At 38.6% G+C, this 72,089-nt stretch overlaps 2 protein-coding genes across 3 annotated transcripts in view; both read right to left on the bottom strand.

Moving 5' to 3' along the window:
* The window catches only part of MAP3K3 (mitogen-activated protein kinase kinase kinase 3), a 112,766-nt gene extending 76,742 nt beyond the window's left edge, over positions 1-36,024 (bottom strand). The window contains exons 1-3 of one of the 2 annotated variants that reach the window (XM_069076250.1): positions 35,545-36,024; positions 9,168-9,289; positions 7,354-7,446 (exon numbers count right to left, since the gene is read on the bottom strand). In XM_069076250.1, coding sequence (XP_068932351.1) covers positions 7,354-7,446; positions 9,168-9,289; positions 35,545-35,548 — 219 coding nt within the window. In that variant the 5' untranslated portion in view covers positions 35,549-36,024. Of the gene's footprint in view, positions 1-7,353; positions 7,447-9,167; positions 9,290-35,544 lie in introns of those variants that run through there. The other variant, XM_069076251.1, reaches the window with a different exon arrangement.
* A 5,280-nt stretch (positions 36,025-41,304) lies between these two features.
* On the bottom strand, positions 41,305-62,143 carry TACO1 (translational activator of cytochrome c oxidase I). Its single transcript, XM_069076249.1, has 5 exons — positions 61,737-62,143; positions 58,855-58,961; positions 58,090-58,217; positions 57,246-57,423; positions 41,305-47,299 (listed from the first exon to the last, which is right to left on the bottom strand). The coding sequence occupies exons 1-5, from the start codon at positions 62,002-62,004 to the stop codon at positions 47,099-47,101; spliced, it is 882 nt and encodes a 293-aa protein (XP_068932350.1). The 5' UTR covers positions 62,005-62,143; the 3' UTR covers positions 41,305-47,098.
* Between the last annotated feature and the right edge of the window lie 9,946 nt (positions 62,144-72,089).

The raw sequence follows: 72,089 nt of genomic DNA, 5'->3' as shown, positions 1-72,089 counted from the left end.
AAGCTTAAATCTCCTCTTTCTTCTTCCTGAGAGCCACCATCTACTCTCACCCTCCTGGTTCTTTATCTCCCTACTGTATATTTTTGAGTCTTATGTCAAGGATGAATTTTTGAAAAGGAAAAGAAATGTTTTAAAAAGAGCACTGAAAATAAAATTTTAACTTTAATATGTTCTCATTAGTCTATTTTAAAGAAATGCCAATTAAATGTGTAAGTAACTATCTCCTTCAATGAATCACAGCTTTTATAACTTGGAAGGGATCTTGGAGGGCATTTAGTCAAACTAGTATCTGAACAAGTATCTTCCCTACATTATCCCTTCTGAGTGATCATTCAGTCACTGCTTTACTTCTTCATGAGGCAGCCCATTCCTCTTCTGGATAGTTCTAATTAGTCAGAAGTTTTTCCTCACATCAAACCCCAATCTGCTTCTATGATATCTACCCATTATGCCTAGCTTTGACCTCTGGAATCAAGCAGAACAAGTTTACTTTCAAACCCTTGAAAGATAGCTAGCAAGTCTCCCTGTTCGCAAATAACTTAAGAGGAAGTCTCTTCTGCTTTAGGCCTTACTCACACAATAAAATGCAAGGCAAAGAAGAGGAGATAAATCAGCAGAGGTGAGGATAGATTTCTCTCCTACTGGAATTTCTAGCAGTTAGGTTATTATCTCCAGAAGCTTTAAAGGTCAGACTAAAAGGACTAGTCCTATAGGACAGTACTCTACTATAGACAAAGAATGTTTAACCTTTTCATCACTTTTTTTTTACCCTGCACATGCTTTTACTAGGAATTAAACTCAGTGCCAGAATGTCCCCAGGCAACTTGACTGACTTCGTAAATTTACCACATATTAAAAACATGGGGGAAGACCTGGAGCTTGAGTTTCTCCCAGTGAGGACTGGCACTGGTCAGGCTTATTCCTCTATGTTCCTGCAGCAGGGATTATAGAGTGGCTCCCTCTAGCCAAAGAAAAGGGAAGACGCCCTCTACTTACATGTATTACTATTGGGTTTGGTAGGAAGGTTCCTAGAATGCTGGATCAGCTCTCAGACTTCATAGATACTTGTACCCTGTCCTATTCTACAACACTTAATAAATATTAATGAGTAACTGCCTATAAACATACTAAGGTAGGGGATGATGGATTAAATGACTAAATAGAAAAGAACACATCAGAACATGTCCAATCACTCAACAAGGGACGAGACCTGTATAATAGAGATTGGATATTCCTCCTTTTCCCTATCTGTGCTTCAATTAAATTTAATTATTTGACAAATATGTGAACAATTATTATATGCAAGGCACTACTAATGATGTCTTAATTGCCAAACCTAATAACCTTTTCTCATTTCTCGTCCTTGACCTCTCTGCAGTCTCTGACACTGGCAATCATCGTCTTTTCTTTGATACTTTCTTCTCTCTAGGTTTTCAGGAAAATATTCTCTCTTGCTTCTCTTCCTACCTGTCTACCTGCTCCTTCTCAGTCTCCTTTGCTGGATCTTCATCTATGTCACACCCACTAAGGGTGGGGTTCCCACAGGACTCTGTTCTGGTCCCTCCTCTTTTTTCCTCCTACTCTATTTCATTTGGCGATCTCATCCCATTACCATCTTTATGCTGATGATTCTCAATTCGACTTATCCAGCCCTAACCTCTCTGCTAACTGTCAGAATGGCACCTCCAAGTGCCTACTGGACTTCACAAAACTCAACATGTAGAAAATTGAATGTATTTTCCCCTCAAACTAATTACCGTTAAGGGCACCACAATCCTTCCAGTCTCCCAGACTCCCGACCTAAGTATCATGCTCAGCTTTTCATTCTCTCTTACTCCCCATATCTATTCTATTTTACCTTTATAAAGTCTCTTGCATATTCCTCTTTCTGTCCTTTGATACTGCTACCAGCCTGGTACATGCCTTCATCACCTCGTATCTGTACTCTTCCTTCTCAGGGATACCTGATGAATTGTTCTTGCGGACAAATCTCTCCCCACTCCAGTCTATCTTCCATACAGCTGTAAGAGTGATCTTCCTGTAACCTACTGTTTGATAAACCTAAAGACTCCAGCTTCTTGGATAAGAACTCACTATTTGACAAAAACTGCTTGGAAAACTGGAAATAGTATGGCAAAAACTGGGTATAGACCAATATCTTACACTGTATATCAAAATAAAGTCTAAATGGGTTTATGATTTAGATATAAAGGCTGTAAGCAATCTGGGAGAGCAAGGGATAGTTTACCTGTCAGATTTATGGAGAAGGGAAGAATTTATGACCAAACAAGAGATAGACAGCATTACAAAATGCAAAATTTTAATTACATTAAATTGAAAAGTTTTTGTACAAACAAAGTCAATGCAACCAAGATTAGGAGGGAAGCAGAAAACTGGGAAACAATTTTTACAACCAGTGTCTCTGATAAAGGCCTCATCTCTAAAACATACAGAGAACTGAGTCAAATTCATAAGAATATAAGTCATTCCCCAATTGATAAATGGTCAAAGGATATGAACAGGCACTTTTCAGATGAAGAAGTTAATCTATAAGCATATGAAAAAATGTTGTAAATCACTACTGATTAGAGAAATGCAAATCAAAATAACTCTTAGGTACCATATTTCACCTGTCAGATTGGCCAACATGACAAAACAGGAAAATGATAAATGCTGGAGAAGATGTGGGAAAATTGGAACACTAATGCATTCTTGGTGGAGTTGTGAACTGATCTAACCATTCTGGAGAGCAATTTAGAACTATGCCCAAAAGGGCTATAAAAATGTGCATATCCTTTGACCAGCAATACCACTTCTAGGGCTGTAACCCAAAGAGATCACACAAGTGGGAAAAGGAACCATATGTACAAAAATATTTATAGCAGCTCTTTTTGTGGTGGCAAAGAACTGGAAATCAAGGGGATGCCCATCAATTGGGGAATGGCTAAACAATGAATGAATGTGGTATAAGAATTCCTTCTTTCTTGTTCATTCCATTGGTTATAACTCTTCTTTACAACTTGACTAATGTTTAACGTGAAGGTATAGGTAGAATCTAAATTGAACTGCATGCCGCCATGGGGGGGGGGGGGGAAGCCAGAAAATTTGGAACTCAAAATCTTATGGAACTGAATGTTGTAAACTAATAGTAAATAAATTTTAATAAGGGGGGGAGGGAAGAGTGATCTTCCTAAAAGAGCAAGTCTGACCATGTCACCTCCCCCAGCTCAGTAAGTTCCAATTGTTCCCTAACACTTCTAGGATCAAATATAACATCCTCCTGTGAAAAATCTAACAAAGGGGAAAGTAGCTACATAGCTCAGTAATTCATAGTATTTTCTTGGTTGCTTCCCCCCGCAATATTAATAAAACCTCACTTTTTTTCCCCACACCTTCAGCATCCCTACTTTGGGAATCCATCCTTCAATGCCCTCACAATTTATCACCTATAGCAAAGATTTATCAATCAATCAGCAAGTATTTTTTAAGATCTCACATGCCAAGCACTGTGTTAAGGTCCTTAACACAAAGAGTTAAACAATCACTATCCATGAGCTAACATTCTAAAGTGGGAGACAACAAGCACATATTTAAATATAAGCTGAACAAATCCGGGCTCAGATACTCAGCACCACACCCAGAAATAACTGGGCGTGTAACCTTGAGCAAGTTACTTAACCCCGATTGCTTTAAAATAAATAAATAAATAAATAAATAAATAAATATAAGCTGAATAAATATGAAGTAAATACACACATATATTTGTAAAAAAAAAAAAATTAGCTAACATATATGGTAATTTGGGAGGGAAAGCACTACAGCAGTTTGGGTAAGATCAGGAAAAGATTCATGCAGAAGATGGTGCTTTAAGCCAAAGGAAAAGAGGGACTCTATGAAGATCTCCTTTATGTCAATTTGTCTAGTTTAGCTTCCTTTCCCCATCTTTGTTCTCTTCAGCATATTTCTACATTCTCTATAAGCAAATCTAGCACTATGATGTTAAAGTCAAATGTGATTATTTTTCTATCTTTGATGGTGAAAAGTTTATATAAAAATCTTTGAAGACTAGGGTGGCTAGGCAGCACAGTGAATTACACCAGCCCTGGAGTCAGGAGGACCTGAGTTCAAATCCAGCCTCAAACACTTAATACTTACTAGCTCTGTGTAATATGAATCAGGGTAACACAGGATCTGGCAGCTTCTACACTGAGAGATTGAAGGGCCTGGCATACGATATCCCAGAGGGCAAAGGAGCTGGGATTAAAACCAAGAGTCACCTACCCAGCAAAACTGAGTATCATGTTTCAGGGGAAAATATGGTCATTCAGTGGAATAGAGGAATTTCAAGCATTCTTGATGAAAAAACCAGAGCTGAATAGAAAATCTGACATTCAGATACAAGAAGCAAGAGAAGCATGAGAAGGTAAACAGGGAAAAGAAATCATAAGGAACTTATCAAAGTTGAACTATTTATATTCCTACATGGAAAAACGATAATTGTAACTGATGAAACTTTTCTCAGTATGAAAATAGTTGAAAGAAAGAGAAATATACATATAGTCTTTATCGGAGGGTATACAGACGTATGATTACATGTGTATGTGTATATATATGTTTACAGGTATACATAGATAGAGGGCACAGAACCAATTTAATAGGAAGGGATGATACTGAAAAGGTGAAATTAAGAGGTAAGAGAGGAATATAATGAGAGGAGATAGGGAGAGACAGAATGTGGCAAACTTTGTCATATAGAAGAGGCAAGAGAAAATGGGTACAATGGAGGGGAAGAACAGGAAGGCAAAAGGGAATGGGTCAACCTTATACTCACTGAATTTGGCTCAGGGAGGTGTAATGGGAATGCAAATTTGGAAGATCTTCCCTGCCCCTAGGCTAAAGTGCACCTGAAGCCTGGGGAGGGAGGCTTGTTTTTCAGTAGATACTTTTTGATTGGCCAGTGGGTCAATAAGGTTGTTACATTCTCTGAGCCAGGAGAAGGCTATATAAGCCCTGATGTGTAGCTTTGTTTTGGGACTCACTTTGAGAAGTGTTCTGTGATTTGATCTGAATTCTGGGAAGCTGTTGTTGAGAGTCCCCCGGCTTTGAAAAACCCAGATGCTGATTTGGTATGGATGTAATGGTTGGACAGTTTGGAAATCTGTCTACTTGATCTGTTTCTGTCTTGATAATTCTGCCTGTATGCTTTGAAGTTTGGGGTGCTGACCTTTTTCCCCTGAACAAGGTAAACGATATATGTCTGACTGATTAAAGCATTTTGAGTTGCTTTCCTTTAACAAAGCAGATCCAAGAACCTGTGCTAGCAGCCACCCTGGGAACGCTGGGGTGCTTGCTGCTACAGGAGGGAATGACATACACACTAAATAGGGTATCTCACCCTACAGGAGAGTAGGGGGGAAGGGAATAAGAAGGGGGATGATGGAAGGGAGGGCAGGCTGGGGGGAAGGGAAGTTGGAAGCACACACTTTTGAAAAGGGACAGGACCGAAGTAGAGAATAGATCAAGTGGGAGATGGGATAGGAGGGAGGGAAATATAATCAATCTTCTACAATATATCTACTATGGTAATGTTTTGCATTAGCTACACATGTACAGCCTGTATTGAACTGCTTATCTTCCCAGTAAGGGTAGGTGACAAGGGAGGAAGGGAATGAATCTTTAATTCAAAGTTTTAAAACCAAATGTTTAAAAAAAAATAAATAAATAAATAAAATATAATCAGTTTCATTGTGAGATTATTTGGTGTTCCCTATGTCTAATACCTAGTACAGATCTTTGGCCTCTCTCCTTATGTTTTCCTAATCCATATTTTCCAACATATTTCTTGCCATTCTCATTGTTTTCTGCCTTTATAATGAAGTCACCAAGAATCAAATTATGTGATAATTTAATATGGAAGATCTCACTGAAATCTTAGTAGAATTTTTCTATTGCTTCACCATCCATGATACTGGTACATAACAATGAGTTTCACAGTGGGCTTTTTGCAAACACTTATGAGCAATGCAATATGAGATGATCAGTTCCATGAAATGATATTACTTGTTGCCCATGAGACCACGGTTAAATCCACTTTACCAATTCTCTTATTTCCCTCTTCAAGGAGTACCTGTGATTTATCAGTTCATTTAGCTGCCACCATTTAGCTGGTTTAATTTATAGCAAGAATGTTGTGATTAATTTCATTTCTTCCATTAGTAGGCCTACTCATTGGTTATTGGACAATGATTTCCACATTTATTACACTAATAGCTAAGTTAAAGTTTGTGAACTGTCTAAAAACTGTCTAACTCTTGGTATCTTCTGCCCCTTTTCTGATACTTTTCTATTGTCAATTCAGAAATGGAAGGACCATTTTGTACTTTTTTTTAAACTAAAGACTACTCTGTATTTTTCTTTGTTTGATGGGTTACTGTGGCCAAGAAATTCATCATCAAAAAGCTAAGCCTACTGATGACAACCTGCTTCATAACTAACTAGGCTGCTTCTAGGAAAGCAGATTCCCTTTATTGTAGGAACTACACTAAAAGTCTTTCTAGCATAACAGAACTTTCCAGAGCTTGTCTTCCACTGGCATAATTTGGAGAACACAAAGTCACCTCCAAACCACAAGGTGTTGGAATATGACTTGTGAAAAAAAAAATACATCAAATATACAAAATAAATACACTTCCCTTTTAAAATTTCTAGTCTCCCTCCACCAGTTAACTAGTTTCCTTAAATTCAGTAACAATTTTAGAGAATGTATAACTGAATAGGACAGCTATGTGGCATGATGGAGCACTGGGCCTAGGGTCAGGAGAAACTGAGCTAAAATTTGGCCTCAGATACTTACTAACTGTGTGACCTTGGACATGTCACTGAACCCTATCTGTCTCAGTTACACGTCTGAAAATGAGCTGGAGAAGGAAATGGCAAACTGCTCCAATTTCTTTGCCAAGAAAACTTCAAATGGGGTCATGAAGAGTTAGACACAACTGAAACAACTCAACAACAACATAACTGAATAACATCAAAGTGAGATGTTATCTTCAAAAACAGGATGTAAGTAATCTAACTTCATCAGCCTTAAAAAGTACTCAATTGGGGCGGCTAGGTGGTGCAGTGAGTAAAGCGCTGGCCCCAGAGTCGGGAGGACCCGAGTTCAGTTCTGGCCTCAGACACTTAACACACACAAAAAAACTAGCTGTGTAATTAACCCCAATTGCCCTCCAAAAAGAAAAAAAAAAAGTACTCAACTGAGGAAATCAATTCATCACTCTTCTAACCTTAATATCATAACACAGACATTTTATAAAAATTCATTTCAGTTTAAAGTGAAATACAGTTTCTTACCGAAATTTTCTTTTCTTCACTGGCCCCTGCACATGGGCTTGTTGTTATTGTGGGGCTGTTCAAGTGGGCTGAGCTGCTGCTGTTATGTTTTTTCTTTAAAAACAAAAAAACCATTGTTAATACAATTGTATCTTCCATAAGATGAAGTAAACTAAATTAAATACAAAGTGTAATATAGAAAAACTGTGGTGCCTCTCAGCTAAGACCATGAAGTAGGGTTATTTCCTAATTATGTCTTTTCCTCAGGAATCACCAGGATCAGTCAGTCTTTTTACTGACCTTCTGCCTTCACAAGCAGCTGAAAAAACAACCAATGACTTTACCCAGCTTGATGGAGAAGAAGAAGAAAAAAAACCTAGCATGTCTCTCTGACCTAGTAAAGCTAGATCAGGGCTTGCCTCATAAAGATTTCTTAGCTCTAATCACATGCATTTCTTAAAATGTGTTCTTCTTCCTCCCTGGGGCACCCAGGTCTTCTTATACCCAAATTCTAAAATAACTCTGGCCCTTCGAACTCAAGAAAGCTTTTATTTTCCATTAAATAGCTGCTTCCCATTTAATTTCATCTATCTAGAAGGACAGTATCTGGATAGCATTGCACCAAACATTTGATATCAGAAAAGGATAAGTCTGAGAATTGAGATTTATTCTGGCAAAATATTCCTTCCAATTGGTACTTTGAATGACCTGCCAGTCATAAAAGGAGAGATTCCCAAACAATTAGACAGTATGGAGAGTATGACTATGATGGTTTGGAAAAAGAGTACAAAAGTAAGTTCTAGTCCCAAAGAAACTCAAAAAGAAAAAAGAAAATAAAATCACATCATAACTAATCACCCCTATCAAGATATATACTTAACTGGGCAAATGGGATTCTGGATTACCTAATATTCCTAAAGCTAGAAAATACTGTGGAGACATTATATTCAACAGTCCTCTAAGAGAAGGTGATTTACATCCTGTGCCTATCCAAACTAGAAGCCAAAAGCACTCCTGAAAAAGTCTGAGGGAATCTTCTAAAGTTAATTAAATCTTTATTCAACACTTATTGAACTTACATATCTGTTGAAGGAACAGGTGATTATCTGGCATACATATGACCTGCCCTGTAGGGGAAGACATCTTCCTCACTACTGCTTTTCTATGGCAGAAAGTGTCTAGGTAATAGCCAAAAGACACTGGAGGTGAACATGGAGCTTTAATCACCACTTAGGGTTAAATGTTTCTGAAATAACAGGAGCTTTTTCTAAAAAACAAGTCAATTTTCAATTATCCTAATAGAGGAAAAGGGAGAAAATGGTAAGGATAATGGAAAAAGTATATTAAATAAGATTTTAAAATATATGTTTAGGCAGGAAATTTAACTTCCTAAGTTTTACATGTTGTCATTATTAAATTTTAAATAAACTAGTTTGACTGGATACATTCTGATTTGGAAAGAAAGCCAATCTAGAATAAACAATTTGCCAGTTAACCCACAAAGCAAATTGGAAAGTCAGGTATGATCATTTTTTGTTCATCCACTCAGATAAACAAGAAAGATGCTGTGGGAGTCAAGAGACACAATGTTTAGGGTTCATGATTGGGGGCCCTGAAGGTTGAAAGGTTTTAGACACAAACTTTTCTGGCAGATATTATCACTTACCATTTAACAGCCCAGGAGTAAGGGGTTGGGAGGGAAGAGAAATGGGTAATTATCACTCTAGTCAAGAGTAGCAAAGCAAAGAGAAACTCTAGACTTCATTATACATTTCCCACCTCAAAGGCAAACTTGCTGTAGAGAAGGCATCAAATTCTGCAAGGACCACACCTACCTGTCTATTTGGGTGGCCAGTATCTTTGTTCTTCATGGTCTCAAAGCCAGGCAGCCTGTGACGTCGGCCCATCTGGAGAGCCACCAGATCGTTCATGATTGAATTCAATGCCTCCTGTTCATCTGTAATAAAAAGAAAAATAGAGAATAAAGCACTGAATTTCAGGTCTCAAGGACATTTGTAGAAAACATTCAGCTTGCCATTGTGTGGCCCAAAAAAGATCTATGAACTTGTTTCTATATGGTGCACCCAAGTCAAGCTATATTAACTGAGAAACTAAACTTAAACCATTCATTTTGTTTGTATTCTGATGGCTCTCAAATTCAATTTCTGATTTATCTCCTTCCCTACTTCATTCTGAAAAAAAAAAAAAGCTTACAAGCAAAGGGTCAGGGCCAGAGTCCCTTGGAAGCTTAAACAGGGAAAGTCCAGTCAAAATGTGGAACAGAGGAGCAGAGGATATCACAACAGTAGTACCCAGTATTAGTATTCTGGCTCTGGGACATATCCAGCAACAAAATATACTCCAAGTAGGATGAGTTCATTTCAAATGATCAGATAGTTACTAGGGAGAGAGACTGTTTTTACAAAGCTAGCCAATTATATCCCCTCCTCTTAGAATAAGAAGATGGTAGTACTATTGTTTTTTCTTGCTAACCAATAAATACATTGTCACTGCCTTCCTGACTTTACTTTTGGTCTCTTTTCTTTAAAACAGCATGAACACTCTGAGTCAACTCTCTATCCACCATACCATGCTCTCTCTCAACTTTATTACCAAATTTGGGATTGATAATAAGACTCCTGAACTATGGTAGCCCAGCCAGATGAAACACTAGAAAAGAATAGGAAAGAAATGTTATTCCACTTTGCTATAGTGACAGGTGAATCACATAAGGCACACCCAAACTAAGCAAGTAGACAAGATTCCAAATCAAAGGAAGTTCCTACTATACAATGCAGGTTATCACCTTCTCTGTAACTTACATTCTTAGAAAATTACCTAGAACACTGAGAGATTAAACAAATTAGCTCAGGGTCACACGACTAATGCGTGTTAAAGTAGAGACATAACCCAGGTCTTCCTAGTTCTAAAACCAGTTCTCTATCAGCTTTGCCATGCTGCATCATCCAAGCTAAAATAGAAGAGTTTCTATTTGATCATAGACTAGAAACTACAGGGAGCCACTGGAGTTTACTTGAGCAGGAAGTAACATCATCATATCTGAACTTCAGAAGAATTACTTTGACAACTCTGTGAAAGACAGACTGGAGGAAAGATGACACAGGGAGACCAATTAGAAGGTTATTGAAATAATTGAAGCAAGCAGTGATGTGAGCCTGAACTAAAATTGCGGATGTGTGAATGTTAAGAAGGAGTTGGATGGGGCGGCCAGGTAGCACAGTGAGTAAGAGCACTGGAGACACTTAGCACCCACCCAGAAACACCTGGCTGTGTAACCTTGAGCAAGTTACTTAACCCCAATCGCTTTAAAAAAAAAAAAAAAAGGAGTTGGATGAAAGAGATGCTGGCGACATAACACAAAGATGAGGCAACTGAATGGACAATATGGTTTAAGAGAGAGTGAGTCAAGAATGATGCCAAAGTAACAATCTTGAGAAAGTAGTTGAAGTGAGATGGGGGGCAGGGGTGGTGGATATTAAATTCTATTTTGGACATACTATGTTTGAGATGTTTCTAGGACATCCAATTTTAAATATTCAATAGAAGGCTGGTGATGTAAAACTGAGAGACTGAAATTTAAGGTAGAAACCAGAGCTGGATATTCATCTCTGAGCCCTCTGCACAGAGTTGAAAATTAAACACATGGAACTGATGAAGTAATTAAGAGAGTGTAGAGAGAGAAGAGGGCCCAAGACAGAACCCTGAGGGACAGACAGGGGTCAAGATATAAAAGATATGCCAGCACAGGAGACAGAGGAATGATCAAAGAATGGTCAAATTGGTGGGAGAAGGAGTACAATATCACAAAATCCCCAAAGAGAGAGTGATTATCAGAATCAAATGCAGCTGAGAGGTCAAGTAGGATGGGGACTGGGAAAATACCATGAGATTTGGCAATTAAAAGATCAATAGTACTTTGCAAAGTAGTTTCAGGTCAAAGGTCTTCAGCAACTGACTAGATTGCTTTCAGAGACTAAATCATATACCTACATATGTATATGTGTATGTGTATGTATGTATATGTGTGAGTGTGTATATTTGTATAGGTGTGTATGTATGTATATCTCACTTAGGTGTCTTTACTCTCAATTCCACAAACAAAAGAAAAATGCAAATGAATAAATCATCTTTTATTTTGTAGAAAAGGGTACAGTTATAGGAGCTGGTTAACAAGCTGCCAAATTTTATTTCCAGAAAGTTTATTGGATCCTGGCCTCAGTTAATGATTGAATTTTTTTTTGAAAGTTCTAGTATAAAGCATCCTCTTTCTTTTAGGAATGGTTTGGCACCATCTCCTGAATAAGAAACAATTGATATCACTAATGTAGAGTCATAGGATAGGTACTGGTATCAAGCCAAAGCCATATTCATTTCTTGCAGAGTCAGGATCCTATGCTAACTGAGAAATCAGATAAGAAGAGAAGTAAAGGAGCTGCCTATTTTAGACATTTCTTCTTGGTTTGTTATCTTAACATGATTCATAGAGACGTCATTTTAAAAAGAAAAAAGGGCTTAAGGAATACCTTATAATACTGATAAGTATCATATATATGGCATCTTAGATTTGAAAGGTGCTTTATATATTGAAAAGAGATATATACATATCTCTTATGATTCTCACAATAACCCTAAGAGAGAAGTACAATAGCTATCATTCATTTTACAGATAGGGAAACAGGTTCACAAGGAATTCATAATCTCATAGTGGGAATAGAGAAAAAAATTACAGTCTGTGTATTCAAACTGAACAGTATGATAAACTGAATTCAAACTGAATAGGAAGCATAAGAAAGCACTGAAGTATATGTGATACAAGGAACATATAAGGTAGTAGGTAAATCCAGGATTAGCTACCTTGTTACAGATCTATTAAATACAGAATTTGAGTAGGTAGGTTGGTCTGCTGTAGCTTAAGGATTTGAGGAAAAAGAGAAGGGAAGATTAAACAAGGAAGAAAACCAGGTGTGTCTTTAGCAAGTTTTGGATACCAGCAGAGATGAGGAGGACAGTTGAGAAAGGGAATTTGGTATAACACTACGAAGTTCAAATATTCAGGAATTTTTACTTGATTCATTAGTCACTGGTTACCATTAGTGGGATCTCAGGAACATAAGATGATTGATTGACATGTTTGGCAATCAACTCTGACTGGAGATATTTCATGTATGATATAGAAGTGAGAAGAAAAAGCTACTGGTGATTTAACCATAGGTAAGGCAAGGGTTGCTGCATTGAAGCTAGAAGTAGCAAATAGAAGGAAAAGATCAAAAAGAATACTTCAGGATTTAAGACACAGGATGGAAAGTGGTGCTATCAGTGGTGATAGGGAAACTGGTAGGGAAAGTGGCAGAACCACAGAATTTCAGTGTTGGAAGGCACCTCAGTGGCCATATAATCCAACCCACAAATCAAAGGAATTCCTACTATAATATGCTTGGGAAATCATAATACAGCCTCTCTATTTGAATAACTCCAAGGAGGAGAAACCCACTACCTGCCAAGAGAGCAATTCAATTTTTTTAAAGATTTAATTAGTAGGAAGCTTTTTTCCCTGACCTCAAGCCCAAATTTACCTCTCTGTATCTTCCACTCATTACTGCTTTTTTTTGTCCTGTGGGGCCAAACAGTATGAGTCTAACCCTATGACCATCAAATACTTGAAAATAATCATGTGCCTCCAATTCTTCTTATCTGCAATATAAAAGCCTAAATTTCTTCAGTTTTGCTCAAATGACACAGACTCATCTTGGCTGCCCCCTTTGGATACTCTCCAATTTACCAATTTCTTTCCCCACCTGTGCTGTCCCAAAATGATTACAATATTCCAGATATGATCTGACCAGGGAAAGATCAAAAGATCATAGATCTAGAGCTGGAAAGGGCCTCAAAGGCCATCTAGTCCAACTACCTCATTTGCAAGATGAGAAAATCCAGGTTCTAGGAGTTGAACCTTGCCCAAGGTCACATAAGACAGCAAGCATCACTGAAGATCCTCCGACTCCAGAGCTGTGCTCTTAGAATGAGCACTTCTTAGTTCCTAGAAACTATGTTTCTCTTACTGTTGCCCAAGACTTTTATTGGCTACCACATCACACACCTGACTAACACTGATTTTGCTGTTTTCCAGATCTTTTTTTCTGATAACTATTGTCTAGCCACGAATCTTTTCCCTTGTACTTATAAAGCCAGTATTTAATCTAAATGTAAGACTTTACATTTATCTTGCCTGAATTTCATCTTACTAGATAGTTAAGATATTGTAAAATATCTGCCACTTTTTTCCTTTTCATTACTACAAATCTGACAAACATGAATATTTCTATATATAAGGGAGAACAGAAAAATAAGGCTATATATAAAACCATAAATCTCTATTAGGCCTAGCTTTAGAGTTTTTCGTTTATTTCAATTTAACACAGTAGTTTCAAAACTGACTTTATCTGCCTCCTTCAGAACTTCCTTGTGCTCTCATTTATAGTATAATGATTCATTGACATCTTTCTTTATTTTAGTATCACTTTACCAGGCTCCTTAACTCCCCAGTCCTCTCCATAACTATCCCCCTCAAAAAGAATAAAATCCCTTATAACAAAAAAAGCACTGTTACATAGCACACATACACATATTAACCACGTCTAAAAACGTATGTCTCATTCTGCACCATGCTCTCAGCCAAAAGGTAGAAAATATTCATCAGTGGGTGGCTAGGTGGTGCAGTGAGTAAAGTGCCGGCCCCAGAGTTAGGAGGACCCAAGTTTGGTTCCAGCCTCAGACACTTAATACCCACATAAAAAAAAAACGAGCCATGTAACTTTGGGTAAGTTACTTTAACCCCAATTGCCCTCCAAAAGGCAAAAAAAAAAATCATCAATTTTCTGAGTCTCAACTGGTCATTACACTGATCAGAGTTCTTCCTCTCAGAATTATTTTATTTGCAATGTTGTAGTCACTAATAAATTGTTCTCCTAGTTCTGCTCACTTTACATTAGTTCATACAAGTCCTTCCAGGTTTCTCTGAAGCTGTCCATTTTGTCATTTCTTACAATGTAATAAAATCATTACATTCATATATAATAATTTGTTCAGACATTCCTGAATCAATGGAAACCCATTTTATTTCCAGCTCTTTTGCCACAACAAAACTGCTGCTATGAATATTTTCTTTCTTTTTTTTTTTGCTTTTTGGAGGGCAATTTGGGGTTAAGCGACTTGCCCAAGGTCACACAGCTAGTTTTTGTGTTAAGTGTCTGAGGCCACATTTGAACTCAGGTCCTCCTGACTCCAGGGCCGGTGCTATATTCACTGCCACCTAGCCGCCCCTGAATATTTTTATACATATGAATCCTCACTCTCTTTTATCTCTTTGGGATATAAGCCTACTTTTTATTTTTTTAACACTGAGATATTTTTATTCTTCCCCCACTTCCCCAGTTACAAGTTCTCTCCCTCCTTCCACCCTTCTCCACCCACTGAGAAGGCAAGAAATACAATATTCATTACACATATGAAATCATGTATAACATTCCCACATTAGCCATGTTTCAAAAAGAAAGAGAATAAAATATTCTTCAATTTGTATTCTGAGTCCATCAGTTCTCTATCTGGAAGCAGATAGTATATTTTATCATGAATCCTTTGGAATTGTGGTGGATCACTGTATCAATAAATCACTAAATCTTTGATAATTTTGTGGTTACTGTGTAAATTCTTCTGGTTCTGCTCAAGTCACTTTTCATCAGATCACATAAGTCTTGCAAGACTTTTCTGAAATGATCTCCTTCATCATTTCTCATAACACAATAGTACTCTATTACTTTCACATACAATGACTTGGGGGGCAGAGCCAAGATGGCGGAGTAGAAGCACGACCTTCCCGCAGCTACGGCTTCCACCCTCCCCAATCCATGTAAAAAGGGGACTCTAAACAAACTTTGGAGCTGCAGAACCCACAAAATGACACAGAGAAGCTAACCTCCCGCTGAGGACAGCCTGGCAGGCCGGCAGGAATCGGCCAGCGCAGCACTCTGGGAGCCGAGCCCAGCACCACGCCGAGGCTTTAGCCCCAGGGCGGGCCTGATCAGCCGCCAGCCAGAGGGACTCCAGATCAGCAGCAGCTGTGGCCGTTTCCAGATTTATCAATACATAGATGCGAAGGACAAGGTGAGAGGCCAGTGCAGTCTGGACTTTGGGACCCAGGAAGTGGGAGTGCGTGGCTTTTACCCCCTGAGCGAGAAACCATTGAGACGCCAGCACAGCCTGCCAGTGCCACGTGGCGGCTTCAGATCCTGGCCTGCAGAGTGTAGGGGGACCAAGCACCAGTCAAATCGCTCTTGCTTTAACCTGCTTGGATCTGGATTGCAGTCTAGGGTGGAGGTCCTGGGGTGTGTGTCCAGCTTGCCAGAGCGTGTGGAGACCTTAGAGAGGGCACCCATCTAATACCTCCGGCAGCTGAGAAAACCCCAGCGTTTGGAACGAAAACTCCCCTGTCTGGTGGCAGAGTTACTGTGGCAAAAAGCCCAAAAGTCAAATCATTGAGTGGCAAAATGAGCAGGCAAAGGAAACGAAGTAGACAGAAGATTCCAACATTACACTCCTATTTTGGGGATAAGAAGGAGCAAGGCATGGAACAGGAGGAAAACAGTGAAGTCAGAACTCCTGCACCAAAAGCTTCAAAGGAAAATACAAGCTGGTTACAGGCCATAGAGGACCTTAAGAAGCAGATAAGAGAAGTGGAGGAAAAATTGGGAAGAGAAATGAGAACAATGCAAGAAAATTATGAAATGAGAGTCAACAGCCTGACTGAAGAAAATAATACCTTAAAAAACAGACTGACTCAAATGGCAAAGGAGGCTCAAAAAGGCAATGAGGAGAAGAATGCCTTAAAAAGTCGAATTTGCCAGATGGAAAAAGAATCTCAAAAGCTCACTGAGGAGAATCATTGCTTCAGAATTAGATTGGAGCAAATGGAAGCTAATGACTTTATGAGAAATCAAGATGCTGTTAAACAGATCCAAACAAATGAAAGAATAGAAGGCAATGTGAAATATCTCATGGGAAAAACCACTGACCTGGAAAATAGATCCAGGAGAGATAATTTAAAAATTATTGGACTGCCTGAGAGCCATGACCAAAGTAAGAGCCTGGAAAGCACATACAATGACTTGGGGCAGCTAGGTGTTACAGCAGATAGAGAGTGCCAGGCCTGGAGTCAGGAAGACTCATCTTTCTAAGTTCAAATATGACTTTAGATGCGTACTAGTTGTGTGACCTTGGGCAAATCAATTCACCCTGTTTACCTCAGTTCCTCATCTGTAAAATGAATTGGAGAAGGAAATGGCAAACCATTCTAGTACCTTTGACAAGAAAACCCAAATGAGGTCACAAGGAGTCAGATATGAATGAAAAACAATACCATATCTTACTCAGCTATTTCCCAATTGATGGGCATCCCCTCAGTTTCCAATTTTTTGCCACTACAAAAAGCTGCTATAAATATTTTTTGTACATATGGAGGTCCCTTTCCTCTTTCTCTGATCTTCTTGGGGTATAGCCCCTATGAGCAGTACTGCTGGTTAAAAAGGTATGCACAGATTAATATCTTTGGGGGCATTCTTCCAAACTGCTTTCCAGAATAGTTGGAATAGCTCATAGCTCCACCAACAGTAAAGACTGGTATTAGTATACCTGTTTTCCCATATCTCCTCCTGCATTTGTCATTTTAGCTAATCTGATAGGTGTGAGATAGTACCTCAAAATTGTTTTTAATTTGCATTTATCTAATTATTAGTTACTTAGAGCATTTTTTCATATGACTACTGATAGATTGGATTTCTTCTTCTGAATATTCATATTCCTTGACCATTTATCAATTGGGGAATGGCTCTTACTTTGACTCAGTTCCCTATATATTTGAGAAATGAGACCTTTATCCAAGAAACCTGATGCAAGTTTTTTCCCCCAGTTTCCTGTTTTTCTTCAAATTTTTGGCAACATTGGTTTTGTTTGTGAAAAAACTTATTAATTTTATGTAATCAAAATTATCCATTTTACCTCCTATAAACTTTTCTATCTCTTATTTGATCATGTACTATTTCCTTATCCACAGATCTGACAGGTGATTTCTTCAACGTTCCACTATATATCACTCATTATATCCAAATCATGTACCCATTTTGAGCTCATTTTAGTAGAAGGTATGAGATGCTGGTCTATGCCTAGTTTCTGCCAGATTACTTTTTAGTTTTCCCAACAGTTTTTATCAGATAGTTTGAAATCTAGTACTACTAGGTCCCTTTCCTTCCTCCTTTTTTTTTCATCAATTCCCTTGATATTTCTGACCCTTTATTTTTCTAGATGAATTTTTTTATTTTTTTTCAAGCTCTATAAATTAATTCTTTGATAGTCTGACAGGTGTGGCACTGAATATATTCAGGTAGCATTGTCACTTTTATTCCATTGGCTTGGCCTATACATGAGCAATTAATATTTCTCCAATTATTTACGTCTGTCTATTGATGTAAAGAATGTTTTATAACTATGTTCATATATTTCTTGTACGTATATTTTGTCAGGTAAGACTCCCAAGTATTTTATATTCTCTATATTTATTTTAAATGGAATTTCTCTTCTATCTTCCTGCTGAATTTTGCTGGTAATGTACAGAAAGGCAGATAAGTCATATGGGTTTATTTTATATCCTGCAACTTTGCCAAAATTGTTTCAACTAGTTTTTTAGTTGATTCTCTAGGACTCACTATGTAAACCATCATATTATCTGCACAGCATAATAGTTTTGTTTCATTAGTATCTATGTTTATTTCTTCAATTTCTTTTTTCTAATATTGTTGCTATAGCTAGCATTTTATTTTATTTATTTTTGGAGGGCAATTGGGGTTAAGTAACTTGCCCAAGGTTATATGGCTAATTTGTGTGTGTGTGTGTGTGTGTGTGTGTGTGTGTTAAGTGTCTGAGGCTGGAATCAAACTCAGGTCCTCTTGACTCCAGGGCCACCTAGCCACCCATATAGCTAGCATTTCTAATACAATACAAAATAGTAATGGAGATAATGGACATCCTTGCTTCACTCTTGATCTTAATGGAAACAGTTTTAATTTATCCCCATTCTAAGTATATGTTTGTTCTTGGTTTTAGATAGACACTACTCATAATTTAAGAAAAGTTCAGTTTATTTCTATGCTTTCTGTTTTGTTTTTTAAATAAGAATGGATGTTGTATTTGGAAAAAAGATTTTTTCTGCATCTATTAAAATAAATTTTTTTTGTTATTAATATGGTCAATTATATCCATAGTTTTCAACTACTGAACCAATCTTACATTCCTGGTACAGTGTATCATAGCTTGCAGTCTTTGTGATATATTGCTATAATCTTCTTCTAGTATATTATTTACATTTTTGCACCAAATACTCATTAGGGAAACTGGATTATTGTTTTCTTTCTCTGTTTTGACTCTCCCTAGTTTAAGTGTCATGATCATATTTATGCCATAAAAGGAATTTGCTAGGATTCCTTTTTCACCCAGTTTTTCAAACAGTTTATGTAGTATCAGAATTTAGTAGAATTCACTTATAAATCCATCTGGTCCTGGTGTTTTTTCTTAGGGAGCTCATTTTTGGTTTGTTCAATATCTTTTTTCTAAGATAAAGCTATTTAAGTATTCTATTTCCTCTTCTGTTAATCTAGATAATTTATATTTTTGTAAACATTCATCTACTTCATTTAAACTACTAGTTTTACTGGGGTGGTTAGGCAAAATAGGTTCTAATAATTGGTTTTATTTCCTCTGCATTGGTAGTGAATTATTCTTTTTCATTTCTGATACTGACTATTTGGTTTTCTTCTTTTTAAAAATCAAATTAGTTGACAATTTATCTATTTTGTTTATTTAAAAAAAAAAACCAAGCTCCAGGGGTGGCCTGGTGGCGCAGTGAATAAGAGCGTTGGCCCCGGTGTCGGGAGACCCAGGATTGGTTCCGGGGCACCCACATAAAAAATAACTGGCCATGTAACCTTGAGCAAGTTACTTAACCCCAATTGCTTAAAAACAAACAAACAAGCAAAAACCAAGCTTCCAAATTTTATTTAATAGTTCAATGATTTTTTAAAAATTCTCAGTTTTGTTACATCTCTCCTTTGATTTTTCAGGCTATTTGATTTGAGAGTCTTAAATTTGTTTTTTTATTTATTTTAGTTTCATGCCTAATTTGTTAATCTTCTCTTTTTCTCTTTTATTTATGAAAGAGTTTAGCGATACAAATTTTTCATTAAGTACTGCTTTGACTGTATCCCACAAAATTTTGTATGTTGTCTCATTGTTGTCATCATCTTTAATGAAAGTATTATTTTTGATTTGTTCTTTGATGCAACCATTCTTTAGGATAAGATTATTTAGTTTCCAACTGATTTCTAATTTATGCTTCAAAAATCCTTTACTGAACATGATTTTTTTTTTGTATTACAGTCCAAAAAAGATGTATTTAATATTCCTGCTTTTATGCCTTCGTTTGTGCCTTAATACATGACCAATTTTTGCAAAGGAGCCAGTCACAGCTGATAATAGGTATACTTCTTTCTATTCCATTCAATATTCTCTAGAGGGAAATCATATCTAACTTTTCTAAAATTCTATTTATCTCTTTAACTTCTTTCTTGTTTATTTTGTCCTTAGATTTATCTAGATCTGAGAGGTATAAATTGAGGTCCTCAATATAGTTTTACTGTCTATTTCTTACTGTAACTCATTTAATTTTTTCTTTGATTTACACACACACACATACATACATATACACATGCGTGTATATGTGTGTGTTCAGTAAATGGGGCAGCTAGGTGGCACACTGGCTCTGGAGTCAGGAAGATCTGTGTTTAAATTTGGCCTCTAACACCTACTATCTATGTCACCCTGAGCAAGTCATTTAACACTGTTTTAAGTTTTCTCATCTGTAAAATGAGCTAGAGAAGGAAACAGCTAATCATTCCAGTATCTATGCCAAGAAAACCCTTAATGGGGTCACAAAGAGTCAAACACAACTAGTCAACTAAACAACAACAAATAACACTAATATTAATTGTCTGTGTACCTTTTAGCAAAAAGTAGTTTCCCGATTTATCTCTTTTATTTAGGTTTGTTTTTGCTTTTCCTTTGTCTGAGATCATGATTGCCACCTCTGCCTTTTTTTACTTCTTCAGAAGTATAATGGATTCTGCTCCAACCCCTTATTTTAATTCTCTGTGTATCTTCTGTTTCAAGTGTGTTTCTTATAAATAACATTACTGGATTCTGTTTTCTAATCCATTCTGTCTCCTCTTCCATTTTATGGGTTAATTCATCCCATTCACATTCATGAAATTGGTCCAGCTTTCCCAGAAGTTTTTGTTGAGTAGAGAATGAGTCTTTACCCCAGTATTTGGAGTCTCTGAGTTCAGCAAACATTATGTCACAAGATTTGGTTGATTCTGGCTTATTTGTACCTGATCTGTTCTACTGATCAAAATTTTTCTACTTTTCAACCACTACCAAATAGTTTTGATCACTGCTAGTCTGAGACCTGGTTCTGTGAAGCACCCTTCCTTTATACTTTTTTCATTTAAGATTCATGATCTTTGGTTCCTCCAGATGAATTCTGCTATTTTTTCAAGTTCTAGAGAGTAGTTCTGTGGTAGTTTGACTGGTATGTCACTGACAAAAATGTTAAAGATCACAGGACCAATCTCTGATTCCCAAGTCCTGGAGACTTCTGCAAAGCAGGTACTGACTAGTCTTTGAGTCCTGCCATTCAGTCAGTTCTGGATCAAGTCTGCATTTTTCCATATTTTCCAAAAGGACAGTAATAGATATTTTAGTCAAAGACTTCACTAAAACCTAGGTAATTGTATCGATAGTATTCCCTTGGTCTACTAATTTAGTAACCATATCAAAAAAAGAAAATTACTTTGGCAAAACCTATTCTTGATGAAGCTACACTGGCTCTCTATAATCAGTACTTCCCTTCCTAGATATTCACTTACCTTCTTTTAAATAATCCATTCTAGGATTTTCCCAGGAATCAAAGTTCACTGACCAAGTTTTCAGATTTTGTTCTCTTCCCTTTTTTGAAAATTCAGGCTTTTGCCCTGTTCATTTTATCCACCCAAAGCAGAAATTAAATTCTGCAATACCTTCTACATTGTGGGTATTCAATATTTTCTGAATTAAATATGGAAAGATGAGAATAGGTTTTTCTTCTCTTATGCTATATTTTAAGTAGTGGTAGGGTACCCAGTTTATGTGTCAAATAGTGGTATAGTGAAAAAACATTGGTTCTGGAGTTAGAGGACCTGAGTTCAAAACTCACTTCTACTGATTACAATCTGGATGACCTTAGGAAATCACTTAACCTCCCTGAAGGTAATTTTCATCATCTGCAAAATGAGGGGGTTAAACTAGAAAAAGAGTTCTTAACCCTTTTTATTATCATGAACCCCTTTGATAGACTACAGAAGTCTATGAACCCTTTCTCAGAATGTTTTTAAAGATAAAATAAAATAAACAGAATTATAAAGAAAACCAATTACACTGTTATCAAAATATATATGTTTTTAAAACCAAGTTCAAAGATACTAAACTAAGACCGTTCAGTCTAGTTGGTCTCTATTGAGGAGGCTGGCCTATCAGGAGGAGAGAGAAAGAGGTAAATTTAATAGTTGTTTGTTTATAAACAGCTGCTAGTCAGAGATAATTTCCTATCTATAATACATCTGGATAGAGAAGAACTGAGGTGCAAGGTTAAATTCCATAGGGCAACCCTATAGTAAAGAATATTAGGGGAAGGAGAAGCCGGCAAAGGAGCAGTTGAGAGAATTAGAAAAGCTAAGAGAGAGTACTAACAAAAACTATAACCAAAAGAGAGCAGTCAAGAAGGTGGCCAATAGTGGTAAGTATGGTTCAGAGTTGCAAAGGACTCCAGGAAGTTGTCAAAGACCACATTAAAGACAGTTTTGGTAGAGTGACAGGTGCAAAAGCCAGCATAAAAGGGATTTAGGAATGAGTACCAAAAGCTGAATTTTAAACAGTAAAAATAAACAGTGAATTTCAAGAGTTTAAGAAATTAATAGAGCAGTAATCAGTTGATAAATTAACTTTTTTTTAAGTCTAAAAGTAGAGTATTCTTGAAGTTACCAAGAATAAACAGAACCAAGGAAAAAGTTCACCAGTCATCTAAGAGATGATGTTAATTCCAACAGCAAGATGAAATGTAGAGGTTAGTGGAACAGGTGAAAAATATTAGAGTTCAGATTTAGTAAATTATCTTAGGTAATTAGATGAAAAAGATATCCACAATTATCTAAAAACAGGGTTTTTCACAACATATCCTCCACCACCTAAAGAAGAGCCAGCAGAGCAGCAGGAACTTTTTATAAGAAGTATATGCTTCACCATCTATCCATTCATTCAACAATTAGTTATGAAGCACCTATTCATGCAATAAACACAGTGCTTGCTGCTAGAGAAAATACAAACAAATAACAATAACAAATAACAAACAATAAACAAAACACCAGATCTCTGCCCTCAGGTGAGTCACATCTACTTATTATTTACAATCCTCTTAACATCTGAAAGTTTCCTAGGGATAAGGATGCTTCCTTTATTTTTTGCATGGTGAGGAAAAACCCACAACTCTGTGGTTGTTCACAGGAGAGATACTTCTTTTGTTTCCTGTCTGGTTGGAGATTGCTAGGTAGCAATATATGTATAACATATGTATTAAAAAATATATGTAGCTTTGGGTAGAAGGAATAATTCAATCAAAAGGAGCTATCCATTCTCCTCAAAACATATTAAGGAACATCCCACTTACTAAAATCATTGACTGAAAATGCAGAAATATTTTCAGAAACTCCATGTCCTCCAACAAAAACTGCTGCCCTAACAAATTTGCGGATGATCCTGAAGGCATCACTATTACCTATAGAATATAATTTTAATTTTTATTATCATTTAATTCTTTTTGGCTCAGTCCTGCCAAAGCAAGCATGGCTTCATCGAGAATAGGTCATGCCAGATTAACTTCATTTCCATTTTTTGAAAGGATTAAACTAGTAAATGAGAGAAATTCTGTAGAGACAGTTTACATAGATTTTAGCAAAGTTTCTGATAACTGTCTTATACTAATCTTGAAGAACTAATGAAAAAATTTGAACTAGACAATAGTACAACAGATGGTGTCAGAACTGGTTTGAATAGCTGGACTCAAAAAGAAGCTGTTAATTGTTCAATGTCAATGTTGCAGGAATTCTCCATTGGAGAACCCCCAGAGATCTGCACTTGGCTCTATGCTATTTAACATTTTTATCAGTAACTTGGATAAAAGTATAGATGGTATGTTCAATCAATTTAACAATGACACTAAACTGGGAGGGAAAGGATGACAGGATCTGAAAGGAACATCTGACTGAATCTAATAAAATGACATTTAAGAGATAAATGCAAGTCATATACACTTAGGTACAAAAGAAAATCAACTTCACCAGTACAAGCTGAGAGGCATATGGTTAAAAAACAGCTGTTCTGGAGAGAAGGGGGATGTTAGTGGACTGAAAAGTCCATGAGTCAGCACTATTTTGAGCTGATAGTCCCATTACACTCCACTCTTGTCAGACTTCATCTAAAGTTCTGGGCATCACAGTTTAAGAACATTATTAAGCTCTAACGACTCCAGAAGTCATACAAGATTGTGAAGAGCTTTGAATCCATGACACGTGAAGATGAGTTGAATAAACCTGGGAATTTTTTGCCTGGAGAAACAAAGATTCAGGGGGAACACAATACCCATCTTCAAGCATCTAAAGGACTATCATTCAGAAGTGGTAATAGACTTGTTCTGTTTGGCCCCAGAAGACAGAACCTGAGTAATGGGTAGAAGTTGCGTAAAGGCAAATTTAGGCTACATGCCAGGAAAACCTTGCTAACAATTAGAGCTGTCCAAAAATGGAATAGCCTGCTTCAAGAGGTGGTGGATTCTCCTTGTTGGAGGTCCTCAAGCAGGTGCTGTATGACCAAATATTTGTTCGGTATGTTATAACAGGGATTTCTTTCATATGTCGTTTGGACTACTTGGCTGCTAAGGTCCTTTATCAACTCTCAAATTCTGTAATATATGCAAAAACAAGGTCAAATTTAAGTTGGCCTACGTATAATCTTAAAGCAGGAGAGTGGTCATTGTTTCATAACAGAGATGTTGTGTGCATTACTGCATTTTAATGTGAACTGTCATTCATTTTAGTAAGGATAAGTTGATTTCCCCCCCTCTCCCCATGGAACTTGCTAAAAACTGAGGAAACAACAGTTATAGATAACTTTCTGAACTTGTCAGCAATCATATTCAAATTTAATTGTCTTGAATTTGTTATTGTCTCTACAATACAAAATATTTACACAGATTGTTTTATGAAAAGTGAGAAGCACAACTGGTTTTTTTGTTTTGTTTTAAAAAAATAAAGGGAAGGGGAATATTCATAAATAGTTTAGAAACCACTGATCTAACCAAACCACTTCATTTTCCAGATGAAGATACAATTTCCTAGTAAAGTAACTTGGTCAGTGTGACTAGGCTTTGCATACTCTTTTGCTTCATCATGTTTTCAACAGTTCTATTATCTTTACCTTCTCTGTCTCTGAATAAATATTCTCTTTAGAGTAAATGCAATGGGGATAATGATACCATGGCAGAGTTAGGTGGCACAGTGAACCTGAATGAAGTCAAGAAGATCTGAGTTCAAAGATCTGATTTCTAAGTTTAGACACTTATCAGCTGTGTGATCCTGGACAAGTCTGCCTGTCTGCCTCAATTTCCTAATCTGTAAAATAAGGATAATAATAACACCTACCTTCCAGGGATCTACAGGTTTTAAATGCGAATAGAGGAGGTTGTATTTGATCCCAGGGGTAATAAGGAGTCACTGGAGTTTACTGAGCAGAGAATAACAATCAGACCTGTGCTTTAGAAATAGCACTTTGGCAGCTGTGTAGGGGATGGATCTCTGGAACTCAGAGACTGGAGTAGTCTCTTGGAGAAGACCAAGTAGAAGGCAGCAGTAATAGTAGAGGCAAAAGGTGACCGGGGCTTAAACTAAGCTGGCAGCTATGCAAGGAGAGAAAAGGGGATGAATATAACATATTGTATTGGTAATATACAATTATGACTTGGCAACCAACTGCATATGAGGACTGGGGGTGTGTAAGGAGTCTAGGATGACTTGAAATTTCAAACTTGGGTGACTAGAAAGATGGTGGTATCCTTAACTGAAATAGGAAAGTCAGGAAGAGAAGTTAGGAAATAGATTTTGTCAGTCAGACAACAAATAAACATTTTTAAGGGCTAACTATGGGCCAGCCATTGTACTAAGCACTGGAAATACAAAAAGAGACCACAGACAGTCCCTGACCTCAATTGGATCAGCAGTCTCACAGGGAGACAAGCAAATATGTACAAGCAAGCTATGTAAGAGGATAAACAGAAAAACAGTTAAAAGAAGGAAGGCATTAGAATTAAGATAGGTGGGAATATACGAAAGATCTGTGATTTCATCACTGTGGATACCTCCTTCTACCCGCTGTGTAAGATCTACTTAGTAAATCATAAATTCTAGGGACTTCCCAAAGCACATATAGGTTAAGTCTCAGCATTTTTTAAAAAATGTAATTAATTTTTTTAAAGGGGGGGAGCACAGGGCAATTGGGGTTAAGTGACTTGCCCACGGTCACATGGCTAGTTTTTGTGTTAAGTGTCTGAGGCTGGATTTGAACTCAGGTCCTCCTGACTCCAGGGCCCGTGCTCTATGCACTGCACTACCTAGCTGCTCCCAAGTCTCAGAATTTTAAGCCAAGTTAGAATGGTCATAATCCAAGACTCATAAACATTCAATAACAACAATTTAAAATAACAAACCAAAATCATCACTTCTGGAGATGGACTAACATACACTACCCCGTGTTTCCCCGATAATAAGACACTGTCTTATTAATTTTTTTGGACAGAAAAACACCAGAGGGCTTATTTTCAGGGGAGGGCTTATTTTAATGAACATTGACAGCAATTTTGATAAACAGGTAAATGTGAACAAAAAAATGTACCTTTATTCAATAAGCAAATCACTGGGGAAGAACAGGATGATGCGCTCACTGCTGCAGCTCTGATTGGATGCAGCTCGGAGCGCGGTGTGCATTTCAGGGGGGGGAGGGGGACGGTGCATACAGAGGGTACCGTAATGTAGCATGTAGTGCAGGGGATCACCTTCACTACAGTAGCAATCTCAATAGGGCTTATTTTCGGGGGAGGGCTTATTTTAGAGGAATCTTACACAGTAAGGGGAGGGCTTATTTTCGGGATAGGTCTTATTATTGGGGAAACACGGTACTACCATTTCTACTATTTAAAAAAATTAACTTATATGCAATGGATTCTATAATGATCCACACACATGGGTTCTAATTGCTCTTCAAAGGACTGACATTAGACCTTACAATTTTCTGCCCCAGGATCATACCTAAGATAGCCACCTGTTTTTGTTTTTTTTTAAATAAGAAATCTAAAAATGAAAATGCCAGAAATTTTATGACATAGCCCAGCAGATCAAGAGTGAATAAATTTTACAGGGGGGGAACCTGCTGCCTTGAGGCCACATGTGGCCCCAAGATTCTGACTGAATCCAGAGGGCTGCATTTGAGGACCTAGAGGGCCACATGTGGCCTCAAGGCTGCAGGTTCCCCACCCCTGTACTTAAATACTAAAACGAAAGATAGTTACCAAAGTTCTTTCAAAGGATATCGAGAGGTAGTTCTCATAACTACCAGTGATAGAGACTGTTCAAATCTCAGTCAAATTCAGGTTAAGACTAGTCCAAATGGGGAAATTCTTAAGTTTGCAGGGTCCCCCAGGATTTAGACAAATCCTAGTTATCCATGGTTCATATTGGTTCTAATCTTAACCTAAGCTGTTTGACCAGAAATACACCCCTTGGGGAAAGGGAAAGTTAAATGTCCACTGAATTCACAGAACAATTCCAGACTGTTATTATTCTTCAGTAGTACTGAGATTTAGTTTCCCTGGGCAATTATTTCTAGCTCTAACCATGCATTCCTGAATTAATTTCAAATGTTAACAGCAGCTTTTGTCACTTTGAAGACTAAAATTAGAAGAAACTTTTGGTACACCCAAGGGAAAAACTATACAATTCCAGACTTTTCAAAATCACAATATATCAAAGCCAAAAGGAAGTACCTTCTAATGTCCAAACTAATGTTGGAGTTTCTGTTATCAACAATCAACAAACATTTTTAAATGCCTACTATGTGCATGGTGTCAGATATTAGAAATAAAAAGACAAAAAACAGTCCCTGCTCTTAAAGAACTTATATGTGGTCAGGAGAGATAATATGTACATAAATAAATATCTACAGAAAAACACAAAATAAATACATTTATTTATGTAAAGGTTTAGGGAAAGAGAGCACTAGCAGTTGAGAAGGAGGAGGGTCGAAATAGGAAACATCTACACATAGAAATGCTTGAGGGGCAGCCAGGTGGCACAGTGAGTAAGAGCGCAGGCCCCAGAGTCAGGAGACATGGAATTGGTTCCAGGCTCAGATACTTAACACCCACACAAAATAACTGGCCCTGTAACATTGAGCAAGTTACTTAACCCCAAGTTTTTTTTTTTAAAGAAATGCTTGAGTTGAGTGTTGAAGAAAGTAAGAGATTCTATGAGGTGAGGAGGAAGAAGATTCCAGGCAGGAAGATAGCCACTACAAAGGCATGGAAACAGGAGAAGTGCCAAGTGTAAAACACTGAGGAAGCCAATTTGGCTAGACTGAAGGATGCTGCAAGAGGAGTGATGTATAATGCAACTAGAAAGGTAGGTTGGGGAAGGGTTATGATGCTTTTTAGGAATATCACTTTGGCAACTATGTGATGGACAGAGAGAAGAGAATTGAGGTAGGCAGACCAAATGGGACAATATTTCAACAGAGTAGAGGTAATCAGAGTCTGAATTAAAAGGGTAACCAAGAGAACAGAAAGAAGGAGTTAGTTTTGGGAAATGTTGTGGGGGTAGAAATGGCATGATTTGGCAAATGACTGAAACATTTAGGTGGCACAGTAAATAAAGGGCTGGGCCTGTGATCAGGAAAACTTGAATTCAAATCCAACCTCAGACACTAGTTTTGTGACCATGGACAAGTAACAACCTCTTTTTGCCTCATTTTTTCAACTATAAGATGAATATGATAATAGTACATACATCCCAAGCTTGTTGTAAGGATCAAATGAAATAATATTTGTAAAGTGCTTAACACAGTACCTGGAACATAGTAGGTCAATAATAATAACTAGTATTTATATGGAGCCCACTATGTGCCAGGCACTGTGTTACATAAATGTTAATTATTTTGTTATATGTAGATACACATAACATGCCATTATATGCACATGTTGTATGTACTGTTTTCCCCGATAATAAGACCTATCCCGAAAACAAGCCCTCCCCTTACTGTGTAAGATTCCTCTAAAATAAGCCCCCCCCCGAAAATAAGCCCTACTGAGATTGCTACTGTAGTGAAGGTGATCCCCTGCGCTACATGCTACATTGCGGTACTCTCTGTATGCACCGGTGCCTCCCCACTGTGAAACGCATGCCGTGCTCCGAGCTGCATCCAATCAGAGCTGTAGCAGTGAGCGCGTCATCCTGTTCTTTATTGAATTCATTATTGAATAAAGGTACATTTTTTTGTTCACATTTACCTGTTTATTAAAATTGCTGTCAATGTTCATTAAAATAAGCCCTCCCCTGAAAATAAGCCCTCTGGTGTTTTTCTGTCCAAAAATTTAATAAGACAGTGTCTTATTATCGGGGAAACACGGTATATAAATATGTGTGTGCACATATATGTTGTTATACATACACGACACCATATGTTAATGCATGTTGTGTTATATGATATATTATATGTGTTATATACATAACACACATCATATGTAACAAAATATATTGTTATGTGTTCTATATTACTTATATAATGTAATATACACTATAATATGTATAATTATTTGTAAACATGTGTAGTTATATGTAGGATGAGAGATAAATCTATGATAACGATAAAGTTGAAAACATGGAATACCAGAATAATGTTGTACTTAACAGAAAAAGAGAAATTCTAAAGAGGAATGAATTTAGGGGAAGGAGAGCAGAGAAAAAAATGAGTTCTGCTTTGAACATGTTGAATTTGAGATGTCTATGGGATATTCAGTTTAAAATGTCTAATAGGCAATTGGTAATGCAGGTCTGAAACACAGAGAAGAGGCAGGGGCTGTATATACACATCTGTGACTCATCTACAGAGAGATGATAATTAAATTAGGAACTTGCTAGAGCTGACAGCAGTGAATAAAATCTGACATTTTCATTACTAATTCAAGTCCTCAAACTGACTTAGTTCTAGAGTTCAGAGGAGTTCTGGGAAACAAGGGACAACTTCAAAACAGAAGTATAGACCAGGAGCATACCATCGAGTTCTCAAATAAGAATCAATTTTACTTTTTTCCCACTGGGCTAGAGTTACACAAAAGCAGCAGCAATAGCAGTTGGAACTGCTAATCTCTGATCATACACTGATGTTTACTACAACTCAAATATATAAAAAGCAAATAAAATTGGCAAGTAAAGCAGACCTCAATGTAGAAATTGGAACTTTCATTATTTGTATCACTGAAATGGAAATTTATCATCTTTATTAACTATGATCTATTAAGTTATCTACATTTATTCATAGCACTTTACTAGGAAAAGTATAAAGCAAATTAAATAACCACTGCCCTCTACAAGTCACCTTTAGCTTATATGTATGTATGCATACATATATATGTATATATAAATGTGTGTATATACATATATGTAGTCAATTAGTTGCCAAATATCTCCACTTATTATTTTATAATAACAAAGCAATGGCTAAGAAAGACAATTCTGAATATTGGTTATTAATTCAACTCTGCTATTATATTGCTATCAATGGACAAATTATTATCCATTTACTGCCCACTCCTCTCTGTGCACTATGTATAAGAAACAATACAAAGAAGATACAAGGTAACCTTAAAAGGGAAGGCACGAACCCACCAGAAGGTAGGAAAGGGATTAGGAAAGACTTCCTGCAGAACAATTTGGGCTGAGTATTGAAGGACATAAGGGATTCCAAGACATGGAGGTAAAGAGGAAAAGCATTCCAGGCATGGGAAACAGTCAGTGCAAAGGCATGGAGACCCAAAAAAGGATCTGGATCATAATGTGAGAAGAAGAGCCAACAGGTCAGCATGTCTGTGAAGGAGAAGTAACGTACAAGAAAATTAGAAAATTATTAAGGAGGTAAGTTGCAAAGAGCTTTAAATGCCAGATAAATGTTTACATTTAATCCCCTAAAGGCAAGAGCAGTTTATTGAATAGTAATGTGGTCATACTTGCACTCTAATAAAAATCACTATTGAAGTGATGTGCAATTTTACAGAGGATGGATTATAGTGGGGAGAGATGTGAGACAGGGACATCATCAAACAGAAGGCTACTGCAATAGTCCAGGTGAATAGTAATGAAAGCCTCAACTAGAGTGGTAGCTGTGTGAGTGGGGAAAAGGGAAAATATGATATGAGAAATGTTAAAAAGGGAGAAAAGACAAGATATGGAAGCTGATTACATATATGACTTGATAGAGTGCTGGGCTTAGAGTCAGAAAGATCTGAGTTCAAATGTGGCCTCAGACTCTTACTAACTGTGTAACCCTGAGCAAGTCATTTAATCAATTAGCCTCAATTTCCTCAGTTAAAAATGAGGATAGCACCTACCTCCTAGGGTTGGTGTGAGGACCAAAGGAGATAATTGTCAAGTGCTTAGCTCAGTACCTGACACACAGTAAGCACTATATAATGTTAGCTATTATTATTATATGTGAGATGACAGAATGAAGAGTGGAGGATGAAAATGAGGTTGGGAACCTAGGAAAATGGAAAGATTCCACTTCCAACAGAAATCAGAAAATTCAGAAGAGATTTGGGTTTGGGAGAAAAGATAATAAGAAGTTCTATTTTGGACATGTACTGGAGATGAAGAGATATCCAGTTAAAAACATCCAATAGCTAGTTTGTGACATGACTGGAACTCAGACCTTAGCTAGATAAGTAGATATCAAAACCACCCTCATAGTGATGATAAATAAACCTATGGAAATTGAGGTCACCAAGTGAGAGAATGTAGAAAGAAATGAGAAGAGCAACCAGGATAGTGCCTTGGGGTACACTTTCAGATGAAGTATAGGATAGATGAAAATCCATCAAAGGAGAGTGAGCAGTAGTCCCACAAGTAGGAGAACCAAAAGAACAATGTCATAAAAACCAAGGGTGGAGAATATGCAGGAGGACAGGGTGATCAATAGTCAAAAGCTATAGAGACTTCAGCCAGGATGTGGCAATTAAGAGATCTGTTGATAATTCTAGAAAAAGCAGCTTTAGTTAACTAATTTTGGAAGTCAGAATTCAGAGGTTTAAAAAAGATGAGAAGAGAGGAAGTGGGACACTGAGTGTGTATATAGCTTTTTCCAAGGAATTTACCTAAGAAGAGGATAGACACAGGATGATAAGTGATAGCATGGATTAGTGTAGAATTACACACATTTAAAATGGTAACTTCTTGAAAACAAGACATTTATTTTAGTAGACATTTTTAAAAATGACTTACAATACAACATATCCAAAACGTGGTCAGTTTCAAAAGCATGCCTCTGCTCTAGCTGTTAAGAAGTTACAAACCTCAAATATTTCATATTATTGGTTTATTACTTTATCCACAGGAAGAAAGCTTTTCTAGACCATTAAAATATTGATTCACAAAGTAAACTAAAAGATTAAGAACTTTCCCTTGTTTTTACTATAACTCCTATAAAATAGGAGATTTTCTGAAACGAGAGCAAAAGCAGTTTTGTTTATTTAAATATCAGGCATCAGTCACTGAGGCCCTCTTACTAGTACTCTCACAGAAGATCTTTCTCCAGAATGCTACAGTCACCTCGAAGATAAAGTCTAGAAAGGACAAGACCTTCCCCCAAAATGCTATCACACTTGGGGACAGTAAGCAATGTCAGAATTCAAAGTCAAACTACTAAGGTTATTTAGCTTCAGATTATATTGACCAAAAAAATGGGGTGTCACAAAAGTCTTAGTACACTTTTCAACTTTAATAGCCTAAGTAGCCAATGGCAGTTTCATACAAGAATTTTTTCTTTTTACTTTTGAAATAGATCAGCTCTGTCTTCCATTTTTTAGTGTGCTATCATATATAACAAATATTAAGTAGTATATCTATACAAGTTATAGGGAAGACAGAAAAACAAAAGGGTATTCCAATATTTTGATGACCTGTGATCTTATTGGTATGGGCTCTCCCTCCAGTAATACAGATTATAAACCATCGAGACCTCCTCATCTTTTGTCTCTAGTGCATGTGCTCCCATAAATTATTCTACAGATAGTCAATTCAACACGCTAAGAATCATCTTTTAGGTTTCTTGACATTATATGAATAGCACTAGTATATTACATGGACTGTCTATTATCTCTCCTCATTACATGATCAGTCCACCTCCTTTTCCAAGTCATATATCTCTTCAATATTTTTTATGTTGTTTCTTGAGCACAATTCTTCATCGGTGGTATGCTGCAACCTGCTTATTCCCAGGATGAATCTTATCCACTGCCCTCTGAATGAACTGCAATTTTAAAACAGTTAGGTAGTGCAGTAAACATAATGACAGACACAAGTCAAGAACACCTGAGTTTAAATTCTGCCTCAGACACTTTCAAATTATGTAACTACGGGCAAGTCACTTAACTTTTCTCAAGCTCAATTTCCTCACCTGTAAAACGAAGGAACTCTATCTGATAGTTGTTTTCAGTTCTAAAAACCTACAGCTTCAACCTTCAAAGATCCATAATATTCTATGATTCACAATCATATAACATTACTGGAAGAATATCAGTGTTAAAAAGATGAGATTTTGTGTCACAGAAAAGCTTGGGGTCATCAAAAGCACTGTATAATTTCCTAAATGAAATCTAACCTGTTCTCTTCAATTCAGGGCACAACACAATATTCATCTGCAATCTGTCCAACATACATGTAACGATGGGTAATAATAAAAATGACTTTTATTAAGAACTATTCCTGAACATCTAATTTAATCTTTTGCCCTAACAAGAAGACAACAACAAAAAATAGGTCCAGGGGATAAAAAGGAAACAAGGGATACAATCTATCTTAACTCTAGTAAAAACATGATTTTGTTCTGCAGAAGCTCATTAGCAAACTGAAGGCAGTATGATGCAGTCTGGGAGTCAATACATGCATAGATTTTTGGCTGGTTCTACAACTAATCCCTTGAGTCATCTTGGACAAGTCCCTTAATCTCTTTGGTCCTCAGTTTCCTCATTTGTAAAATGTCATGGCTGGATTAGGTGAATGTTAATATCCTTGCCATTCTAAACATTCTCCTATTCTATATTTGGAAAATTCTACTGCCTTTGACCTTTCAATGAAGATTTTCTTCCTTTATTAAACTATGTATCTAGATAACAGAGTAATGTAGAAGTGAAGTATATTTGATAAATAGTAGTTTTGCAATGGATTTCAAACAATTAATATATAATTAAAATCAACTTTTATCAAGTGATTACCACATATAAAACTGTGGCAGGGCCTGGGGGATACAAGGACCAACCCCCCCCCCCAAACAAACCCCTAAACAGTTCCTGCCCTCCTGGAGTTTACATTCTACTTATTACCAGAAAAGATATAAAATATTATCATAAGGCTTACCCCTATGTGTGGAATACATTGGAAACACTTCCTAGAATAAGGCTGTGCAGCAGAATTTGCAAATACCATAAAAGAAATCGGAGAAATCATCCCTTTGTTTCTATCCAAAATGTTATAATGGTAATAACTAGCATGTATAAAGCTGCTCTCTATATAGTTATATGTAAATTTATCACTATTTCAGTGATATACAATAATGCTATTTTGTGTAATATAATAGTGCTATTACAGATCACTATATAGTTATATAGGGCATAACATAATTTTTATATTTATATATTATTTAGATAACATGTGTTGTCTATATAACAAATCCTTTTAAGGCTTAAAAAGTGAGGAACACGTTATTTTCATTCAATTAAAGGACTGAATGAAAAAGCAAGACAAAAGTGATTAATATAAAATGCTGCAACTTGATAAGAGGTGATAAGCAATTTATAAATGAAATACCCTGACCATTAAGGATTTTCTAACCTTAACCACAGTTTGGAAAAAAACAAAACAAAACACAACGTGTTTCCAATGCTTCCTTAAACTGGACTTTCTGCAACACTAGTTTGAAAACACTGCTTCTCTAAGCATCTCTGGAATGTAACTTTCCTAAAATCATTTATCTTAGTTTGTTGTGTTGTGTTTTGTTTTGTTTTTTTACGTCAGAACTCATTAGAAGGGCTTTTCGCAATAAAAACTTATCCATTTCAAATACATTGTAGAGAGCGAGAGAAGCCTCAACCCGTCCCTTTCCCTTCCTCCTCCCTCCCAGGCTGCCTTCGGCACTAGGGACCATAGACAGAGAAAGAGCGAGCCTCGGGAACAAGCCAGCCTGAGCGAGCCAAGGGAAGGAAATGACACAGGCGAGGCGGGCGGGGAGAGGTACAAACCAAGGAAAAGACACCGCAGCAGCTGGGCCTCCATCGGGGCCAGGCCGAGCCCTCCCCCCCTCCCAGGCTTCGGGGCTCCCCCCTCCGCCCCGCTCGCCCCGGAGGTGCCGGGAGCCCCGGCTTCCCTCCTCTACCTTCCACCGTGGGCGCCCCTTTCCTGAGACCTTCCCGCCGAACGGCCCCGGAAGGAGCTGCCGCGGGGGGCGCCAAGGAGGCTCCTCCGCGGGGCTGGGGCCGGGGCCGGGGCCGGGGCCTCCCCTCCCGGGACGGGCGGGCAGAGCTGGGGGCCCCCGCCCAGGAAGGCTGCAGCGGGCGGGGCGCGGGACCCCGGGCCCGGCCCCTCGGGATCCAGTCCTGGGCGCGCGGCGGGGCGGGGCACAGCCGACACTCACCCATGGTGGCGGAGGCGGCGGCCGCCGCCGCGGGATCGGCTCCTCGACTCCGGGGTGTCACCTCCGCAGCCGGGGCTGCATGCCGAGGGCTGCGGGCCTGGTTCCGGGCAGGGGGTGCGGGCGGCGCTCAAGGCCCCCGCCACATCCCCCGGCTCCGGCTCCGGCTCCGGCTCCAGCCGGGCGCTGGGGCATGGGCGGGTCGGCCTGCTACATACCAGACCGGACCCAGTCCAGCCCGGCCCGCTCCCTCAGCCAGTCTCCGTCGATCAGTCCGGTTGCAGCTCTCCACCTCAAGAACGCTCCGAAAAAACAAACCGCTGGTCGCGCAGCTCGCCCCGCTGTCCGTCAATCACAAACTGGTTAGCCAACCCCAGCCTTCCGCTTGGCCATCGCACCCACCCCCATCCCTCCAATAGCCAATCGAGGAGGGCAAATCCTCCCCCCTTCTCTTCTCTTCCCTTCCCTACCCAGTGCCCATATTCTCCAGAGCGAGCTAATCCTCAACCTTGCACTACGAGCTCAATCCCGCCTACTCTCATTAGCCAATCGCAGAAGAGGAAACTCCTGGATGAGCCCACCTCCCGCCTGCCAATCTTAGGTACAGAGGCAGTTTTCCTCTTCGAGGAGCCAATCTCAGAGAAGGGTCTGACGTCCGCCCCATCTCTTTACCTATCCGTGGAATGGTTGCCTGTTCCAATCACTGACCCGGTCTCTGAGGCTCCGCCCACATTCCCCCATCCTGTCACTCAGGAGAGCTCTGACTGGGTTTGGCTGATGCCTCTGTTGCTGACTGTTTTCGGTGTTGGGTTCAGTCTCGGCGCGTCTTGGGGAAAAGTAGTTGCCAGGGGTGGCCTTTTCACACCAGTTTCCCGGGTCTTCCAACGTTTTCTCCCGAGGTTCCAGTGTTTTCCGAGGGTGGCACCCTGCCCCTCCTCCCCCTTCCCCTGCTCCAAAGCTCACTCGGGCTGCGTAACGGACGGAGGCGGGTCCCGCTTCCCGTATCGTTCGCCCCTTCGGTGCCACCTCTGCAAGCAGACCCGCTCGCTCGCCCAGCCTCTGCTGAAGCTTGGCCGCCCACTCTGGCCCCCTGACCTCCAAATTCAGACCTGCCCAGGGTCCACTCAGCTTTCTGGAGCCTGACATCATTCTCCCAACGCCCAGTCACCTACTCCCGGCCTTTCCCCATCACACCGCTCTGTGACCTGAGGGTACATACAACTGGTTAAAAAGAACCTAGGAAATCCGAGAGCTTCATCTGACATAGTCCATTTGATGCCTGCTCCCGTACCAACATCTGGAGGCAGAAATAATCGCCGGAGAACACCACTCCCTATTTAAAAAAAAGTTTTTAATGATTTTTTCTCCATCACCATAGTTTTCCCCAATATTTCTATTCCTCCCCCTCCTGGAGAATCATTCCATATAACAAATAGTATTTTTTAAAACAAAAAACATAAGAAAAAGAGGGGGAAATCAGCATAACTAATAACTTCATCAAAAAAAAAATTTCTGGCATTGTACGACAGTTGTGAGCCTCCCACCCAGCCAGTGTCTTCTCGTATCTCTTCTTTCTTAACACCACCTAACGAACACAATTTTCAATATTGCACTCTCACCTGCAGCAGCCCTCTATTTTGTCAGTTCCAAGTCTCAAACAACAGCAGCAAGAGATCTCAGAACCCTTTTGACTCAATTCCCTAGCTTTCTTCATATAGAAAAAAATAAGGCGAAATAACTTGCCCAAGGTTACAAAAGTAATAAATAGCACAGCTGGGATTTGATTGTAGGTCTTGATTCCCAATATATCACTATTCCATGTTGCCTTTAGAACGCTGAACTCTTTCAATTCCCCAGTCTCTCACCTGTTGATTCTCCCCTCAAAACAGTAACAGCTCTTGTTATTTCCTCCTTCTCATACACACACATTTTTATTGTTTCTCTTCCTTCCCTGCTTAAAACTCTGTCTCAGTCTCCTCTCTGTCTCTGTCTCTGTTTGTCTCTCTGTCTCTGTCTGTCTCTCTCTCTCTCTCCCTCTCTCTCTCTCTGTCCTCTACAACCTTTGAGGAGGAGAAATACTGGGGAAAACTATAGAAATGTAAAAAATTCATTAAAAGCTTTTTTTTGAGGTGTTGGTGGGGTGTTCGTCAATTGTTTGGCCTCCAGATGGTGGGTGAGGTCTGGACCTTTCCTTCCCTTCATTTGACCTGCATATATGATGAGATGATTTATTTATTTATATATAAGTATTTATATTTAAATATTCATTTTACATTTGAGCTTTTATGCTCCTCGATTTTTTTTTTTTTTGCTTTTTGGAGGGGGGAAGGTAGAGCAATTGGGGTCAAGTGACTTGCCCAAGGTCTCAAGGCTAGTTTTGTGTTAAGTATCTGAGGCTGGATTTGAACTCAGGTCCTCCTGACTCCAGGGCTGGTGCTCTTCACTTCGCCACCCAGCGGCCCCAATGTTCCTTGATCTTAACATATTTCTATTTTTTAAAGTACCTTGAATTAAACTTTTTATTTATGTGGACCAAGATAAAGTCTTGTTTTTTTTTTTCCTTTCATGGATAGGGTGGGGATGCCATAAAAAAAAAAATAGGTACTTTATCTCAAACCTATTAAGACAAATCTAAACAATCTAGCATTCAAGGTCCTCTACTGGTTAGTCCCCCCTCTATTTAGCAGGTGAATTTCCTTACTATAGTGAACATGGGCCTTTGTTCAAATTATTCACCTTTCTTGAAGGGATTTCCCCTTCCTTCTCTATTTTTTGTTGTCATGAAGTTGTTTTTTCAGTCTTGTCTGACTCTCCATGACTCAGTTTGGGATTTTCTTGGCAAAGATAGCAGAATGGTTTGCAGTTTTCTTCTCCCCTTCATTTAGAGGTGAGGAACTGAGGCAAACTGGGTTAAGTGATTTGCCTAGGGTCACAAAGCTAGTAATTATCTGAGGTCATCTTTGAACTCATGAAGATGAATCTTCCTGATTCCAAGCCGGGTGCTCTAATCCACTTTGACACCTAACTTTATCCACCAGCCCAAATCATACACTTCTTTCCAGGTCCAGAAAAAATTTTACTTCAAAGTGACAGAGCATAAAACTAGAAAGGAATTTAAGAGATCTTTTAATACAACCTCTTCCACAAAGTTTTCCATGATTACCCCAGACACAGAGAGCCCCACCTTCAAGAATTCTGGTTGAATTTTTACTCTGTACCTCACAATCTAGCAGCTTTGTGACAGACTACATATTTGTGTTTGATATCTGCTTTAGCATTAAAATGTGCCCATCAACTGGGCTCTTCCATATATACTTCTCCAACCTCATCATCTCCCTTTACTCCCCAACATGTCCTCAAATAGTCTTCTTTCACATCTCCTGCATAAATCTTACTTTAACATAAAGTGAAGTTTTACATAAAATCTTATTGCTCCCATTACTAGGCATGGGATTCTCTCACTTGATTTCAAAACCTCAGTCAAGTCTCATCTTACAGAAATCTTGACTCATTCCCAATTACTCGGAATGCTTTTTTTACTCTATGTATGCTCAGCACTTATCTAATGTAAATATAATTTTATATTACTCATAGTACCTATATAAATGATGGCTATTGTATCATACTATGCTTTGTAATTCTCAGAAAAATGACTGCACAAATCTGTATATTGCTTTATGGGTTACAAAGTGCTTTCCTCACAACAACAACCAGATGAGTTAGGTAATTTAAGTACTATCTTCATTTTAATAGAACCATAGAAGTAAAGTTGAAAGAGAACTTTGTGACCATCTAATTCAACTCTCCAGCCCTCCCTCACCCCCCATTATAATATAACCAACAAGTGGTTACCAAACCTTTTAGGGAGGAGCCCATTAACACATCAGATAGCCCATTCCACTTTTGGACAGCTTTAATTGCTAGGCAATTGAATTACATCAGGCCTCTTTAAAATTTTGACCTATTCTGAGGACAAAAGAATGTAATACCTGTTCCACATACCCATTCTTACAGTTCTTAAGAATCAGTTATCTTGTCCCCTCCCCTTATCCTTAGTCTTCTCTAGGCTAAAGTGAATACCTCCTAAAGCAGCCTGTTTCATTTGTTAGATTCCTGTCTAGAAGTTTTCCCTAATGTCAAGCCTAAATTTCCTTCAACCAATCCCAGAAGGGGTATGGGCGCTGCCTTTTGCCAGCTTGGTTGCCCTCTAGTTGCTTTCCAACTATTCAATGTTCTTTTCAAATTATGGTTCCCAAAATGAATACATTACTCCAGATGTGTTCTATATGCATCTCAATGAAATTGAAGATTAATTAGCTTTTTTGTTTGCCATATAAGACTGTTGTCTCACATTGGTTTTATAATCTTGGGTGGGGAACCTGCAGCCTTAAGGTCATAAGTGGCCCTCGAGGTCCTCAAGTGTGGCCCTTTGACCAAACCCAAATTTCACACCTCAGGGCCATAGGTTCCCCATTCCTGGTCCTAAGACTCCAGATCTTTTTCAAATTGCTGTCTAACCATACTTCCTCCATTTTTTTGTCACTTAAATGTAATTCCCTATTGAATTTAATCTTATTAGACTCAGTGTAATGTTCTAGCCTATCAAGTTCTTGTTTGGATACTTTTGTCCAATGTTATCTATGCCTCAAAGTTTTGTGTCATCTGTAAATTTGATAAGAATTCCAGCTACACCTTTATACGAGTCCTTGATAAAAATTTTCAGTAGCACAAATTCAGGAACAGATCCCTGTACTTTCTTTTTTTACATTTTATAGGTGAAGAAAGAGACTTAGGTACAGTGACTTGCCCAATGTCACATAGTTTGCAAATATTAGGGTCAGGATTGAAACCCAGGTCTTCCTGACTCAAAATCCAGGGCTATAATGTAAATTTCCCCAAACTGCCTCCCAAAACTATAGATGACACAAATAGCAATGATTTCCACATTCTTTACATACATTCTCTTATTTCCTCCTCATAACAATCCTCTGAGGTTTCTAGTATAATTGTCTCCCCTCTCCCCTAGCTCTCTAGCTGCATGGTCAGTATCCATTTATTTAATTGCCTGGACTTGTTTCATGTCTGTTAGTTTTTCTCCAAGGTGATCGTAAGCTCCTTGAAAACTGGGATTATATTTCTGTACCCCATTAAAAAGAGGAGCCCCTAAATTTATGGGGTTTACAACCTAGTAACTTCAGTAAAAATTCAAGTGATTGAGCCCTCTCTTCTGAATGTAGTCACTTTGAAATGAATTTTTTTTTGTGCCGGGAAATAAGTATATGATTTAGACTTGGAGACTTTTGGAGAAAAGAAGGGGAAATCACTTCAAGGAAGGTGAATAACTTGAACAAAGGTGTGTGTTCAGTAAAGTAAGGACATTCACCTGCTAAATAGATAAGAAGGGACTAGCCAGTGGAGGACTTTGAATACTAGATTTAATAGTTTGGATTAGACTTTATAGGCTGGAGATGAAGTAGCTATTTTTGCTGGGATCCCACTTCCATCCATGAAAAGAAAAAGACTTAATCTGAAGTAAACTTAATTCAAGGTATTAAAAAATATAAATATTTCACTTATATTGTTAAGATCAAGGAGCATAAAACTCACATGTAAAATGAATGCACTTAAATTCTGTATTATGATTAGATTAAGGGAATAGGGGATAAAAAGGGAAAATGGAAAGGTGGGTGACAGAAAAGAATAAAAACAAGTCAAATGAAAATGCTGATATCAGCTAGCACAAATGCTGAGACTTTCATGGTATACAGTAGTCACTTTTCAATTTATTTTTGGTACTATCATCATATAACAAATGAAATAAATAATCTCTCATTATATCCAGATAAAATGAAGGTAAGGAAAGAGAGGAACTCACTCACATTTCAGAGGTTGGTCATTGTAAGGACGAGTGTGTGTGTGTGTGTATGTTTGCGTGTGTTTTAAGTAGGGAAAGGAAACAAGGAAAATGTGTATATGTGAGGGAGGAAATAACACGTAACAGCCTTTAACAAAAAGCACTTTTAAATCTGTGAAACAATATGTAAATGAGCTATTACTGTTTTGAAAATCGAATCAACAGGTGGGTAGTTGTGGGGATTGAAAGAATCAAAGACTTCAGGACAAATAGTCAATGTTTTGTACTGATTTTGACATAGCTCTGCTGCACCTCTAGCTTTAAAGGAGAAAATGTTGAAAACCTATTTCAAAACAGACTAATGGTATGGAATGTTTTCTTTTGTCAGGCTTCCTCCATACTATCATTTTATTTTAATTAGAGGTATATCATTAATTTCAGGTAAATTATTATGTATTTAATTATAGGTATGTGTATATTACATACATATATATGCACACAAATGTATGTATACATATATGTATGTACATACTCATACACCTATGTATTTATACCAAATGTATACTAGGGTTTGGGGCATTTGAGAAGTGGAATTCCTGGATTATAGTCTTAGTTTGGCATCTTTCCTCCAAAAATGAAATTCTGAATTCATAAATTTAATGAATATGCCTTCAGTTTGAGATGGTAGTAATAATCCCAGAGGTGAAGAAGGGATAAATTGGAAGCCTACAATATCTGGATGTTAAATATTACTACAAAGATACCAAGTAAAGGTGAGGCAGCTATAGGTGGTGCAGGGGATACCACACAGTACTTAGGGTCAGGAAGACCTGAGTTCAGATCTGACTTCAAATACTTACTAGTTACATGACACTGGGCAAGTCACTTAACCACTAAAACATCAGTTTCCTCATGTGTAAAATGTGGATAATAATAGCACATACCTTCTAGCATCATTGTGAGGATAAAAATGAAATGTTTGTAAAGCAATTTTCAAAGTGCTATATAAATGCTAACTATTACTTTTATAAGTGTGATTGGTAAATTCAAAGTACTATACCATAAACTAAGAAGAGTCTTAGAGACCATGCAATCTAATCCATTTTATGGATAAGATCCAAGAAGGTTGACACTTGACCAAGATCACACCCAGTTGTAGAGCTGAAGTTAAAATCCAGTTGTTTTGCTCTTAGAGCCAGCTCCAGTCCAAGATTCCATTGCTTCACTAGCCAGGAGACAATGAGGTTATTTTTAACTCATGTAGATAAGGAATGGAGCTTTTTTATCTTGCCTGGAAGAAAAGCTGATTCTCATCTTTCACAGTTTCTTATATTAATTTCAGAGAAGGCAGGATCAGGAGTCATATTGGTACTATGACCATATATATATTTTAGAGTTCACGTTAGTACAATGCCATGAGCACTGGTGTCATTTCTTTTTGTTTTGTTTTGTTTTTTTGTTTTTGCTTTTTGGAGGGCAGTTGGGGTTAAGTGACTTGCCTAAGGTCACATGGCTAGTTTTTGTGTTGTGTCTGAGGCCAGATTTGAACTGAGGTCCTCCTGACTCCAGGGCCGGTGCTCTACTCACTTTGCCACCTAGCCACCCCAACACTGGTGTCTTTTCTTAAAATATATGAAAATACAAAACTTAAAAAAAAAATTGATGGATTAGTCAATAATCAATAGCCCATAAATGCCAGGCACTGTGCTAAGCACTGATGATACAAATGAGAAAGGCAGACCTTGCTTTTAATCTAATGGAGGAAGACAATATATAGAAGGAAGTTGAAAGATTGATAGTGTGGGGGAGTGGAGCATAAGGTAACTGAATAGAAAGGAAAGCCTTGGGAGGAGTTCATTGCTCTTCCTTCAGTTAGAGGGGAGATGCACCTGAGGGTGCTAAGGAGGTGTAAAGCATTAAAGAGGAATCAATCACTGTAATGATAAGATTTCAGGTGATGAGCTTATCCAGGGGGAGGCATGCTTCATTATTTATTTTTGATTCACTTATGATTATTCATTTTGTAAGAATTTACCACAAAATTCCTTTACATATTAAGGTTCCCCTCGTGCATTTTAAATGATCACATTTCTCCAAATTCAATTTTCCTCTAACTTTTCAGAATCACAATTACTGCATAAAGGTTTACCTATATAATATTAAGGACCACAGATTTAAAACTGAAAAGAGCCCTGGAGTGCAAGGCCCTCATTTTACAAATAAGGAAACTGAGACCCAGAGAGATGAAATAACTTGTCCAAGGGTATACAGGTAGAGATGAGATTTAGACCCAAGTCTTTTTGGTCTAAATCTAGAACCTCTTCCAATGAACTACATTTTCTCGTCTAAATTACCCTATGGATATTTTCATTAATAAAGTCTATATTATGTAGTAGCAAGAACACTATTGATTTTTTAGCTGCACAATCCAAATCCAGTCCAACCCAACAAGCATTTATTAAGATCATTAATAATGACATTGGGCAAGGCACAATGCGAGATGATAAGGATATAAAAGCAAAATGAAAAGCAATCCCTGGTCTTGCATTTACATTCTAATGGGGGGAAAGGTAGAAATACAACACATAAACAGGCAAGCATATACATAATAATTTTAGGTGGAAGAACTAGAAATTAGAATGAGGAAAGGGTTCCTATAGGAGGTACTGTGGTAGTGTGTATAAAGTATAGAGTTGGATTCAGGGAATCCTGAATTCAAATTTTACCTCAGATACTTACTGGATGTCTGACTTGAGTAAGTCGCTTAATTTCTCTCTGCTTTAGTTTCCTAACAGCAAAGTCAGTTTGTCTGAAATGTGGAGTAAAAGAAGAGTCGGATGCAATATTCCTAAAAACATGGTAGTCAGATTGTAAAGGGAATTAAATGACAAGCTGTTCATATTTTATGCTAGAGGTTATAGGGTGACACAATGTTCTTCAGCAAAGGAGAGAGACTTGGCTCACAGGATCATAGATTTAGAACCAGAAGGGACCTTCAAGTCTATCTAGTCTCTTCCCCTCATTTTACAGATGAGGAAACTGAGGTCCAGAGAGGTTAAATGACATGCACGACGTCACACAAGTTATAAGTGACAGACAGGATCTGAACTCAAATACTCAGACTCCAAAGCCAATGTGTCTACTTCTCCAGAATTATGCTTTATAGGAAGGCTGTTTTGGAAACTTGGGTAATATTGCTTTGAGATGGGAGATACTAGAAATTAGGGAGGCAAATTAGGCTATTTATTCCAGGCGAGAGGCAATGAGGCCTTGAAATAGGGTGTTGGCTGTGTGTGGAAAAAAGGGTAAGCAAGAGATGCAGAAGAGGCAGAACTGAGAATACTTAGTGATCGACTGGAGATTTGAGGATTCAGAGAGTTGCTAGGGATGATTTTGAAGTTTCAATCCTCGGTAAGTAGAAGGATGATGGCAACCTCACTGGTAACATGGAAGGATGGAGGAGGGAGGGTTCTGTATTGGACCTCTTCAATCAACCAACAAGCATTTCTACTCTGTGCTAGGACTTGGGATACAAAGGCAAAAACCGAAACATTTCACTGGTGAAACAACATGTATATGTTTAAGTAAGTATAAAATATGTGCAAAATAAACATAAAATAATATGAGGGAATGGGGCAGCTAGGTACTGGATAGAGTGCCAGTCAAAAAGACTCATCTTCCTGCGTTCAAATTTGTCTTTAGATACTAGCAAGTTACTTAACCCTGTTTGTCTCAGTTTCCTTATTTGTAAAATGAGCTGGAGCTGAAGGAAATGGCAAACCACTCCAGTATTTTTGCCAAGAAAATCCCAAATGGGGTTACAAAGTGTTGGCCAGACTGAAACAACTGAACAACAACGTCATGGGTAAAAGAGGGTGGGGAGGAGTCAGAAATATCTTTATGTGGGAGATGGTGCTTGAGATAAGTTCTGAAGGAAGCTGAGGATTCTCAGAGGTAGAGGTAAGGAGGGAGTGAAGTGACCGGTTTGGTTAGAGTATATCAAGAGGAATAACGTATAATCTTCAAAAAGTAGGCTAAAGCCAAATTGTGAAGAGCTTTAAAAGCCAGTTTGTATTTTAACCTACAGGTAATAAGGGAGATAGCATATTCCCTTATTACACAAGGGAATAAACATGGTCTGATCTGTAATTTAGGAATATGACTTTGACAACTATGTGGAGGATAGACTGAAGAAGGCAGAGACAAGACAGGGAAAAAAATTAGAAGGCTATTATGATAGTCCAAACAAGAAGTGATTAGGGGGGCGGCTAGGTGGCGCAGTGAGTAGAGTGCTGGCCCTGGAGTCAGGATGACCTAAGTTTGGATCTGACCTCAGACACTTAACACACACAAACAAAAAACCTAGCCGTGTGACCTTGGGCAAGTTACTTAAACCCAATTGTCCTCCAAAAAGCAAAAAAAAAAAAAAAGAAGTGATTTGGGATTGAAATAGGATGGTAGATGCCTAAGTAGAGAGAAGGGGAAATGATTTGAGAGATATTATAGAGGTAGAATTGACATGGATTGGTTAGGGGTGGGTGAGGAACAGTGAAAAGTCAAGGAGGATTTAGATTTTAAAACTGAGTAAGAAGGATGATGACAGTAGGATCCAAAAACAAGAGCAAGAATATTGGCAGATTATAGGCCAGAGAGCCTCGTTCTGCTGAGAACAGGGTGCTTCCTTCTATATCATGCTATAATCCCAGCACCTTAACTTAGATCCAATTTGGGTCCCTTCTGAGGGCCACAATCTGCTATCAGGGCCTTTCTGAACAAACATGATATTCAGGACCCTAACCAGAGGAGGTGCCCAAGGGAGAGTTACTTTGAGTTTGGAAATTAATCTTCTGCAGCCCTTTCCAAGGTGGACTGCGCAGTGGATTGCTGCCCTCTAGTGGCAGAGGAGGTGTATAGGCAGCACCATTAGAGGGAAGAAATTCAGGATGCAAGTCATTCTTTTAGTTTGATGGTAAACTCAGGGTAAACCACACCTCACCCCCAAGAACCCCACAGATGGCCTTTCTCCCATCTGCTCTACCTACTACTGAATCTGAGGATGATGAAAATCAACAAGTTATGTTTCATATAAGTGGGTTTAGACCATTTGTTGATGTTATAGATCAATACATTAAAGGGTATATCTATAAGGCAAAAGAAAGGTTAGGTCAGAGGTGGTGGAGTACTCAAAGGATGATTTTAGGCCTACTGGGGAGAATTAATGTACCCAGGCCGATAAAGTCACACTTCCTGAATGGGAGAATGGAAGGAAGAAAACCATCAAAGAGAGTTAATAATCACATGCCAGACAATGTAGTTACCAATGTAAATAATTTTTGTTAGTAATCAAAAAGCAAGCTTCTATTACAGGCATTCAGTGATTCAGCCAGGCAGCTCCAGGTTCAGTCACTCAGTAGGAATCAGACATCATCTCAGCTTTCCTCATTATGGCACTGTGTGCCACTGATATGAAGATTCCAAGGGCCTTCTTTCCTCATGGAGCAGCAAGGCAGGCAATGACCATCCAGCAAGTTGGCTGCAGTATGAATCTCCACTGTCACTGACCTTGGCTTAATACACTGATGACCTGTCAAGGCATCCTGTTCTCCTCAGGTTCCAAAGTTAATTTATGGAAATTCATACTACTGAGGCAGATTGCTTTCTGAACAGTGAGGCACCAGGTTATCTCTCTCCAGGTAAACCCTGTTACTCAATGTTGTTGTAGACACGAATCACATCCTCATAGCTATTAAGTGCTTCAATTAGATGGGCGGCTGCCTCCATGTCCCCATCTGACAGCTTCACCTTCATGTTAGGGATGAATTCTAGGACACAGGACACAGAACATAAGCCCAGGGAGTCCAGTTTTGTTCTCACTTCATGCAGTGAAGGGATATCACATATAAACTGGAATAAACAATATGCCAGAAATTAGATTTAGATCAATTAATATCTTTTTTTTTTTTTAAAGCAACTGGGGTTAAGTAACTTGCTCAAGGTTACATGGCCAGTTATTTCTGGGTGGGTGCTAAGTATCTGAGCCCGGATTCGATCCCTATGTCTTCCCGACACTGGGGCCGGTGCTCTTACTCGCTGTGCTACCTGGCTGCCCCCGATCAATTAATATCTTACAACATAAAGAAAGCATAAGGGGGCGGAGCCAAGATGGCGGAGTAGAAGCACGACCTTCCTGCAGCTACGGCTTCCACCCTCCCCAATCCATGTAAAAAGGGGACTCTAAACAAACTTTGGAGCTGCAGAACCCACAAAATGACACAGAGAAGTTAACCTCCCGCTGAGGACAGCCCGGCAGGCCGGCAGGAATCGGCCAGCGCAGCGCTCTGGGAGCCGAGCCCAGCACCACGCCGAGGCTTTAGCCCCAGGGCGGGCCTGACCAGCCGCCAGTCAGAGGGACTCCAGATCAGCAGCAGCTGTGGCCGTTTCCAGATTTATCAATACATAGATGTGAAGGACAAGGTGAGAGGCCAGTGCAGTCTGGACTTTGGGACCCAGGAAGTGGGAGTGCGTGGCTTTTACCCCCTGAGCGAGAAACCACTGAGACGCCAGCAGGCTGAGCCTGCCAGCGCCACGTGGCAGCTTCAGCTCCTGGCCTGCAGAGTGTAGGGGGACCAAGCACCCGTCTGAGGGGTCATTGCTCTTGCTTTAACCTGCTTGGATCTGGATTGCAGTCTAGGGTGGAGGTCCTGGGGTGTGTGTCCAGCTTGCCAGAGCGTGTGGAGACCTCAGAGAGGGCACCCATCTAATACCTCCGGCAGCTGAGAAAACCCCAGCGTTTGGGACAAAAACTCCCCTGTCTGGTGGCAGAGTCCTACTGTGGCAAAAAGCCCCAAAGTCAAATCATTGAGTGGCAAAATGAACAGGCAAAGGAAACAAAGCAGACAGAAGATTCCAACATTACACTCCTATTTTGGGGATAAGAAGGAGCAAGGCATGGAACAGGAGGAAAACAATGAAGTCAGAACTCCTGCACCAAAAGCTTCAAAGGAAAATACAAGCTGGTTACAGGCCATAGAGGACCTTAAGAAGCAGATAAGAGAAGTGGAGGAAAAATTGGGAAGAAAAATGAGAACAATGCAAGAAAATTATGAAATGAGAGTCAACAGCCTGACTGAAGAAAATAATACCTTAAAAAACAGACTGACTCAAATGGCAAAGGAGGCTCAAAAAGGCAATGAGGAGAAGAATGCCTTAAAAAGTCGAATTTGCCAGATGGAAAAAGAATCTCAAGAGCTCATTGAGGAGAATCATTGCTTCAGAATTAGATTGGAGCAAATGGAAGCTAATGACTTTATGAGAAATCAAGATGCTGTTAAACAGATCCAAACAAATGAAAGAATAGAAGGCAATGTGAAATATCTCATGGGAAAAACCACTGACCTGGAAAATAGATCCAGGAGAGATAATTTAAAAATTATTGGACTTCCTGAGAGCCATGACCAAAGTAAGAGCCTGGAAAGCATCCTCCAGGAAGTTCTCAAAGAAAACTGCCCTGATGTTTTAGAACCAGAGGGCAAAATATAGGTTGAAAGAATCCACCAATCACCTCCTGAAAAAGATCCCCCCAAAAAACTCCTAGGAATATTATAGCCAGGTTCTGGAATTCCCAGATTAAGGAGAGAATATTACAAGCAGCCAGGAAGAAACAATTTGAATATTGTGGAAACACAATCAGGATAACCCAGGATCTGGCAGCTTCTACACTGAGGGATCGAAGGGCCTGGAATGTGATATTCTGGAGGTCAAGGGAGCTGGGATTAAAACCAAGAGTCACCTACCCATCAAAACTGAGTATCATGTTTCAGGGGAAAATATGGTCATTCAGTGTAACACAGGACTTTCAAGCATTCTTGCTGAAAAAACCAGATTTGAATAGAAAATTTGACATTCAGATACAAGAAGCAAGAGAAGCATGAGAAGGTAAACAGGGAAAAGAAATCATAAGGAACTTATCAAAGTTGAACTATTTTTATTTTGAGCAATCGGCGTTGAGTGGCTTGTTCGGGGTTGCATGGCCAGTTGTTTTTTCTGGGTGTGGTGCTGAGTGTCTGGGCCCGGATTTGATCCGGGTCGTCCTGGCACTGGAGCTGGTGCTCTTGCTCACTGAGCCACCTGGCCAAAGTTGAACTATTAACATTCCTACATGGAAAAACAATAATTGTAACCTATGAAACTTTTCTCAGTAGTTGAAGGGATTAGAAATATATATATATATGTATATATATATATGTCTTTATATGAGGGTATGCGGGCATATGAATACATATGTGAATGTGTGTATATACATTTACAGGTATACATAGATAGAGGGCATGGGACCAATTTAACAGGAAGGGATGATACTTAAAAGGTGAAATTAAGAGGTGAGAGGAATATAATGAGAGGAGATGGGGAGAGACAGAGTGGGGCAAACTATCTCATACAGAAGAGGCAAGGGAAAATGGTTACAATGGAGGGGAAGAATAGGAAGCCAAAAGGGAATAGGTCAACCTTATTCCTATTGAATCTGGCTTGAGAAGGGAGGGAAATACACACTAAATAGGGGATCTCACCCTCCAGGAGACTAGGGGGGGAAGGGGATGTGAGGGGGGATGATGGAAGGGAGGGCAGGCTGGGGGGGAGGGAAGTTGGAAGCACCCACTTTTGAAAAGGGACAGGATCAAAGTAGAGAATAGAACAAGTGGGAGGTAGGAGGGAGGGAAAAATAGTCAGTCTTTTACAATACATCTACTATGTTATTGTTTTGCATTAGCCACACATGTACAACCTATACTGAACTGCTTGTCCCCCCAGTGGGGGTGGGTGGCAGGGGGGGGAAGGGAATGAATCTGGAATTGAAAGTTTTAAAATCAAATATTCAAATATATATGTGTGTGTGTGTGTGTGTGTGTATACATATATATATATATACACTATTATTAATACCATCTTACATGTAATTAAGAAAAAAGATATACAGGCACTGAGGCATAGAGATCCACTGGAAAAGTTGAAACGGGTATAGGAGAAAATATGGGAGAGAGCAGATTGGAGGTGGGGATATCCTGTGGGACTGCTGTTTTGGGGGGATGGGTGGGGGAAAAACGGGGAGAAAATTTGTAACTCAAAATCTGGCGGAAACAAATGATGTAAATCAGCAGTTAATAAAGCATTTAAATAATAAAAAAAGAAAGCATAAGAAGTTCAAAATGGATACATGAACAGAATATCAAAGGTCATACCTTTAAAAAACAGCTAAAAATAAATAAATAAAAGTAAAAAACAACAACTCTAACTATGCTCAAGGGCATACCCTTTGATCCAGAAATACTACTACTAGGTCTATATCCCAAAGAGAAAAAAGTCAAAAAAGAAAAGGACCTATATGTAAAAAAAATTTGTAACAGCTGTTTTAGTGGTGGCAAAGAACTGGAAATTGATGGGATGCCCCTCAATGGGTAAATGGCTGAATAAACTGTAGTATATGATTGTGATGGAAAATTGCTGTGCTAGAAGAAATGACAAGCAAGATGCTCTCAGAAAAACCTAGAAAAACTTACACAATGCAAAGTGAAATGAGCAGAACCAAGGGAACACTGTACACAGTAATAACAATATATTGTAAGATGAACAACTGTGAAGGACTTAGCTATTCTCAGTCATATAATGATCCAAGACAATTTTGAAGGATTTATGATGAAAGGTACTATCCATCTCCAGAGAAAGAATTGATAGTCTGAATGCAGATCAAAGCCTACTTTAAAAAAAAAAAATAATTTATTTATAACATTCAGTTCCACAAACTTTTAAGTTCTGATTTTTCTCCCCCTTTCTTTCCTCTCTTCTTTCCCCCAAGACAGCATGCAATGTAATACAGGTTCTACATATACCTTCACATTAAACATATTTTCACTTTAGTCATGTTGCAAAGAATTGTAATCAATGGAATGAACTATGAGAAAGAAGAAATAAAACAAAAGAAAATAACAAATAGTTTGTTTCAATCTGCATTCAGGTTCTGTAATTCTTTCTCTGGAAGCGGACAGCTTTTTCCAACATGAGTCTTTTAGAGTTGTCTTATAACCTTGCATTGCTGAGAAGAGCCCAGTCTATCAAAGTTAGTCATCACAGATACAATGTGTCTGTAATTGTGTACAATGGTTTTCTGATTCTGCTCTCTTCACTCAGCATCAGTTTATATATGTCTCTCCAGGTTATCTGAATTGCATCTGTTCCTCATTTCTTATAGCACAACCGTATTCCATTATATTCATATACCACAACTTGTTCAGCCATTCCCCAATTGATGGGCATCCCCTTGATTTCCAATTCTTTGCCACCACAAAAAGAGCCTGCTATGAATATTTTTGTACATATGGGTCCCTTTCCCATTTGTATGGTCTCTTTGGGATACAGCCCTAGAAGTGGTATTTCTGGGTCAAAGGGTATGCACATTTTTATACTCCTTTGGGTATAGTTCCAAATTGCTCTTCAGAATGGTTGTATCATTTCACAACTTCACCAACAATGTATTAGTGCACCAATTTTCCCACATCTTCTCCAGCATTTATCATTTTCCTGTTTTGTCATCTTAGCCAATATGACAGGTGAGATGTGGAACCTCAGGGTTGTTTTGATTTGCATTTCTCTAATTAATAGTGATTTAGAGGAGCAGCCAGGTAGCACAGCGAGTAAGAGCACCAGCTCCAGTGTCAGAATGACCTGGAGATCGAATCCTGGGCTCAGACACTTAGCACCCACCCAGAAACACCTGGCCGTGTAACCTTGAGCAAGTTACTTAACCCCAATTGCTTAGGGGCGGCCAGGTGGTTCAGTGAGTAAGAGCACCGGCTCCAGTGTCGGGATGACCTGGAGATCGAATCCTGGGCTCAGACACTCAGCACCACACCCAGAAATAACTGGCCGTGTAACCCTGAGCAAGTTACTTAATCCTGATTGCTTAAAAAAAAAATAGTGATTTAGAGCATTTTTTCATATGATTATAGATATCTTTAATTTCTTCCTCTGAAAACTGCCTGTTCACATCCTTTGACCATTTATCAGTTGGGGAATGACTTATATTCTTATAAATTTGATTCAGTTCTCTGTATGTTTCAGAAATGAGGCTTTATCAGAGGCACTGGTTGTAAAAATTGTTTCTTAGTTTTCTGCTTCCCTCCTAATCTTGGTTGCATTGGCTTTGTTTGTACAAAAACTTTAATTTAATGTAATCAAAATTATCCATTTTGCATTTCATAATATTCTCTATCTCTTGTTTGGTCATAAATTCTTTTCTTCTCCATAAATCTGACAGGTAAACTATTCCTTTCTCTCCCAGACTGCTTATATTATCAGTCTTTATATCTAAATCATTATTCCAATTTGGCTTTATTTTGGTATACAGTGTAAGAAGTCTATGCCCAGTTTCTGCCATACTATTTTCCAGTTTTCCCAGCACTTTTTGTCAAATAATGAGTTCTTATCCCAGAAGTTGGAGTATTTAGATTTATCAAATAGTACATTACTATAGTCATTGACTACTGTGTCTTTCATACCTAACCTATTCCACAGATCCACCATTCTATTTCTTAGCTGCTACCAAATAGTTTTGATGACTGCTGCTTTATAAGACAGTTTAAAATCTGGTATGGCTAGGTTACCTTCCCTAGAATTTCTTTTCATTAATTCCTTTGATATTTTGAAACTTTTGTTCTTCCAGATGAATTCTGTTATTATTTTTCTAGCTCTATAAAACAATTTTTGGTAGTTTGATTGGTATAGCACTAAATAGGTACATTAATTTAGGTAAAATTGCCATTTACATTTTATTAGCTTGGTTTTTCCAATTATTTATATCTCACTTTATTTGTGGGAAAAATGTTTTGTAATTGTGTTCATTTTGTAATTGTGTTTGTTTTGGCAGGTAGACTCCCAAACATTTTATAATGTCTACAGTAACTTTAAATGAAATTTCTCTTTCTATTTCTTGCTGTTGGACTTTGTTAGAAATACATAGGAATGCTGAGGATTTATGTGGGTTTATTTTATATCCTGCAACTTTGCCAAAGTTATTTATTATTTCAAGTAGTTTTTTACTTGATTTTCTAGGATTCTCTAAGTATAACATCATATCATCTGCAAAGAGGGATAACTTAGTCTCTTCTTTGCCTATTCTAATTCCTTTAATTTCCTTTTCTTCTCTTATTGCTAAAGCTAACATTTCTAGTACCAAAATGAATAACAGGGGTGATAATGGATATCCTTGTTTCACCCTGATTTTACTGGAAATGCAAAGCCTACTTTTTTAAACTTTATTTTTTTTGTGCTTTCTTTCACAATGTGACTAACATGGAAATATGTTTTTCATGACAGTACATGTATAACATATCCAACTGATTGCTTTCTCAATGAGAGGAGAGGGGAGAGAGAGAATCTGGAACTCAAAATTTTTAAGAAATGAATGTTAAAAATTGTTTTTATATGTAATCGGTGAAAAAGTAAAGTGTTAAGTAAATATATGAACAATAACAACAACAAAAAAACAACAACAACCCTAGAAGAGAATTAGATAAGGTAACTTTTATAACTATAGCTAAGGGCAAGGGATTTTTATTTATATCTTCTATTATTATAAGGACTAGATTTCCCCCATTGTATCTACACTCTACTACTTCCAGAGGACCTCCTTTAGAAGAAGGAATTTTTTTTAAAGGAAAACCTTTCTTTCTTTCTTATTTATTTATTATTTAATTTTTCCTCAGTTAAATTTAAAAACAAATTATTTTGCTTTTTTTTTGGAGGGCAATTGGGGTTAAGTGACTTGCCCAAGGTCACATGGCTAATTTTTGTGTTAAGTGTCTGAGGCCAGATTTGAACTCAGGTCCTCCTGACTCCAGGGCTGGTGCTCTATTCACTAAGCCACCTAGTCAACCCTAAAAAAATTTTTAACATTTGTTTTTAAAACTTTGAATTCCAAATTCTCTCCCTTTCTCCCTCTCCATTCCCTCCCCACACTGAGAAGACAAGCAATTCCATATAGGTTATATATGTGTAGTCATGTAAAACATATCCATAATAGTCATATGAAAGAAAACAAAGACCAAAAAAAAACTCAAGAAAAAAATAAAGTAAAAACAAAGTATGCTTCAATCTGTATTCAGATACCATCAGTTCTTTGGGGATGGATAGCATTTTTCATTCTAAATACTTCAGAGTTTTCTTGGATTGTTATATTGCTAAGAATAAGTAATTCACAGCTAATCATCTTACAATATCGCTGTTATTTTGTACCCAGTACATTTCACTTTGCATCAACCCATGCAAGTTTTTACAGGTTTTTCTGAGCACATCCTGCTCCATCAATTCTTATAGTACAATAGTATTTCATCATAATTTCATACCACAACTTGTTCAGTCATTCCCCAATTGATGTGCTTCCTCTCAATTTATAATTCTTTACTTCCAGAAAAGAACTGCTATAAATATTTTTGTCCATATAGATCCTTTTTTTTTTTTTTTGGAGGGGGGAAGGAAGGGCAATTGGGGTTAAGTGACTTGCCCAAGGTCACACAGCTAGTAAGTGTTAAGTGTCTGAGGCAGGACTTGAACTCAGGTCCTTCTGACTCCAGGGCTGGTGCTCTATTCACTGTGCCACCTAGCCGACCCTCCTTTTTGTTTTTTATCTCTTTTGGGATACAGACCTAGTAGTGGTATTGCTATGTCAAAGGGTATGCATGGTTTTATAGCCACAGTTCCAAACTGGGCATAGTTCCAAATTGCTCTATAGAATGATTTAATCAATTCGCAACTCTGACAACAGTACATTAGTGTCTCATTTTTCCCACATCCCCTCCAACATTTGTCATTTACCTTTTCTGTCCTATCAGTTAATCTAATAGGTATGAGGTTGTACCTCAGAATTGCTTTAATTTGCATTTCTCCAATCAATAGAAAGTTAGATTTTTTTTTTTGCTTTTTGGAGGGCAGTTGGGGTTAAGTAACTTGCCCAAGGTTACACGGCTAGTTTTTTTGTGTGTGTGTGGGTGTTAAGTGTCTGAGTCCGGAACCGAACTCAGGTCCTCCTGACTCTGGGGCTGGCGCTTTACTCACTGCACCACCTAGCCGCCCCTAGAATATTTTTCATATGGCTATAGCTTTAATTACTTCATCTGAAAACTGATTATATCTTTCGATCATTTATCAATTGGAGAATAGCTCTTATTTTATAAATTTGACAAAATTCTCTCTATGTTAGAGAAATGAGGCCTTTATCAGAGAAACTTGCTTCAAAAACTTTTCTTCCACAGTTACTATTGCTAACTGTATTTCCGTCCTTCCTATTCCCTCTACCCATGTTTATTCTATTCTCTCTCTCCTTTCACTGTCCCTCCTCAAGTGTTTTGCTTCTGGCTATTCCTTCCCCTAAATCTTCCCTCCCTTCTACCCGTGTTTCCCCAATAAGACCTATCCCGAAAATAAGCCCTCCCCTTACTGTGTAAGATTCCTCTAAAATAAGCCCTCCCCCGAAAATAAGCCCTATTGAGATTGCTACTGTAATGAAGGTGATCCCCTGCGCTACACACTACATTACGGTACCCTCTGTATGCACCGTCCCCCCCCGCCCCGTGAAACGCATGCTAAGCTCCGAGCTGCATCCAATCAGAGCTGCAGCAGTGAGCGCGTCATCCTGTTCTTCCCCAGTGATTTGCTTCCCCAGTGATTTGCTTATTGAATAAAGGTACATTTTTTTGTTCACATTTACCTGTTTATTAAAATTGCTGTCAATGTTCATTAAAATAAGCCCTCCCCTGAAAATAAGTCCTCTGGTGTTTTTCTGTCCAAAAAAATAATAAGACAGTGTCTTATTATCGGGGAAACATGGTATCACTTGTGGTTCTCTAGGTCCTCAAGTACAGCCTTTAGGACCTAGAGGGCCACATGTGGCCTCAAGGACACAGGTTTCCCACCCTGGTCTAGACCATGAATATTTTAGATCAAAGTCTATAGGAGCAGCATAGCAAAAGATCTAAGAGTAATATCAGATATTATAATTATAATAATATATATATTTTTTTAAGCAATCAGGGTTAAGTAACTTGCTCAAGGTTACACAGCCAGTTATTTCTGGGTGTGGTGCTGAGTGTCTGAGCCCGGGATTCGATCTCCAGGTCATCCCGACACTGGAGCCGGTGCTCTTACTCGCTGTGCTACCTGGCCGCCCCAATAATAGATTTTTTAAATGCTGTACTAAAAATGGTGTCGTTTTGGTTTTTTTTGCTTTTTTTGGGAGGGCAATTGGGGTTAAGTGACTTGCCCAAAGTCACATGGCTAGTATGTCAAGTGTCTGAGACCTGATTTGAACTCAGGTCCATCCTGACTCCAGGGCTGGTGCTCTATTCACTGCACCACCTAGCCACCCCCCCATTTTTTTTTAAAGCAATTCGAGTTAAGTAACTTGCTCAAGGTTACACGGCCAGTTATTTTTTGTGTGGGTGCCGAGTATCTGAGGCCAGAACCAATCCCAGGTCTCCCGACTCTGGGGCCGATGCTCTTACTCACTGTGCCACCTGGCCACCCCCAAAATGGTTTTTGGTTTTGTTTTTTTTTGGAGGGCAATTGGGGTTAAGTAACTTGCCTAAGGTTACACGGCTAGTATTTTTGTGTGGGTGTTAAGTGTCTGAGGCAGGAACTGAACTGGGGTCCTCCCAACTCTGGGGCTGGTGCTTTACTCACTGCACCACCTAGCCACCCCAAAATGTTTTTTTTTTTTAAAAGGCATATGTTGAACTAATTGTCCCAAATCTTTTCTGGAAGCCTTTTCAAAAGAAGCAACTTAGCATCTCTCCTTCAAACTTACTTTAAGTACATTTTTCTCATCATCATTCTCAGATTCCTGTACATCTTCAGCTCCAGCCTCGAATGCCAACTCTAGAGCTCGCTCTAAGTTTACAGTCCTCTTCTCTTTGTCTTCTGTGCCAACCATGACAACCCCTTTTTTGTCAAAGGAGTACCTGGCCCCATCAGTCATCACTCCTCTGTATGAGAACAAAGAGAAGTCCATGGTCACCATTTCAGGGCACTTATATCCACAAAATGCCTTACCAATCCAAATCTTCACAGAACTTCACAGAACAAATCCTCTTAATAAAAAGATTTGTTCCGTAAAACTTGGACTTGGTCAAAGGGCCACACTTGAGGGCCTAGAGAGTCATATGTGGTTTTGAGGCTGTAGATTCCCCACTCCTGTCCTGGAGTTTCTCTTCAAAACCACTAATTGTTTCTCCTCATCCTAATTCTGCTTGTTTTCATCTCTAATTGGGCTCTGTAGGATAAAGAGAGCTATCTTTCTACTATCTCTCCAGAAATTCTGTGTAATCTATTCCCTCAGTACTTTGTTTCAAGATCAGGATACTTTAATGAAAAAAGAACTTGAGACAAACTAAATGAAAAAGACTTTCAGAAGCCTCTAATCAGGAAATCAAAAGCAGAAAGTTGTTGGACCCTGGGCTTCAAGAAGGCCTAGGGGGATCAAAACTGAAACAGTAACAGACATTGCTTGAACTGAGATAAGTTCCCTTAGAACTAGCATCACCAGAGAAAGTAACAACTTTCCCAGAAAAGAGTCAGAAATTAGGCTCCTGGCTCCTCCCCTGCCACCATTCCCCCTCTCCCCTCCCCCCCAACCAACTCCTACCACACACCCGTGTTTGTTCAAGATGTGCTTGATGGCTGCATGGCACTTGGCACCACTGTCAGAAAGTACCTCAATGAGTAGAGAAGAGCCGCCAGGGCCTCGTCCTTCATAGAGAAGATAGACGTCCTTGTTCTTCTGCAACAAGTAACACCAAAACAGCTAGGATTTCTCCATCTCTATCTCATCCACTCCATACCATATCTAACTTGGGCTGGAGTCTGGGACCTCAAAACCTGAAATTTTTCCTACCATTTATGGACAAGGCCTTAGTGACCCTTCATATCACCTATGATCAAATATGGTTGGGGTGAGTAGCTACAGGTCCTTTTCCCAAGGTGGGAATATTTGTTTCCTAAGCTGGATATTTGTTTCTGTGTTCTTTGTTTCTCGTTCTCTCCCTGTTGTGGGCCCAGCTGATATACTAAATGATGAAGTAATGCCTTTTCTCATTACCAGTCACCAAGAATGTATGCTGACATCTCTCAATCTCACCCTTAACCCTCTATACTGTAGGCTCCCATACTATCTATGCTGGACTTCCCTAACTACTCTTTTCCTGCTTCCTGTGGGGAATAACAGGGTTAAGGACCTTCAGGAATGGTTAGACGTTGAAGATCTAGGTAGAATATAAACTAAGTACAAGAACTACTAAAGTTCAAAGCTGTTAGCATAAGGGGCAGCCTATTTCCAAGACAATATAAGAAGCTTCCTTTAGGTATCCAAGCCCAAGTGGTGCAAGAAATAGCAGGTAAGGTAAACAGGAGGTAAGTACCTCACTTTTTAGTGCTGCCTCAATAGTTGACTTTGGCATGTTCTTGCTTCGACATAATTTCAGGAGGTTGGCCAGATTGCTGTTTAACTCGGGGTTGGGGCCTCCTTCTGTAGAAGAAAACATACATAAGTGAGATTATGGCTTCTCTCATTCCTGGTTTTCCTCACATCTAAAAGCCATATATAGCTAAAATGGGCTAAAAATATTTTCCTCTTCTTTTCCCAATAACTTTGATTAGTGTCCATGTGGACCAAAATGGCCTCATAACACCTGGCTTTGTATCTAAAACCCCCTACATATCCTCCTTGTTAACTATGAATAAATCAGGAAACATGACACTTTAACATTCTTATCCCCTCAACAAATTACTGCACTTAAAGATTCCCAAAGCATTGATCTGAAAGTAAAGAGAGCAGAAACACCTTGTTTTATCGATCACCATCCTGGAACCTGGGGTGGTGTGGGGAGGGGGAAGAGGAAGATTCTCTAACACATGTCAGAGAGGGAACTTTTTCTTATACAAAAAGGGAAAGCAAGGAAGTCGTATTTGGAGCTGCCATCTCATTGTCCCAACTCCAGTGTGGATTTGGAGGACTGCAGTATCCTATTCCCTTCTCCAACTCTGCTGAAATCTTAGTTGGCTATACAGAATGTACTGAAACATATCTTTTTAGAGGGGACACTTAAGTCTTGTGTGTGGTTTCCTTTTCCCATACCCAGTGTAGACACAGGGTTGCCACATAATCATTCATTTTAAAGGCATTTGCCACAAAATGAAGGAACTGAAATGGTTATGAAAAGCAACTGATCAAGATTCTTCATTTTCAAATTCCTTGAACTCAAGGGGCCCTCATTCTAATTGCTTCAGTAGGAGACCCTAATTTAACAGAACCATTTTCCATGGAAAACAAGGGTAAAAACTCATGCAAAGTCAAGAAAATTAGTTCATAGAATTTAAACAAACCTCACCTCTAGAAAGCATAGAGTACATGGATATATTTATGATCCAAAGGGGAGGAAGTTTGGAAGGAATAAACAATACTAAATGAGACCAACTAAGCTAAAAGGATTTTACTGTTTTTAGAGGGAAGAAATGAAGATGAATTTCAAACTGGAGAAAGATATCATTCCCAACTAAGTTTCAGGAAGGTGAGTATATGCTTGCAAGTTTAAAAGAGAGATAAGGGATGAAATGAGTTAGAAGTTATAATGATAAAATAAACACCATAAAAAAAAAGAACAGAACAACATCATGTACCTTTCATGGCTATGGCTAGGAGGAGAGATCTTAATTTTTAAAAATGGGGGAACTGAGATAATTTTGATTACATAAAATAAAATACTTTTGCACTAACAAAATCAATGCAACTAGGATAAGAAAAGAAATGGTCAATTAGGAAAGAAAAGTCTGTATCAAGTATCTCTGATAAAAGTTTAACATCCAGGATTAATAGGGAACAAATACAAATATGTAAGATCAAAAAGAGCCATTCCTCAATGGATATGTGGCCAAAAAAAAAAAATAGAAGCAAACAGTTCTCGAAAGATCTGTAAGCTATTAACTATATGAAAGACTGGTCCAAATTGCTAATAGTGAGAGAAATGCATATTAAAATAATCCTGGGGTTTCACCTTACATGCAGCTAATTAGCAATGATGACAAAAGAGTAGTATAGTTGATGCTGGGACAAGCACAACAATACAATGTTGTTGGAGCTATGATTTACTTTAACTGTTCTGGAAGCAATTTGGAATTATGGTAAGAAAGTGACTAACCCTTTTGCCCCAGATACTCAACCATTGGCATATATCCTAAGAGGATCAGAGGTCTTATATAGACCACAGTAACACTTTTTGTAGTAGTAAAGGATTGGAAACAAAGTAAATGTCTTTCAACTGGAAAATGGTTTTAAAAAAATTATAGTGCATGAATATAATGAAATCGCTGCAGAGTAGAGTTCAGAATATAAAACATTCAGAAAAACATGAATGAATTCATACAGAACGAAGTAAAAAGAACCAGGAAAACAATATGCACAATGACTATTAACAGTACTACAGAAAAAAATGAAATTTAATGCTGTGTAATTATAATGACCAAGAAACTCTGCCTTAGATAGTTGGTTAAATGCATTAAGGTGCATCTTAGCACTGGAAGGGTTTGTGGGTATAGAACACTGCACTTATGGTCGGATTCAGTAGATGTGTTCTTTTGTTACAAAACTGTTTTTTCCCCTTTTCTTTTTTAATTCTTTGTTCCAAGAGAGCTGGTTAAGGGTAGGGGGTGGAGGAGGTAGATACATTCAGGAAAGGGAGTAACATAAAAACAAAAGCTAAAATCCCACATTCTACAGTAAGTCTTCCCCATCCCCCTTAATTTTAGTGCCTTCCTTCTGTTGATTACCTTCGATTTATCCTGAATATAGCTTATCTGTCGTTTATATTTTGTCTTCCCCACTAAAGACTCCCAGAGAGCAGGGATTGTCTTTTGTCTTTCTCTGTATCTGCAGCGTTTAGCACTGTGCTTGCACATAGTACATGATTAATAAATGTTTTCTGACTAAAGATATCAATTAAAAAAAAGAAAATCCTCAACAGATATAAACTACAAAAAAGATTATATTATACTGATGGGTGGGCAGTTTGGGTGGGTGTGGAAAACACAGAGGAAAAGGGAAAAACCCTTGGGAATCTATAAGCTAAAGCGTGGGGTCCCTGTCATCTATGCAATGTCGCCTTGTCCAGCTGAGCTAGGTGGGTGGCCAAGGCGGAGGAGATTTTCCATAGAAGCAGCAGAGTCCGATCGGGTTCAGGTTCGGGTTCGGGTTCACTCCGCCTTCTCCCCTCCTCCCCCCTACCCCTCAAATCGATCCCGCGCTCACCTTTGACAGAAAAACGGATGAGCCTCGAGAGCTTCGTGAAGACCTGGCTCCTGGCCGTGTCCTTGGGGCCCTTAACGTGCCTGACTTTGGACCACTTGTTGTGCCCGGCCGGGGTCGCCGCTGACAAATGGAGGGCCCGGCCTGGCGCTGGCCAGAAAAGCGGGGTCGAGGGCCCAACCTGCAGCGTCTGCCCGCACCCGGCCGGCCCAATGGCCACGAGACGCCGCAGACTGCGGGCAGCAGCTCCCCAAAGCCCGGCCCCCGCCATCAGCCCCGCCTGTCCTTGCAGGGACGCCCCGAGTCCGGGTTTCCAGACCCCCTCTCCTACCGACAATCAAGGACCACACCGGCGACTTTGACCTCAGTCCTTCTCCGAAGCTCTTCCGTCCGCTTCCTCCGTGTTAAAAACTTTGGTTCCTACGTCAGAGAGTTCCTGTCTCTGAACCTGAGGTGGCCTTCTGCTTAGATAGAAGTTAAGCTTGTGTGCCCAGCATTAAATAAGCACGGTGGTTTCTTTACACGTAGTAAGCGCTTAATAAATTTTTTTCTCCCATTCATTCATTCGTTCGTCTATCACTGATTCTTCCTCCCAAGCTGTACTCCCCCAAAAAATTTTATTGGAAAAAGTCCAAGATCCTAATAATAGACCCTCATAGTTGACAAGGAGATCATTTAATTCAAAGGTCAATTTTTTTTTTTGTCATGGACCCCTCTGGCAGTCTAGTGAAACCACCTTCTCAGAATAACGCTTTCAAATGCATAAAATTAAAAACAATTATTACAAAGGAAACCACTTATACTGAAATATAGAAATCAAATTAAAATTTTTTTTCATGGTCCCTAAGAACTCCTGACCAACTGTAAGCCTTTAGATTTTTTAAAAACTATAGTCTTTATATGCTTAGCATCTAGCAACAGTTCCTGAATATCTAAGTAGGCCTGTTTAAGTGATCGTTAATTGATGAATACTTTTGTCTTAGATCACTATTATTTCAACCACAACTCCCTAAAAATTAAATTCTCCAAAGAAATACGCTAAAAATGTATATCATATTTGACCCTACTACTGCTACCTCTTTGCCATAAGATTCATTGTTTCATTATCTATTCTCCAGTACACTTGATTACTCAGTTACATTTACTTTTGGTAATCTTTAAAAAAAAATTTTTTTTTTTTGATTTGCAGGTCTTGATTTTTCTTTTCCTCTTCCTCCCACATCTCTAAAACCTACTGGGAGGGTGGGGGAGGAACTTTAACAAATATGCAAAGTAAAGCCAAATTTGTATATTAAACATATTCAAAAATGCTTATCTCATGTAATGTCTTGAGCGTATTACCACCCTGTTAAGAGCTGGATAGGTATGTACAATCAAAGGTCTTCTGGAGTCATGATTGCTTTGTTGCATTGATTGGAGCTGTCTTTCAAAGTTATGTCTTTAGTAAACCCCTTTGCAGTTCTGCACTACTACAAAAAGAGCTGCTATGTTTTTGTACATATGGGTTGTTTTCCTCTATCTTTGATCTTGTTAAGATTTTAGCTTAGGAATTATATAGCAGATTAAAAAAAAATGCAGTTTAATGACTGTTTAGGTACAGTTCCAGTATCTGGACCAATTCACCAATGATGCATTAGTGTGCCTATTTTCCCAAAATTCAGTTCCACCAACAAAATTTATTCTTTTGGAAACTATCAGTTCATAATCTTTGACCAGTTACCAATGGGAAAGACACTTTTGTTGTTTCATTCTTAGTTATATTCCCTACAGCATCAGGTCATACAGATCTTATCATGTTTCTTTGAATTCTTTAGTTATTTCTTTTTTTTTTTTTTTTTTTAAAGCATTCGGGGTTAAGTAACTTGCTCAAGGTTACACGGCCAGTTATTTCTGGTTGTGGTGCTGAGTGTCTGAGCCCGGGATTTGATCCAGTTCATCCCGACACTGGAGCCCTCTGCTCTTACTCGCTGAGCCACCTGGCCGCCCCATCTTTAGTTATTTCTTATTGCACAATAGTACTTGATTACTTTCATGTACCATGGATTTTTTGTTTGTTTTTTGGTGACTCCCCAAATAATGGGTATACATACTCATTTGGTTGCTAGTTTTTTTTTTTTAAACTACTACAGAGTACTGTTATATTTTGGCATATACTGCGTATTTATTTCTCTTTGACTTCCTTGGGAAATGCCCCATAGTGGGATCAAAGGGCAGCTTAGTGACTTGTATGAGGCACTCTAGTCCTTTGAGCATAAGCATATTTGCCCTTCCTGGTCAGTTATACAGAGCACATACAATATCTACTTGCTGGTTTCAAGCCTGAAGATGCAGAGGTTTGCTAAGACTATTTCAGGCCTTAAGTGACTCTGGGAATTGGTTGCTTTATGGGGACAAGTGATTGAGCCAGAATTGAGTTCATATACAGAAGAGCTGATATACTCTTTTCTTGGCCTTTTTTGTTTTTCCTTTCTTGCAGGAAGAGAACTGTTGTGAGCCTCCAGGTGAGTGAATGGGCAGTGGTTTGGCTGTCTTGCCTACCCACTTGGCCACCATGTGTGTCTGATCCCATGGTCCATTTCTGGTGTTTTCATTTTTTCCTGATCTTATGGGGAGTATCCTGAGATGTGGGTATCCAGTGAAACAGTGAGACCTGAAGATCTATCAAGGTCAAGGTTGCACCAATAACCGAAGTCTGAATAGCAAGCCAAACCCAGTGCAATGTCAATTTAGCCAATGCTGACTTGCTTGACACAGCCTAGCAGTGAGTGGATTGACCCAAGTCTTAAAAGGAGCTAGAGCTCCTCTATACTGGGCTATACCACACCTAGAAATGAAGTTGGCAAGGATTCCTCAAAAGGAAGAAAAGGACTCCAAGGGCCTAGATACTCACTCCTTGGCCATGTATGGTCCCTACATGGGTGACTCAATTTCTTTATGCTTCCAAGTTAAGGGTCATTCTCTCCAGAGACCTAGTATATGCAGATGGGGAGAATGAACCCTGGTTTTGCGCCGATTCTGTCCTTAGCCTTGCCGTATGTCCTCAGTAACTACCCCTTTGTAAAAGCTAATTGATATCAACTGGTTAATCAATATTGAGAGCACACTAGATATATTAAGACTTCAATTCTTGAAGATAACCCTATAATCTTTATTTTTTTTTTTTGCTTTTTGGAGGGCAATTGGGGTTGTGACTTGCCCAAGGTCACATGGCTAGATTTTTGTGTTATGTCTTGAGTCCGGATTTGAACTCAGGTCCTCCTGACTTAAGGGCCAGTGCTCTATTCACTTTGCCACCTAGCCGCCCCAACCCAATAATCTTTAGGTGCATAAGTTGCCCAATCGGGGACCCAATGGGGTAATATGAATGGGGGTTGAGAATTTGGCTCACAGAGGGTGCTACATTTGCACAGCTGCAAACTGATATCCAGGACAGTTAGATCACTTCACAGTGCCAACAAGTGTGCACCAGTATGTCTGCCTTCCTCCAACACTGAGTTTCTATCTTCAGTCATTTTTGAAAATTTGCATGATGTAAAGGAAAATGCCAAATTTGTCTTAATTTGTATTTCGTGAATTACTAATGATACTGTGCAAAGTTAGATGTGGTCATTTAAAGTTTTTCTTTTGAAAGCTGTTAATATATTTTGTTCATTTTTGGCAAATGGCTCTTGATGCCATATATCTGTGCTAGTTCCCTATAATAATAGCTAACATTTTTATAGTTCTATGTGCCAAGCACTGTACTGAGTGCTTTACAATTAATTTATTTGATCCTCACAACTATAGTTGGAGGGAGGTGCTATTACTTCCATTTGACAGACGAGGGCACAGGCCAACAGAAGCAAAGTGGTTTGTGCAAGGTCACAGAGTTAGGGAGTTTCTGAAGCTGGTTTTGAATTTAAGTCTCTTCCTGAGTCCTGGCCCAGTTCTCTAAACATTGCATTACCTAGCTGCACCATTCACCCTGCCAAATGATTACCTTGCATTAAAAAAAAAATTCTCTCTCATGTGTATATGCATACATATGTGTGTGCGTACTCATACATGTTGACTCCAATAGAATGCAGGCTTCTTGGAGGGAGAATTTTATTTTTGTCGTTGCATCTTCATCGTCCAAAATACTGCTAACAGGTACTTAATAAAAGCTTGTTATTTTAACTCATTTCCTTTGTTGTGAAGCATTCATCCATTGAGAAAACTCATTTCTTCAGATATTTGTTCATTTTTTCTCCTTAGCTTTTGTCTCTATCAATAACTGCTGATATTTCTATAGGGTCCTTGCTGAAAGCAGCTAATCCTTTTGTTACTGAAGGACAGTTCTCTGCTCTCTCAAACCAGCAGAGTTGGATCAAGGCTCTTTCCCTCAGAGAACTACATTGACCCGTTGAGACAATAAGGGAAGTACAGGAAGGTCTATTCTCCTTCAGTAGTCCCACTCTTCTGGCTCTACTTTCTTCTCTGCAACTGACTTCTTCAGTTCTTAGATTAGCCCTTGGGGGTTGGTTTGGAAGAAGCTGGGAGAGATTCCCCAAAGACTTTAATAAGCTTTTGCTTTAATAAGTCTTTGAAATTGGGTCTCTTTACTTAAATCTCATTCCTCTTGGTCTTTTCCCACTATACTGTATTAAATAGTTGTAATCAGCACAATTTCTGGTCTCCTCCCTTCTTTACTTTCTTATGCCTCAGCTTCTATACTCCTCCAAGCTAACCCTCTCCCACCTCCCACCCTTTTTTGGAGGGCAACTGGGGTTAAGTGACTTGCCCAAGGTCACAAAGCTAGTTTTTTGTGCTAAGTGTCTGAGGCTGGATTTGAACTCAGGTCCGCCTGACTCCAGGGCTGGTTCTCTATTCACTGCACCACCGAGCCACCCCAAAAGAGGGAGATGTTTGTGGTTTTTTTTTTTTTTTTTTGCTTTTTGGAGGGCAATTAGGGCTGACTTGCCCAAGGTCACAAAGCTAGTTTTTTGTGTTAAGTGTCTGAGGCCGGATTTGAACTCAGGTCCTCGTGACTCCAGGACCGGTGCTCTATTCATTGCACTACCGAGCCGCCCCTCTACCCTTTTCTTGAGGCTGATATGACTATACCTCTACTTGGTAGCAGAGTTCTCCTTGTAGCACTGCAACCACTTCAAAAATCAGGTACTTAAAACTTGCTCCAGCCATGTTGGTCAAAGGACTAATCTTGGGGACTCTGGGCTTATAGGATGGGTCTTCCACTCCCCATCCTGACTGAGAACCTCTTTAGTATATTACCAAGGGGTTAACCTCAAAAGATGTTAACTAAAATTGGAGGGGAAAGGGGGAGAAGTAGCAGGCTGGTGATTTGATCTGCAGAATAACCCTGTGGCAGATTTTCACTTCCATCATTGCTGAGTTTTCCATATCTGAAGGGCTCTTTTTAGTATTATATTATTTGGTGGGGTGAGGGTAGAGCTGTTCCTAGAGATACTATTGTCCAGCATCTTCCTAGCATTCCTTCAAAACCTTCATAGTACAGAAGAGGAAATAGAGGTGTAAAGGAACTATCTCTTATCACAGAGTTGGTCATTTAGCTTTTAACTTCCTTAGTTAAGGGTAGCCAGAAAAGGAGCTTTCAGAAGCAGGTCTATCAAAGACATAATGATTTTCTCCAAAAAAAAAGTAGGATAATAAAATGTGCCCGGCCCAATACAAATTCTCAGCATTCCTATATATTTCTTTTTTTTTTGGAGGGAAATTGGGGTTAAGTGACTTGCTCAAGGTCACACAGCTAGTTTTTGTGTTAAGTGTCTGAGGCTGAATTTGAACTCAGGTCCTTCTGATTCCAGGGCTGGTGCTCTATTCACTGCACCACCTCGCCACCCAGTTCCTAAATATTTCTAATGAAATCCAACAAGAAATAGAGAAATTCCATTTAAAGTTACTATAGACATTATAAAGTATTTGGGAATCTACCTGCCAAAAAAAAAACCCAGGACCAATATGAACACAATTACTAAACACTTTTCACACAGTCAGATCTAAATAATTGGTAAAACATCAGTTGCTCATGGCTAGGTAGAGCTAATATAATAAAAATGACAATTTTACCTAAATTAAATTACATATTTAGTGCCATACCAATCAATCTACCAAAAAATTATCTTATAGAGCTAGAATAAATAGTAACAAAATTCATCTGGAAGAACAAAAGATCCAGAATATCAAGGGAATTAATGAAAAGAAATGCTAGGGAAGGAGGTCTAGCCATACAAGATTTCAATCTGTATTATAAAGCAGCAGTCATCAAAACTACTTGGTACTGGCTGAAGAATAGGGTAGTGGATCAGTGGAATAAACTAAGTACATGAGACACAGCAGTCAATGACTATAGTAATCTACTGTTTGATAAACCCAAAGACCCCAGTTTCTGGAATAAGAACTTACTATTTGACAAAAACTGCTGGGATAACTGGAAAACAGTATGGAAGAAACTGGGTAGAGATCAGCATCTTACACCATATACCAAAAACTAGTCTAAATGGGTGCATGATCTAGGTATGAATGTTGATATTGTAAGAAATCTGGAACAACAAGGAATAGTTTACCTGTCAGATTTATGGAGAAGATTTTATGACCAAACAAGAGCTAGAGACTGTTATGAAATGCAAAATGGATAATCTGATTACATTAAATTGAAAGGTTTTTGTACAAAAAAAGTCAATGTAACCAAAATTCGGAGGGAAGTGAGAAATTGGGAAAGAATTTTTACAACTAGTGTTTCTGATAAAGGCCTCATTTCTAAATATACAGAGAACTGGGTCAAATCTATAAGAATACAAGTCATTCCTCAATTGATAAATAGTCAGGGGATATGGACAGACAGTTTTCAGAGGAAGAAATTAAAGACATTTTTTTTTAAAAGCAATTGGGGTTAAGTAACTTGCTCAAGGTTACACGGCCAGTTATTTCTGAGTGTGGTGCTAAAATAAGTATCTGAGCCTGGATTCGATCCTCAGGTCATCCCGACACTGGGGCCAGTGCTCTTACTCGCTGTGTTACCTGGCCATCCCAATTAAAGACATTTTTAAGCATATGAAAAAATGCTCTAAATCACTACTGATTAGAGAAATGCAAATCAAAACAACTCTTAGGTACCACATCTCACCTGTCATATTGGCTGACATGACAAAACAGAAAAATGATAAATGCTGGATTCGATGTGGGAAAATTGGAACACTAATGCATTGTTGGTGGAATTGTGAACTAATCCAACCATTCTGGAGAGCAATTTGGAACTATGCCCAAAGGGCTATAAATGAATGCATATCCTCTGACCCAGCAATACCACTTCTGGGGCCTCCACGAGGGGGAGGGGAAAAAGAAGGGGGAGAAAATTTAAAATTAAGAGCTTGTGGAACTGAATGTTGTAAACTAAAAGTAAACAAAAAGACATCAATTATTAAAGTAAAATAAAATAAAATGTGCCCCCCTTACCTCATAGTCAATGTGGAAACAAAATAAGCATAAAGGAATTAATGACAGAATTTTAGAGTTGGGACTTCAGCAGCCATCTAGTGGTCCAACCCATAACTAAAAAAGTCCCACTTCAACATACTCAACAAATGGTCATCCAGACTCTTCTTGTAGGACTTCCAATGGGGGAGCCCACTATGTCCTGAGACAGTCCTTTCTACTTAACAAAACCTCTAATTGTTAGGAATTTTTTCCCTTTATCAACCCTAAATTTGCTTCTTTGCAACTTTCACTAATTCCTCCTGGTTATACCCAATGGTGCTGAACAAACCTAACTCCTCTTCTACTTGAGAGCACTTCTGTGCCATATTCTAGATAGCTACCACATCCTCCTTGAGTCTTCTCTTTTCTGGGCTATAACATCTGTAATTGCTTCAACTCATCCTAAGATGTCCTTAAGGACCTTCACCACCTGTGCATGGTTCATGAGCTTATCAACCTTCTCAAAGCTATCTAGAATTGAATATAATACTCCACATGTAGTCTAAGGCAGAGTACAGAGGAACTATCAACTTCTCAATCCTGGAAGTTTTGCCTCTCAATGCAGTCTAAGAGGGCATTAATTTTTCTGGATACTTTTATTACATTACTTATTGAAAGTAAAGTTACAGGGTTGGCTAGGTGGCACAGTGAGTAAAGTGCTGGCCCGGAGTTGGGAGGACCCAGGTTTGGTTCTAGCCACAAACACTTAACACACACACACACACACACACACACACACACACACACACACACACACACACAAACTAGCCGTGTAACCTTGGCCAAGTTACTTAACCCCATTGCCCTCCAAAAGGCAAAAAAAAAAAAAAAGTAAAATTACAGCCCAATAAAATATCCCTATTTTTTTGAAACTGCTCCCATCATATTTGTGCATAAGCCAAATATAAACTTTGTTATTCCCATTAAATTTCAATTTACTAGATTGGGTTGAATGTTTTATCCCAAAGTGTAATATAGTGGAAACAATGCTGAACTTGGTTAGAGCCACAAGAATCGAGTTTGAAGAACTCTTTTCACTTAGTTTTTCATTATGTTATTTATATGATTTATTTAGAGCATATAACAGCTCTGCCACTTACTACCTACGTGACTTTGGTTAAGTCACTAAACTTCTTTAAGCTTCAGTTTCTTCATCTGTAAAAGGAGGGGTTAGGTCTAGCTAGAAACTCTAAGGTCCCATCCAATTCTAGTTATATGCTCTTGCTAGATAGTCAGAACCTTTCTTTCTATTTCCCTGGTTTCTACCAAGAACTATTTCCTCGACAGACGAATTGGAGGAGACATAGAAAGTATCCTGAATGAATATGTTTTAAAATGTTGTTTATCAGAAGACACACTCAGAAAAGGAGGGAAAAGATGAATGGAGTGGAACAAAACAAAAAAAAAAAAACCAACCTAACAAACAAAATGCCAATATACCACATAGCCATCAGGTTTAGGAGCCAGACTGGCTGAAGAGGCTTACAGACCACAACGTAGACTTTTTCCTAGCTTCTTTATATTTCTAGGGCCCTCCACAGAACAGGTATGAATTGCTAAGGAGAGACTATGACATTTTGGGAAGCAGCGTCTTGGCTGGCATGCCTAAAGTAGGAGTTTGAGAGGGATGTGCTGAAGCAGCTTGAAATAGTTAAGAGAGCCAATTGTTCAATTTTCAGTATGAGGATTAATACTTCAGAAATGAGCAAACCTAACAAATTAGGGATTGATTTTTTCTTTTTGATACTGATTGTCTTCGTCTAGACTTGAGAAAGTGATGGAGAAAAACGTTAATAATTAAAATTAACCTTAAAAGTGTGATGTGCATACATTTTTTTTCTGGAGAGTCAGCTGTTAAGAAACATGGTATATCCCTAGTGTGTAGGACCCAGGGTTGCAGGACATTACAATGTGAAGTCAAAGATCTGAGGTACTCTTCAGCTTTCAGTGTTCACTTGTCAGTTAACCAGAGATTGTCAATTGCATCCTTAATGGCTGAATGGGGCCACCACTTGTACCAGGAAGTTACTTTATCTTTTCTCCTATAGATGAGAGTAGTATTTAGGAGAAGAATCAATGAGTTTTTTTTTACAAAAGCTTCCTTGGCTCCTTGGAAAGGAGTTCAGAATGACTTACTCCACAGGTTTCCTTGGAAAGAGTAAATGGGTAAATTCAAAAATTAACACCATTATTGCTGGTAGCCCCTGGCTCTTTTACCCAAGCAGTAGACATCGGCTTGGGAAGAGGTTCAATAGTATGTTTAATATCTCTATTTCTTGCAGTAAATCTACCTAACGTATAACATTTTTCTTTTGAGTTAAGCAGCATAATGGGAAAGGGGGAAAGAAGAGAAACATCTTGATGGGAAATAAGACACAAGCTCTACTAAGATAAATTTTGGAAATTTGTTTGCAATAAAATTTCATGTGTGGACTTAAGATGGAATTATGTTGTGTTTATGAAATCCTGTATTAAAAAAAACCCTAATCCTACCTTAAAGACACTGTGACTGGCATATAGGGAAGAAGATATTGGCTAGAGTTAGAACATATTAATGGTTTTACTAAAGAGGGGGATCAAATTTTCTACTTCTTCTACCTACCTTTAGTGTTAAAATACTTCTTTTCAAAAGGGGCCCTACATTCTCATCACATATGTGTGATTTCCATCTTTATCTCCATATTAACTATCCTTTCCAGCTTTGTGTTGAGTACAAGTTTGATAAAATATATCTTCTATGCTCATTTATCCAAGTCATTGATGTAAATGGTCTAGCAGCATAGGGCCAATCACACATCCCTAAGGCTTTATTTTTATTTATTTAAAAAAAATTTTTTTTTAAAGCAATCGGGGTCAAGTAACTTGCTCAAGGTTACATGG

This window comes from Petaurus breviceps, unplaced genomic scaffold (genome assembly GCF_028583685.1).
Source record: "Petaurus breviceps papuanus isolate PSGF00001 unplaced genomic scaffold, PetGlider_PUasm1.0 90925, whole genome shotgun sequence".
Classification (NCBI taxonomy): domain Eukaryota; kingdom Metazoa; phylum Chordata; class Mammalia; order Diprotodontia; family Petauridae; genus Petaurus; species Petaurus breviceps.
The sequence above is the reverse complement of the archived record's forward strand: the minus strand, read 5'-3'. Positions and strand labels throughout refer to the sequence as shown.

Excerpts from the sequence above, each read along its gene's own strand:
- TACO1 (XM_069076249.1), bottom strand. The coding sequence starts at position 62,004 with ATGGCGGGGGCCGGGCTTTGGGGAGCTGCTGCCCGCAGTCTGCGGCGT. Across the intron at positions 58,962-61,736 it reads CATCCGTTTTTCTGTCAAAG|AAGGAGGCCCCAACCCCGAG; the intron begins GTGAGCGCGGGA and ends TTTCTTCTACAG. Across the intron at positions 58,218-58,854 it reads AGGCAGCACTAAAAAGTGAG|AAGAACAAGGACGTCTATCT; the intron begins GTACTTACCTCC and ends TACTTGTTGCAG.